Below are 72,089 nucleotides of genomic sequence, written 5' to 3' on the forward strand. Positions count from 1 at the left end.
AGCTCAATTTCCTAATATTTCGAAGTTGTTTTATATTCTTGCATGTTTGCCTATTACAACATGTACGAATGAAAGGATTTCCAACTTGAGTGAATCTCGGCTAAATGGGTTAGCTCTGTTAAATATACACAGAGATTTGGTTCCAACGACAAACGAAATAATTAAAAATCTTGTATTTGATAAAAAGTTAAAAAAACTTGTTAATTTAATTATTTTCTAGTCAATATTTTAAACACATTACTATTAGTATTTTCAATAAAAAAATTATATTCTACTTATATTGTATGAGAATTTAAGCTGAGGCTAGTTTTTAATGCAAATTTTATAAAAAAAATGACATTACACTTTATTTCAACTTTACATTTAAAAAAACTTTATTAAATATAATATACCTAACTTGAAATAATAAAAAAGAGGCTTGTAATATCCTATCCATAAGCACGAATTAGTAAATAATAGTTAAAAATAGAAATATAATTATTATTAAATTATCAATAATTTTATAGAATAGCTAAATAAAACCCGGCCTTCGGCCGGGGGAAAGCTGGCTGAAGGCCAGGTAAAAGGGGTTTGGGGGCGAAGCCCCCAAAAATTTTTTCCCCAGCTATAAGAAAATCTTGGATACGCCACTGCATTGGGTCTAGTAATAAATTTGCACTGCCATTATATTTTACTCCATGAGGAAAAATACAAAAAATTTTTTAAATTTGTTAAAGTCTAATTAAAAGTTTTTGATATTAAAAAGATGTACTAAAACATTTGGGTAGAATAATAAATTGGCATTGCCATTATATTTTATTTTATTCCACAAGGGATATAAAATTGAGATAAATTTTAATACTGTGTTTTAAGTCGAGATAAAGGTTATTGATAATTGAAAAGATGTTCTAAAACATTAGGGTTCATAAAGAAATTTCTAGTGCCATGATTTTTTAATCCACTTGTAAAATGTAGAGGATACTCTGCTTCCTATTTTCATGCTAAAGTTTTCATTGTCAATATCTTCCTTAACTACGAGTTAGAGCTATTTAATGCATCACTGATCAGCGAAGAGATCCTCGAGCGGGCTCTCATTTGGTCTTTTGGTTATATGTATAGTTAAGGCATTGATCTACACTAAATTTTCATCAGGTCCTATAGTACTAGAGTTATCAGGCGTAGGGAGAATGGATATAGTGCCCAGAAGTTCCACATTTTTGGCGGGGGACCTTGGCAGTTTTATTATTGTGGACTTGGAACGGAAAGTTCTGGGAATAGACTTTGAGTAAATTTATGGAACGGGAACGGAACGTGTGTTTCGGAACCTTCCTGTAACGTTCCTAAAAGTATATAAAAATTTCATAAACCACAAAGAACTAAATAATCATCTTTTTGAAATATATTGTTGTTTAGATATAATAATTTATATATTTAATGATTAAATAATGATTAATTAAAATGGGTAGGCTTTAAAAAAAAAATTTTTAAGAGCGTTTCGAAAACTGGAATGGAACAATTTTTTGACCGGAACCGAACAGGAATGCAAATATCCCTTTATCGGTCTCTGATTATGAAAAACTAAGATATAATTAAGTAGGAAAAGGTTTGACAATAATATATAAAAAGTAATACACAAATGAAAATTAATGAGAAATCTCTGAGTTTTCGCATTAGTTATTTTTAACAACTTTATTGTATATTTCAAACTTTTTCTAAATTTTCCTCAAATAATATCTTGAACCCTATATCTATATATATTTGGGTCAGCCGACATTTTTAATGCGATTTCTATTAAAAGCATACCTTATAGCTAATCAAGGAGTATCTGATTATCAACTCTTTCGAGAAGTCGTGTGAACAAATTACTTAGTATTTTTTATTATTCAAATCAGAGTTGAAAAATATCTTTAAAATACTTATGAAAATAATCTTCTTTTTTTTGACAGAGATTTCGATCATAATTTACCTAATAATGCCAAAATCTTTTATAAGTAAATCATTTGTTATTTTCATTCAGAAAAATATCTCTTCAAAGATCTTTAATAATTTAATTTCTTTCAAACTCAGATTCAAAATAACATTATAATAGAAAATGATATTTAAAAACAATTAAACAAAGGAGAGATTTGCTAGAAATATTATAATAGCATTAGATTTCATATGGACGTTTTTTATTGAATCAAACACTATTTAATATTTCGATAATTTGAAATAGCTAAGAATTAGTTATATATATATAAGATTGTACTATATTATCATGAATTCAGGGATATAACCCGAACCCGTTGATATTTATTGGGCCTAATCCAGTCAATGATATTTGCACCCAACACATCTGAACCTCTAAAAGAACTAATTTAAACTTTTTTATTGTTCAAAAATATTAAATATATCAATTTTGACAAGTCAGTTCGTTATCAATAATATTTTTAGATATTTATATATTTAGCTATTTAACAGTGCCAACTACAACTACCAGTATATTTAATTTATATGTTTGTAGCATAACCCTAAATATATTTTTTTAAATATTTTCCATGTAGCATATATTTTAATAAATAATCAAATATTTACATGCACAAACTACAAATATTACCTCATATTAGGTGAACCCTTCTTATTTATTTAATATTTACGAATATTATATATATACTTTTAGGTATATCCAAAAGTTTATTTACAGAATAAAGATAAATGGTGGCTCTTATTTTGTTATAAATATATTTATCAACAATTAACCTTTATTAGGAAGACGAATGTTTCTGATATTTCTTTATTTACGGTGACTAAGAGGAAATTATTTGTTTATTCACTAAACAAACCAGACTATTTTTAAAATGTAATTATAAAATTAAACAGATGCTGCGTTTAAATAATATTTAAAATTTTTAATATGAGATATTTAAATCAGGGAGTTTTGCAGTAAAGAGGTCTGTGTGTCTTGTGATTGTGAAATAAAATTGCGGGACCATCTTATGGGGGAGATCTGGCAACCCTGATAATGATTGCCACGGAAAATGTCCTAACTCTTATTGATTCCATATTTTATTTTGTTATCATTTTAAAATTATTGGTGATTAAGCATGGCTAGACTTGGTTTGAAAAATTTAACAAAAATCGAATCTTACTTATACAACTTTAAGAATCAATGACATCAGATTTTATTTAAAAAAAAAATTATATATAACATTTTGATAATATACGCGAAAATAGTAGTTATATAACATATAATATAATGCTTAAAATATTTTATATAGCGCATTTGCATTTGGTTTTTTATATATTTATTTGTAAAAATTTTAATCCCATTTGAAAAGTTATACAAATAATAAAATTCTTATATAAATATTTCCATAAGTGCATATTGCCATGAATGAATATATAATATAAGTTAATATTAAATATTGTTTTAATAAAAATTTATGGGAATGCAAACGAAAAATTACTGTGTATTGATAAGAATGTTTGATAAAAATGAAATATATAAAAAATATATATATTAATATAAAATTTAGTATAGCAAAATGGTGGATCAGTTACATATATTACAAACAAATAAAATGGTAAAGAATACGCACCAATGATTATTTCAACATCAACCATCAACTAAATTAATATACTTCTGACAGTAATTTAATCAGAAATGGACCAAAAAAAACATATGACGGATGCCAAAATAAAACGGGAAAAGTTATTTTAAAATATAATTTTAGCCGATATTTTTATATTTCGTAGGGAATAATTCAATTTTTGATATAAATGTTCGAAACTTTTTGATGGACATATCTTAATACAGTATTACTTACGAAGAGTATAAGGATGTGGCGGGATCCGATCTAACACGCTATAACAGCTGATAGATTTTTTAAATATATTTTATGAGATAAATTTTGTTTTATTAATATTAATTTTATTTTTTAAATTCTATTCATGATAATAATAATCTAAGAATTATTTATTTTAATAAAGAAAGATTAATCTCATTAAAATTTTTTAAATAATCGATCAGCTGTTAATCGTGTAGGATCAAATCCTACCATAAATCTAGCCTAAATCATTTTTTGGGGTATAGCCTTATTATAAATAAGAAAAAGGGGAAATTTTTTTTAAAAAAATTAAATAAGCATATAATATAATTTTACATATCTGAGATTTTTTTACAAAAAAAAAATTATTGCATGAATTAAAAAATAAATTTTTTTATATGGTGAAAATTTTAAAGACCCTCAAAAAATAATTAAATTTTAAAAAATTTAAATATATTTCTTTAGCATATTTATTGCTAAAGTAACCCGGGATATATAATTCAATTTTTATATAATATAATATGTGATCATTTTCACTTGTAAAAATAAAATAAAATAGATATTGTTTAACATTTTTATAATTACTAATATTTTATATAATTGGTCGCCCCAAAGGTTTATGGAATCGTAAATATCAATCATTAATTTCAAAAATATAATATATATATACTTGAGGCAAACACTTCAATTTTGGAATTCATAAATTTGAAAAGAAAGAAATAATAATTATAGATTTAATAAAATTTACAAAAGTTTGGACCTATTCCTGAGACAATAATCTTCGATTTCCTTCAAATACAGGGCCGTGTAAAAGTTCTCGTTATTTTTAGTCAGTTTAGTTACATCTTCTCCCGAGTCCTTAGGTTGGTTACTTGTGTGGTTTGATTTTTCTGTAATAGATTTGTTAGCATTATTATCATCGTATTTGTTAGTCGTCGGAGGGGGACTGGTAAAAAAATTGTAACGATTTTTAAAACTCCCTTTGAATTGTTTGAGGATGTTGGAAGCGAACGTGATATCGGGTTTGGCAGAATCTTGGCTCACGGGCTACAATGTAGGCGAGATATTTTATTTCAATTATAAAGACTAAAAATGGGGAAAAACCTCGAATAAGAATGGAGTTAGAACCTTATAATAATCTATTGCCTATATATAGATGATAAAGACAAGGCTTTTTTAGAACGGGAAAAGCTCAAGACAAAGCTATTCGAAATTTAGAATTTTTTTAAGACCGAATTTATTTGTAGACAGGAAAAAAATCAAAATAAATCAATTTTTACAAAAAAAACAGCTGATTACATTATAACTTTATTTTATTTCCTCCAAGTCACAAGATCAATCAAACTATTGTAAAGATGGTAGTAAAAAAAAATTGCTACCTTCACATTTTATTTTAATATTCATCATTAAATTATAAATAAATATTTTTAAAAAACCCTAAAATCTTTTTCGAGATAAGAATATTGGATACTCAAAATTTACCGTTTCCGTTTCATAAGGTTGAAAGGTATTATCTCCGTTCAACGGTGCCGCAGATAAAGGTGAGGATAAAATTTCAGTTATCGGCATCATATTTATATCATTATCATTCATCTTGTCGATGCAGATACCGGAAGTTGGGCTAGTTGAAGCCTCGTTGCCCATAGTATATCTCGCTTTGCTTTCCAAAGATAGCTTCTTCCGGAAGTGCATTTTTTTTTAAATTTAAATTAATTATTTAAAAAAACGGATTTCGAATAATTCGTTTGAATTTAATTTGAATTTTTTTTTAAATATTAACATTAAAAAAAATATATGCATAATTACTTAATAATTTTTTTTTAAAAAAGTTTTAATTATTTATATCGGAGACCTGCAGAGGTCAAAATTTTAAGCCCGACCTGATCCGGATTCGAAAACTCGGCCCAGAATTTTATTTTATTTCCTTTATTTTGAATAATTTTGACTGTTCTTTTTTTCTTTCCAAATTGTAATCAAAGAGAAATTGAAAATATGAGCAGTAAATGAATATTAAATCCATTTATATGATTTTCCAACAAACGATTAATGGATACTATTTAGATCAGAATTTGAAGAGAAAAAAAACCAATTTTTTTAAAAAAAATAATCTTTTATAAGGTAAGTTCTTTTGTAATTTTTATGCATTTAAATCTCTAAATTGACTAATTATGTTGCAATAATATAGACAAAATAAATACTCATAAAACTTTAAATTAAAATTCTGTCATGTAAAATTCTTTTGAATTTGATTTTAATAATTTATTTCAAAAGATTTTTACCTAGAGATACATACTAAACTATATTAGGATAACATTTAAGTCTTCTAATCTATTTAATTTTAAAATGAGATTAAGTGGTTTTCCAGTCTCACCTATATTGAGATGTGATGGTTTTTCATCTCAATATTAAAACTTAATTATATTATTTTTTATTATATATATTTAACTATTGAGAAAATGAGGTAAATTTGTGAATCACACCTCATAAGATATTAATTTAAAGTATTATGACCCGTTTTTCTTGATGGGCAAAATGAAAAGTATATAACTAAGGGTACCAGAGCTCCCATTAGTCGGCATTGATGAGCCCATCAAAAATGACGGAGAATGAGAATTTTCTTCTCACTCTTATGATAGTTGTTACCTGTTATTTGAAAATAATATCCAATTTTTATTCTTTATAACCCCCCCCCCTTCAGGCTAGTGTTGTTAAAAGGCTCGTTTTTCAATATTTTAGCCAGAAAAAATATATCATAAACCTAGATATTTCGATGATATATGTCTAGATCTTTGTTCCTTCTATGAGTAAAATCTTCTGGCTTGAGTAATATTTTTCTGGATGAAGAAAAAATCGGCTCAAAACGAGCCGTTTAACAACACTAGTTCAGGCCAGGTCCAATCCATTGAAACTGTGTAAATGCTATGATTTGAGTCAAAATATATTTAAACTTTTACTCGATACCCATATCAATATTTGTTAAAATATCACAGATCGCCTATGCCTAGAAATGTGCGCCGCCGGTCAAATGCGCCGCCGCCGATGATTTTGACCACGCCGACGCCGCGCGCCAAAAAATTGTCGGCGCTCAACATGCCGCCGCCTATGTAAAAATTCGGCGGCGTGGCGGCGTGATACATATTTTTTATTATTTATTTTATATATTATTTATGAATATAAGAAAAATATTAAATATTTTTTGAATTATTAAAAAATGCGATTTTATTTTTTAAAATTAATAAATATTATTTGCTATAAATTTGATTTGTAACAATCCTTATTCGCTCACTTTGGGCAGGTTTGTGACCAACGTGCTAGATAAAATAAGATTAGGACATTAAATTTGAAAAGGTAAATCTATATTTTATTCTTTTAATTTTTGATGCTTCAAATAATTTACAACTCGTTATATAAAATTTATTTTTTATCATAATAGGAAATTTTAATTAATGATTTTTATTTTGTTGCCATTATAATAACATATATAAAAATACCAGGACTAAAACAATTATAATTGATGCAGAATTGCAATATCCTGTAACAAAATATAGTATATCCTTCCTAGCAAAAGCCTTCTTTTGCATGGAAATATTTTGGATCCTTAATATTAAAAACTGACACAAATAATAAGAGAACCAGTGTTGCTACAGATAAAGTCTTTTGTAATATATGCTTGCAAATAGCACTTGATAAAGATGGTGAGGATGAAAATAATTCTTCATTTTCAGAGTAAATTTTTTGATTATTTTATAATTATTAGTAAATTTTTTAATTAGTTATCCAATCAAATCTTTTTCAAAAAATATCAGCACATCAAATATAATAAAACATTTACTTGACAAACATGATTTATCATGTAAAGAAGAAATATCTAAACAAAATTTAAAGTTATTTTTCAAACCCATTGTAAAAGATACAACTGACCCTATAAAAGATAAAAAATGGATTCTGGTAAGGAATTATGTTCTCATGTGTTGCAAGGATTTAATGCCATTCTCTTCTATAAATAATACTGAAATGCAAGATTTTCTAAAGGTTATTTGTAAAATCATTATAATTTTTTATAGGGCAATCTAAATTTTTATTTGTTAAGATATTTAATTATTTTATAACATCCCACATTTAGAATTTTTTATGGCATAATATTTTATTATTAACTTTTTATTATGTAGAAATATGGCATTATTTCAGATGCCAAAGAATTACCTGACAGAACTACACTTAGCCGGAGTGGATTAGATGATGTTTATTTATCAATGAAAGCATACATATGCCAACAAATTAATGTAGGTCCTAAATTTTGTGCTATAACTTTTGATATGTGGACAGACAAATATAGACGGCGAAATTATATAACCTTTACTTTTCACGAAATAGATAATAATTTTAATATTGTATTTTATACATTGGCGACACATCATGTCACCCAAAAACCTACCGCTGAAACTATTCTTTCCGAAATAGAAAAAGTTGAAAATAAATTTGATCTAGGGTCCAAGAAAATTCAAATGGTTACGGATGCAGGACCCAATGTAAAGAAAAGTGTTCGTCTAGGAGAATATGACCTTCATTTATGTTTGGGGCATGGATTATATAATCTAGTGACAGTCGATGGAATAAAAAAAGTTAATAAAATTGAAAATCTCATTTAAAAAAGTTAGAGAAATTATAGTTGCCTTAAGATTCAAAACAGCGGATTTTGAAAATATAAACGATATAGAAAATAGAAAATGTTTTGAATCGATATCATATACATCGGATATTTTAGATTTGAATAATAATGATCCTTTTTATGAAGATCGTTTGGGGTATGATGATGATAGTGAAAATCAAAAATCATATGAGAAAAAACATAAAACCTTAAAATTAAATGTGCCTACACGTTGGCATAGTATTTTAATAATGCTGGAAAGTGTGACTGGCAATAACAAAAATCCTATAAATATTCTATTAAATAGAATGGAGAAACCGGATCTCAAATTATTTAACTCCGATTGGGACTTGGTGTATGAACTTTTAAATTTTCTTAAAACCTTCAAACAAACTGTTGAATTTTTATCTGTCCAAAAAGGAGTTACTATAAATTTAGCCTTATTATTTCGTAGTGAAATTAAAAATCATTTAATTGTAAAAGAAAATGATAGTCCACCCATAGCATCCCTTAAACAAAATATGCTTACTAAATTTGATCATAGATTTCCAATAACCGATCTTCAGGTAGTATTTTAAAATACATAAATTATTTTTATACATTATTCTTTATTTATTTTTTTACTTAGGTGTTAGAGACTTTGGATCCTCGTTTTCAATCAATAAACATAGTAAATGAATATTTAAAGGAAAAAATATTACTCCGGTTGAATTTTTATGTCAACACGCTACCTCTCTACGGTCTTACACGGACGAATTAAACGAATGTAAAACGACTGGAAGTTGCTTCAAAACTCGATTATCTTAAGTCATTGGCTACGAAGCATTCATCTATTCAAAACAATAACCTGGAACAACAACACTATTTAACTAGTTTAGAAAAAGAGTGTTATTCATTATTTTCGCCTTATAATTTGGAGATAAAAGATATCTTAGATTTTTGGAAGATAAGAGCATTGGATCTTCCTAAACTTTCAATATTAGCTAGAAAGGTCCTGTGCGTTCCAGCTACAAGCACACCCAGCGAGCGTGTATTTTCTATAGCTGGGCTCACTCTGAACTCTAAAAGATCATTATTATGTCCTTTAAATCTTAATAAAATAATATTTATTCATGATAATTATAACTTAATAAAATCATTAAATTATAGTTATAAACATAATAAAGTATAAATTTTATTTTAAAAGTGTTTCCAATGAATTTATAAATTTACTTAAAAAAATTTAAGTTAGAAAAATATTTGACGCCGCCGCCGATTTTTGTGGCGGCGTCTAAATCGATTCGCCGCCGCCAGCCGATCATTTTAAAAAAAGAAACGCAGCCGCCGAAAATGCTGTCGGCGCACATGTCTACCTATGCCTAATATTTAATATTGAAAAAATTCCCAAGCAAGGTCCAAGGCCATAATTATTTGGAAAAAATTTCCCCAACCAAAGATTATAATAATTTTGGTAGTCGAGAACTGGAAAAATATGGGCCTTAGTTTTTTGATCAGGCCGAGCCCAGGCCTGCAATAAAAATTTATTTTAGGTCAATGTCTGATAAATAGTTAATAATAAAAAAAATTCCCAAGCGTCCAAGATGATAAAAATTTTAAAAATTTTCCCCAAGCCCAGCCCAATATAATTTATAAAAATATTTCCAAGCCTAGCCGACCCATTATAATTTTAAAAAAAATTTTCTCAAAACTGGCCAACCGACAATAATTTTGAATTTTTTTTCCCAAGCCTAGAGCTTCCAATAAAAAAATATAAATATGGATATAATTAAATTACTATATCAAAATATAGTTTTTTTTATATAAGAAGAAATGTATTACAAAATTTAAGATAGAAGGAGGCTGAGTTGGAAAGAATGTTTGCCTATGTAACGTAAAGTTTGGGGATCGAATCCCGTTGATGTAAAAAAAAAAATTTAACATTAAAGGTATATAGTCTCCTTCGATTTATTAACATTAAGATGATAGGAAAGTTGATAGAAAAAATAAAATTAACATTAAGATGGATGATAGGAAAATTGATAGAAAAAATAACATTAAGATTATACGAAAACGCTTTATTACTATATATATTATATATCGTTATATATATAAAAATTTAAAACAAACAACTGAATAAAAATTAAATTTAAAAAAAACAATTATGAGATCGGTATAATAACAATTATCGTTAAATTGTTTTTACTTATTATATTCAAGTAAGTTTTATATATTATTTGATATAAATCTACGATCTTTATACGATGTATGAAATAATTTAAATTTACCAACTTTTATTATAATTAGCGGCTATATTATTTTTATAAAAAAGGTTTGGTTTCACCATATACAATAATCATTACTTATAGTTGAATAAAATTAAATCTAAACCTCTCAATAGTATTTCTTATTCCAACGAAACTAATGATCTTAGATTCTCTGCAGAAAATATGATTTAATAATATTTACTCCGCAATGTGGCGCTTATTATTAATTAAAATTATTTCGATATAATATCTTTGTCACAATACATTTATAAACAATAAATCCTTTGGATCGATTTTGAAAATATTAAACATTTTAATTTATATTTTGATATTAAAAACCTCGAAATTTAGATATTATAACCAATCTATTTTACTGGTAAATTAATTTAAATAATGTAACCAGGGATTCAAACCTACAGAACCTGAACCGTTAAAAAATTTGTCACCCGAGCCTAAACCGAACTCTATCAATGCCTTTTACCGGTTTGAACTTTTTGACAATAGTAAATATTTTTAGACATTTTTGTATATTTCTACTTAGAATATAAAAGTGTTTTTCAGTCATAAAATTTATTCTTTTCCTTCCTTTAGATTTTTGACAGAAGAGAATCCTGAAAATATATTAACTGTATATGGCTCAATATTATTATTTATTTTTTTTCTTTACACGCGAAGGTTCAAACCGAACCAATATTATTATTTTTTTACAAATCGAACCAGAACCCTGAACCGATATTCGTTATGATTTGGATCTCAGAATATAAACTTATTTTAGTGGTAACGTAATTAAAAGTTATGCTATCGTTTAGCAAAGAATGACCCATTGCTTGAAGCGATATCGCGCTTACAATAAAAAGTTGTCTTATATTTGCTAAAATACTGATAATTTTGTTATTACACAAATTTTTTATTTTTTAAAAAAATGCCAGTCATTTCGAAATAACCTGGAACTCATTTGATTTTAGCTGATTCTCCCACTAATAAGTACTAGGGACCATGAAAAATTTTTTGAAAAAAGTTTTTTGGTATGGCCCGTAAAATATTTTTGTTTTATATATCCAGACCAGCTAACAATTATTTTTTTGGGAAAGAAAAGGATATAAATTAGCCTAATATCTAAATGTTCTTTAAAAATAATTGCGAAACTCAGGGCTGTTTCATAAGAATATTTTTGCAAAAGTTGCCTGACCCATATATCTTTTAGCCCCAGAGCTTTTAATAAGATAAGAATATCATAATAACAAGCAAAAATTTGGTATAGAAACAATAAATTCAATATTTACTGAGCTGTTTTCATTAGGACTCTTATTTTCATCGAAAGAACATTTCGCGTCACCGATCGTTAATATCTGCTTATCGTTAATCGAACTGGCGTCCCAATTTCCAGCTGTAGGATCATCAGTTGAATGGTTGTTATTTTGGATTTGTTGATTTTTGACAAACTCGTTCTTCGGATCACAAATGGGATTTTGATTGTTTTTTAGACCTAGTAATAATAATATATGGTTTATTTTTTAACCCACGAGTCACCAAAAATAACGATAATACCCTAGAGCAAGTAAGTTAGATAACAAGCCAATTTTATTCCAAATTCCTATTCATATCGCGAAAACATCAGGTCTTTATAATGTCCTCAAAATTTTTTAAAAGAAAATATGATAAAAAAAATTAAATATCAGTATTACAATCGTTATTGAAAAGAGCGAGATATAGTATGGATCTATTGTATTTCATGGCCTTGGCTAACGCCAAAACTCCGGCTAGGCTGATATCGGGATTAGATCTGAGGTCTAAATGACTTAATCCATTAACGGTCGTTTGTCTCGAGGAATTAAAGGGAATGTTATCATGGTGAACGCCTAATATTTCGGCTAGTGTTATAGCGGCTTAATATGTTGTATAATTAAATTTTAAAAAAATTAGAATAAATTATTGTTTTTAGTGGAGATAATTTAAAAATATATTCATTATAATAAATTTTTGATAAAATCAAGTATGTTCCATAGAATTTATTTTTAGCAAAATTTGATTATCATTTATTTGTTAATGTTTTTAAATTGCTAAAATTTAAAATGGAGGGGGGGGGGGTATATACTATATACCCGTCTGACCTAAAACTATTCATACATTATTTCCATTTCTCCCTATCTTAATAATTTTTATATTTCTTTAGAGTAAATATGTAAAAAGACAATACCGATATCATAACTACACCTTTATTCTAAAACATGTAAAGTTTCTCAAAATACTAAATAAACATCTATAATAAAATAAATAATAAATAAAACCTACAGATAAGCATGAAAAATTCAATTTAAATGCCTATGAAACATTTATAACAGAATTTCCCCTGGGAATTTAATAATAACTTAAACAACGTGTTGCCACTAGTGAAGGTCAACGGTGCGGTCCTATCGGTATTAAACCGGGACCGGACCGATCTTTTTGTTGAGGACCGTGGTCCGGACCAGTCTTTTATTAATATTTAAGTTTACTTTACTATTCAATTAATATAATTTTTTTGTATATTTTATTTTATGATATTTTTCTAGAGGAGTTATTTTAGATTTTGTTAACTCCTATTTAATGATGAATACAATTTATGAGGTGTTTACATTTTTATCCAATTATTTTTAAAAAATATTTAATTTTTAGAACATGGATGCTATAGAAGAAGTACTTTTTTTGAATTACAAACAATTTAAAGGGGTTTACTGAGTGTGAAAAAGAAGACCTTAAAGAGGCTGTAAATTTTCTAAGGCCCTTCTATAAAACCACACTTGATTTATCAGGATCCAAATATCCTACAGTTGGGATTTCCATGTAATATATGGAGAATATAAATAATGAAATTTTAAATAATATAAAAAAGGATAATAACAATACAAGAAAAGAAATTCTTAATAACATGCTGGTTAAAATGCAGAAATATCTCAAAGAATTATTTTGCTATGAATCATATGTCTCAACATTATTGGATCCGAGATTAAAACAAGTTTACATGCCTAATACTCTTAATAGAATTGAGTATATGACCAAAAAAAAATACAGGAATAATGGATTCTCAGGTATATTTTTAATATTTATTTATTAAATCCTAATTTTCAAACATTTGTGCCAGGAGGAAATCAATGAATTTAGTTTTTTAGAAAGAATTTTATTCCAAAAAAGAAATTCAGAAGGGGATTATATATCGGCAGAAATCATTGAAGAAAATATATCAGAACTTCACACCTATTTGAATAAACCTCTTGTTTCATTAAAGGATGACATATTAGTATGGTGGAAAGCCAATAGTGAAAGGTCTTTTATGTTTTTTAAATAGTCAATATAGTTTATTATATAGATTTCCAGTCTTCTCATTACAGCTAGAAATTTTTTAGCAATTCAGGCAACATCTGTCCCCTGTGAACAAATATTTTCGAAAGCAGGAGATCTTGTCACTAAAAAAAGGAAAAGGCTTTCAAACTAAACAATACAAGCTTTGATGTGTATGGGCTCTTGGTTAAAGAATGGAATAGATCTACCGCCTCCATTAAGTCCCTCTTCTAATTCCTTCCAAGGAAGTTCTACAAACAAAGACATTAGCATTTATTTAAATTAAATATTTGTATTAATTATTATATTATTCATAATTAATTTTATATTGTTTATATAATACTCTTATATTTAATAAAATGATAAAACAAATTAGACCGGTCTTTTTATTTAGGACCACGGTCTGGATCGATCTTTTTTAAGGACCGTGGTCCGGTCCGGTCCGGTCCGAGGGTATCGGTCCAGTCCGGGCCAAAGACCGGACCGTGACCTTCACTAGTTGCCACTGTCAAGATTGTTTTAATATCGAACTTGTATAACTGACAATTCGCAATATTCCTCCACATTTATAATTATGCTTCATGTTCTTTCGTATACGGATTAGGATTATGATAATTATATTTTATCCCTTTCAATATTTCGTAATTCTACTACTAGAGGGGGGGGGGTGTAGGGTCAGACCAAGGTCCATTTTAAAAATAAGAATTTCAGATCTTATCTCCGGCCCCAATGGTCGGGCAAAAAGAATGAAATGATAGCGATAACTAAAAGTTGGCTTTTTTTAAAAAAATAGGAAAATCTGGAGAAAAAAAAATTTGGGGTTTCGTTGTTATTATAATATTATTTATTAGGAAATGAATGATAAATCACATGCAGAATTATTTGGAGGTCGCGAAGAACGAGAACATCGTTGCACGTTTTTTAGAAGAAAAAAAATATATGGTTATCTTCAAAATTTACAGGAGACATTTAGTTTAGTATGGCTAATCGTTCAAAAGACCTGATAAATGGAGTGGAAGTTAAGGGGTAGAGGTTAAGATAGGGGAAGGTGTAAAATCGATTATCTAAACATAAGGCATATGAAACAGTTGAGGAAAAAAAAGGGAATATGAGAGCTTTGCCAGATGAAAAGACATTATTTTATAAATTATTAAGCAAAAATTTATAAATAATAATAATGATCTCTGTTAAAAAAAAGAATGCCCGCATTTCTGATTTGGTAGTGATTTTATATAGAAGCTATAAAGGCCAACGGCTCTACAGAAGTGCGTTACGTGGTACGAGTTCCCGTATATGCACGGAAGAGCAGTTCGGATAAATGACGGCAACTCCTACACTATTGGTAGTAGAAAAGCGAAAAAAATAAATAAACCGAACCCTTGTGCGAGAAGTCAAAAATAATGCCACCAGGATAGGATAAATAATTTTTTATTAACAATAATAAAAGATATGACTACGATTTTACCAGATGGGACTGATCTAGGTAAGATGGTCAGATTAAAGGAGGTGGTTATCTTTGAAGGTTTCGTCATGTAGAGCCCGTATCGGGCCCAATTGACCTACGACTTTGTGTCGGTTAGGTTTTCTAATTCCACTAAACTAAATCTAAAATTGAGCCTTCCAGGAAAAAAAAAAGGTTTAAATTAAAAATATTGTCTCTCAATTTGTGGATTATTTATATCATGGACATTTATTATTCTGTGTCAAAATTCAAGTAGAACAATATCATTTAAATAATTATTTACTATTTGTTTCACCAAATAATCTATGTCTCATTCATAGGTATATATATGCAGACCAATATGATTTATATAAATATTATTTGATATTTGTAGTAAAGAAATTCGGCATATTATCTAGTGAAGGTCACGGTCCGGTCTTTGGCCCGGACTGGACCGATACCCTCGGACCGGACCGGACCACGGTCCTTAAAAAAAGATCGATCCAGACCGTGGTCCTAAATAAAAATACCGGTCTTGTTTTATCATTATATTAAATATAAGAGTATTATATAAACAATATAAAATTAATTATGAATAATATAGTAATTAATACAAATATTTAATTTAAATAAATGCTTATGTCTTTGTTTGTAGAACTTCCATGGAAGGAATTAGAAGAGGGACTTAATGGAGGCGGTAGATCTATTCCATTCTTTAACCAAGAGCCTATACACATCAAAGCTTGTATTGTTTTGTTTGAAAGCCTATTCCTTTTTTAGTGACAAGATCTCCTGCTTTCGAAAATATTTGTTCACAGGGGACAGATGTTGCCTGAATTGCTAAAATATTTCTAGCTGTAATGAGAAGACTGGAAATCTATATAATAAACTATATTGACTATTTAAAAAATATAAAAGACATTTCACTATTGGCTTTCCACCATACTAATATGTCATCCTTTAATGAAACAAGAGGTTCATTCAAATAGGTGTGAAGTTCTGATATATTTTCTTCAATGATTTCTGCCGATATATAATCCCCTTCTGAATTTCTTTTTTGGGATAAAATTCTTTCTAAAATACTTAATTCATTGATTTCCTCCTGGCACAAATGTTTGAAAATTAGGATTTAATAAATAAATATTAAAAATATACCTGAGAATTAGTGTTGTTAAACGGCTCGTTTTGAGCCGATTTTAAAACGGCTAACTCAATATTTCATCGATGTATTACGCAAGTCTGAAGTTTTGTTTATAGAAGGAACAAAGGATCTATTAGCGAGATCTCAAGGCTTAGGCAATATTTTCTGGCTAAAATATTGAGTTAGCCGTTTTAAAATCGGCTCAAAACAAGCGTTTACACCTACTGGACCATTTTTCCTGTATTTTTATTTATTATTTTCCTTAGAAAATTTGGTCATATACTCAATTCTATTAAGAGTATTAGGCATGTAAACTTGTTTTAATCTCGGATCCAATAATGATGAGACATATGATTCATAGCAAAATAATTCTTTGAGATATTTCTGCATTTTAACCAGCATGTTATTAAGAATTTCTTTCTTGTATTGTTATTATCCTTTTTTATATTATTTAAAATTTCATTATTTATATTCTCCATATATAACATGGAAATCCCAACTGTAGGATATTCATGGAATCCTGACTGTAGGATATCAAGATGCTGGTTAATTAATAGAAGGGCCTTAGAAAATCTACAGCCTCTTTAAGGTCTTCTTTTTCACATTCAGTAAAGAAAACCCCTTTAAATTGTTTGTAATTCAAAAAAAGTACTTCTTCTATAGCATCCATGTTCTAAAAATTAAATATTTTTTAAAAATAATTGGATAAAAATGTAAACACCTCATAAATTGTATTCATCATTAAATAGGAGCTATTCCATCTAATAGGGATATCAGAAGGGATTTTAAATTTTGTAATACCCTTATTTTCACATATTTGTACATATGCTTGATTTATTTTGGGTGAATTATTTATAGAAAAGGCTATGTCTCTACACTTTTCTAGGATAGTTGTAATATATGATAAACCTTCCTGAGATATTAGGTTTAGAATATGGGCACAGCATCTAAAGCCTTTAAATTTTTGTTCCTTATAAATATTCTGCAAAATATATATGCTTTTTAGGATGTTATTGGCATTATCTGTAGTATAGGCCAGTATATTCTCCTCCAATCGATATACATCAATTACTTATTTTATAGCTAAGGATATTTCTTCAGAAGTATGAGGAAATGGGATATGATTTATATCAAGTAAAATATATTTTAATGTAAAAGAAGAATCAATATAGTGTGCAGGCAGTAATGGCTATAAATGAAATTTTATTTATATTGCTCCACATATCTGTGGTAAAGCTTATTAAAGAATTATTTTTATTTAAAATATCTTTTAGAGAATATCTTAGTTTCTCAAAATTAGCTGTATAAAAATTTTTAACTTTGTTTTTTGACCAAATTGTAGCAGTTGAGTTTAAATATTTGATTAAATTATGAAGACCTGAACTTTCAAAAGTCTTCATTGGCAGAGAGTCCATTATTACCCATTTTTTAATGAGTTGGTTCATATGATCTGTTTGGAATTTATCCAATGGTATTGAAGAAAGTGATTTTGTACTTGTGGAGGGCATATTTAAATTAAGAGTAGATTGTGTTTTTGAGATATTTTCATTTTGATTATTAGAAGTATAAATTTTATGTTTTATCAAATGTCTGCTTAAGGTACCTAATTATTTCATTAAGAATAAGGTTAAATTATTTTGACAATGAATTATTCAGACAGTTTCTTAAGAAAAAATAGATATATAAATAATAACCAAAATATTTTAATAATAATACTGCTTATTTTGAATAATTTATTGCTTAAAAAATTACAAACAATTATTTTGTTACTTGTTGCTGACGATATGTTAAATTTGGTACTACAGTGAACTCATATTCTATGTTTTTTATTAGGACTATAAGTAAAATGTTTCTAGGACAAACTTATGGTTTTCATATTGTAAAAAAAAAATTAACAAAATCTAAAATAACTCCTCTAGAAAAATATCATAAAATAAAATATACAAAAAAATTATATTAATTGAATAGTAAAGTAAACTTAAATATTAATAAAAGACCGGTCCGGACCGTAAAAATAAAAAGACGGTCCGGACCACGGTCCTCAACAAAAAGATCGGTCCGACAATCGGTCCGGTCCCGGTCTAAGACCAATAGAACCGGACCGTTGAATTATCTACGTATTAAAATTTAAACATACTATAATTAATCGATATTCGCTAGTATGGAGATCATATGATCTGCCAAAATAATTGTTTCTACTAAATTTTAGGATAAGTTTATACCTTTTTCTTATAGGACTCCATTTAGGTTTAATTTGGTGGAATTAGAAAACCGACAAAAAGTCGAAGGTAATCGGACCCGATAACTTCCAAGGGGATCACCTTTTTTATTTTGATTTTTTACTTAGGTCGATTTCACCTTGTAAACTTTAATTTTTAAAAAAAAAAAAAATGTTTATCAAAGTAAGTTTATTTTTACATTCGTCACTTAATTTGCATTGATTGAGCACTAATCGTTTTAGGGAAATATTTTTGAGCAAACAAGATTTCAGGAGCGAAATTCCTTTGTCGCCTATGGAATTGTCGCTAAGGTTCAAAGAACGCAATTGACATAGAGGGTGAGACTAAAAGATGATAGGAAAAAAAACAGATTTTATTTTATGATCAATGTTTTTTCTTTCTTTTTCTCGCTTCCCTCCTTTTCCTAAATATTCATTTTAAAAAAATAAATAAAACTTTTAACATTTCTGAAATATACCATATAATAGTCCAAATGGGCCATGGATTTGAAGCTTAGTTGACATTTCACCAAGACTAATCGAGAAACGCAACCGAATTTGACTCGGTTGATAAGATTGTCCGAATTTTCGATATTAAGCATCCTATTAGCATTAATTCCTTCTAATTTATCGGTACCTTCTTGAGGTACAGTCATTCCAGAATGGTTATCATTAGTCGAAGCAGGATGATCAATTAATCCCGAGTCCTCCGAGCTCCCCTGGACAAAAAGAAAATGTCCGTTAATCTTGTCAACTCGACCGCGGGTATTTGATTCGTTGAATGTTGGCGATTCAAGGTCATCCTCAACAAAGCCATCAAAATGTCGGTAGTTTTGGTCACCGTTGTCGTACCCTTCCGATTTATTGCCACACTCGCGTGTTTGACTCGTATCGCTATCGCCAATATCAGCAGGATCACCTTCAGTGTGACCCTTAATTATGGCAACCTTTTGGGGCCCAGTCCATCCCTTTAATTTGTCCGTATCCTCTCTGTCACCTTGGTCTATATCAAGACTCGGGTCAGATTCGGTATCGATAGAAAGGAGAGAGTTATCGGGATCAAAATCGCTAAGAAAACTATCATTAAAAGGTGGGGGCGATTTAAGGCACATATGAATGCTGTCCTTGAATGAAAAGGGCACTTCCTTCACTTTATTGGAGGAATGATCAGATAGCGATAACGTGTGCGGTTTGTGGTGTACGGATATATAGTCCGTATACTTCAAATTCATTTCGTTGACGTTACTCATATCGTTTTCACGATTAGTTCCCGCGATTTCCTCAGCATGAATATTTAGTGGATGCGATACAGTCGTGTCTATAAAAGATTCGTCATCTATAATTAAATTTGTTGTGATTGCGTTAGACTTTGACTCCGGATCTGCCTTGGAATGCCTCGTGTAAAGGAGATCAGTGAAAGAAATGTCATTGTCATAGCTAGCAGGTAAATGGGGTGAAGATGGATTAACCTCTAAAAAATCATCTTCTCTAGCAGATGAATTATTCGACGAATTGATAGGCTCCCATTCTCTATCGTACATTTGGAAATCGGGTAAAATCGATGTGTCTTTTTTGCATTCTTCTTTATTCGCTGCACTCGGTTCGAGATCAGCCTGATGAGCCGTGGCACTAATCGGTGAATCTTGATTCGGGTCAACGACACCACCTTCATCCATCGTAATACCTTCCGAGGAATAATTAAAGGTGTTGTTCGCTTGATGGGCACTGTCGCCAAGACTTGAAGAAGTCGCTTGGTTGAAATTGATCCTGCATATTTGAAATAGGAGTGCCGAACAAAGTTCCTTGAATCCCATATCCTGATTTCGAATATGTTATAGATATTATTTTTGCCTTAATTCGGTTTTTCTCTTTTTTTAAAAATATAAAACATGTCACACCCAACACCAGGTGCACCCTTCCCCTACAATATCTTTTGTAGCTACCTGTTTCTATTTTATGGAAAGTTTAGGAAAAAAAGTGCTAGTTGCGTCTTAGTTATAATTATATTAAATATTAAAAATGATGATATGCTGAGCTAATATTATGCGCCGCAAATTATGAGAGATCCTTTAAAATAAGTAATTGGTAATTCAAAAATCCCAATCGATTCCAAATCATCTAAATTAATCAAAAAAAATTCATAAGCGCATAAATTAAATATATTCTTAATATTGTAAATTTATAAAAATATATTTTTTTGAAGAGTATATTATATAATATATATTTGACTTTAAACCATATTGTTTTCGTCAATCAACTGTGAAAATTTAAATCAACAATTGCATAACTACACGTAAAATTTAAATTATCATGTCCTGAAAATAATCATACGTGAAATTATAATTTTAGAAAAGCAGCCCTTTATCTGCTAGCAGCCACTTTGTCAGCTTCTTTTTAAAACATATTTTTCGAGATTTTGAACAGTAAATTAGGTAAAAATCTATGTTGTTATGAATAAAATTTTGTAATCCACAAATCAAGTATTAAAATATCATCCATATTCCCATTTCTCATTAAACTAATAATTAATATCCTACTCTTTATTCTATAAGGATTTTAAGAAAATAAATGTTGCAACGCAAATTAACATCTTAGAACAAGCTGATTTTGGCTTAAACATTCATAAGGTAGTCTTGTAATATAAACATAGAACAGAAGTTCAGTTCCCGATTCTTTCAAAAAGTAAAAAATAATGACTTTTAAAATGAGAATGAAATAAATTTACGGATGGATCAAAGATAATATTTATTTTTTTAAAAAAAAATAAAAGTTATAACATAAATAAAACTTGAATAGGATTGAAGGATAGGTCAAAATGTGTGACATTGCTCCTATTACCCCCGACTTGTCTATCATCGTTAATGACAGTCTCATTCGGGTTATTCTTGTCGCGGCTCAAAAGCTCCCTGAGGATCAAAATATCTCTCAGGACCAGCCTATTGCTCTTGAGGTAAAGGTTGCGCAACACGTGATTCCCTTTGAGCCCGCTAACTATTCGATAAATTATGTTAAAGGTAAAGCAATAAATTACTATTAAATTTCACTAATCATTTCATTTATCATAAAGATAACATATTTTTTGCGAAAAATGTAAGAAATGACAAAGGATATTATTGGCTTCGAGTTCTGAGAAGGCAGTCCCTCAACTGTTATAATTTCCTTCTTGAATATCAGTGCTAATTGTTCCTTAGCCTACTTTTCTTCCCTCATCTTTTCATATTAGAAAGTTAACATCCGATGGAGGTATGAGATGCATTTATGTTATTGAAATCTAAGGGGTAACTTGAGGGTACTTTAGTCAACAATCATTAGCTTAAAGGGGTGGGGGAATCTAGAAGACTCTATGTATAGCCCAAAGAAATGAAAAATTTTACAATTTTAACTTGGATAATTCTCTCATTCTTACGAGACAAAAAAAATTCTTCAAACAATCAAATTTCAAGAATTTTTTAACAATAAAAAATAAATTCAGAAATATGAATGGTAGGAAACGAGAAGGGGTACCTAGAAGGAAGGTGATTACCTAGAACATTATTAAAAATGGGTCCTACTTTGGAAAATTCACAAGATATGGTTTTGGAGAAGGACGAATATTTTGAGAAGAGAGAAATTTACCAATCAGTGTAAGGCAATTTGACATTAATAATAACGAGGATTCATGAGTTAAAATAGATTTAAAAAGCGCGCATTCGTTAAAGTTCCGCCATTGAAAGGTCGTCAAATAAAATTTTGCATTGACTACCGCTAACTTCAATGTACACTTTTAATAAATAAAAGCCATTCTTGGTTACGCCTGATTTAAGGTGTGGTATTTCCCAAAATCACGATAAATAGGTATAACTTATAAATCTGAAGCAAAACGATGAAAACGCTATATAACATTTTAAAAAATGTTGCAATGTATATTTCAAAAATTATCATCGATGTGAAGAATCATCTGATTTCGATAGCGTTAAATACCACGCCGTTCAAACAAATCGCGTTTACTATAAATGAGGCGTTACCATTAGTATTAACGAGATTGGACTAAGGCTCTTAAACTTAACATTGTAGGTGATGCTATATAATCTGATTTTTTAAATAATCAATCAAAATGGTTGTTTTAACTTTTGTTGGCGTCAAATTTTATAGACGTAGATTAAAGTGGAGCAAGCACTTGATTCTTTTAAATGTATTTGGTTTATAATATAACTTGTAAGCCAAAATAGTGTGGCCGGTCACACTACAAGACCTCATAAGTTAACATTATTAATATTGTTCAGAAAAGATTATTTAAATTGATTATTAATTCATGAAATTGAAACCTTTTATAAGGTACTAAACAAAATGTTACCGCTCATTTCTAGGCATGAACACCTACGAATCATCTAGTTGGTATATACAATATATCTTTTCTTATAAATATTTAGTTTACCAAATAAAAAATTTTTTTGTATAATTATATTTGAAAAATACACAAATATTACAATACCGCGTTTCCTTCTTTTTTTTACAGAGTAACGATAAAAGTAACGAGTATTTTTTTAAAGAAACTTAAAGTACTTGAAATAAACAAATTCAATTGCAAATTTTTTTTTATTAATACAATGTTATCAAAAGGATGTGCCAATGTTTATTAAAAAATGTATTTAATAATTTTTTAAGATCCTATAGGCTCCGTTAAAAACATTAATTTTTTTTAAACCTCTATCGAAAAACAGGAAATAAATCTCATAGAAAATTAAAAACGTAATCAAAACATTTATTTTTTATTTTCTAAATTTTTATATTTAACTTTAAACAAGTTTAGGAGGCATCCTAAAGTATCCTAAAGTACACGCAAATATCAATGTAGCGATTCAATTTTTAAAATTGTTATTATTTAAAACGAAAGAATGACTGAAAGAAGAAGAAAAAAACCTAGAAATGTCAGAGATTTCCCGCTTAAATTGCAATTCGAAAGATCCAAGGTGGTGATGGAATGGTTGAGCTTAACGGATCGGGCGAAAGGCAGGAAAGCGAATTGCATGAGATTAGAATTGCTACAATCCAGCGTTTCCAAGAAAGAACTCTAATTGGCATGAAGCAAAAAATAAAATCTCAAATTGGGCATCATTATCATTGAAAATAAAAAAATTGATAAAATAATTTTCCTATAAGAGACACTTTTCAATTTTTTCCCCTTATCCTTGTGGAATGGTCTACTCATTTCACATTCCGATATATTATAAGATTTTTAAAGTTCGAATCCCCAGGTATTTTTAACCCAGACTTTCTTCTTCTTTTGTTTTTTAGATTCCTAATTCAAAGATATATAGGGAGTGTAATGGATAAATATTATGAATTGACCACTGATCCAAAATACTTAAAAATTACCCATATGCTCTCACCCCTCGTTTACGAAGGTTATCGGCCGATATAGGTAGTTCGATATAATCGGTAAAATAGGTTCGGTACACTAGTGATCTGCATCGGGCTTAATTTTTAATAACAGGTCCAACCCGAAATTATTTATTTAATTTGTCCGGCACGGCCCAATTCCGAACGAAGTTTTTTTTATTTCCCAAAAACAAGACCCGAAATACAGCTAGCCGACTAGCCTTTATTTAAATAATATTGGGGCCTTAATTTTAAAATATTTCGATTTATTTCACAAAATTGGATATCAAATTTAAAAATTTTGATCCGGCCCGAATTTTTTCAACAAATATTAGACTCAATCCAGTTCGAACCGAAATTGCTTTTACAAAATAGGCTCAGCCCGCTGGGATTTGCAGATCACTAGTATCCACGTCTATTGCACATCATCGTCAAATCCTATAATTCTATAAAATATTCTTACAATCCCTTTTATAATCCTAAATCGAAAGCTGATTTTTAAACTTTTGCAACAAAAAAGACTGTCACATATTAACAGTTTGTAGTGTGTTGCTAAACGGCTCGATTTGAGCCGCTTTTAAAAAAAAAAGGCAAACTGAATATTTTAACCAAAAAAATATTGGCTAAGTCTCGAGATTTGACTAATATATGTCCAAACATTTGTGCCATATATGAGCAAAATCTTAAGGGTTGCGTAATGTTTATCTGGATAAAATATTGAGTTAGCCTACTGCTTATCTAAAATTTAAAAAAAACGAATCTTTAACGGCGGGTTTCCTATTCTCTCCTTTTTTCCCCCCATTTATTTATTTCTATTCTCGATTTATTAATTAAAATATATTTTATTTTATTTTATTCTATTCTATTTTTTTTTAGCCGAGTTTACTTTTCTAATCATATGGCAAAGAGACTTCCAGGTATATAAGTAGGCGTCCCTATTTCGACGTAGAACCAGATGCAAACAGCTTTCGTAATATTCGATGCTTTCCAGCAAATTCGAACATGCCTAAATAGATAAAAAAAATTAAGTAAAATGGCTATAAAAATTAAGCAGATGAATGGTCCATTCCGGTCTTAGCCCATCCTCGATCAGGTCTTAGAAATCAGGATCGCAGTTTTCAGACCGGAATATAGTAGAGTAATTTCTCTATTTTTAGCTAGCTTAAAAAAGGGGGCTAAAACTAATAGACGAAAACTATCATTTCAGCCTTGAGGTTTTTATTTAAAAATAGAGCTCAACTTTGAAGAAACGTCGTGTCTCAGTGCTTAGTAATATTTTTCTTAATTCGCATCTATCCATGATTCATTAATTCCTCCCTATTTTTGGCAATTATTTTATTAACCATAAATATTTATACGTTCGCAATAAAAAATAAATAGCCAATATCAATGTAATTATACAAGGAATGAGTGCTAAGTTTTTTCGTGCGAAATACACTTATAAAAACTGGATTTAAACCCGCTCATTTAGAGTTTTCATTTAAGGTTAAAATCTAAAATTTAATAATAAAAAAAAATAATGCGTTTTAGAAGAATAGATTTTAAAATGCGATGCTATAATATCCACAGGAAAAAATTTTTTAATAATTATTTATAAAATATTTTGGAGTATATTATTGTCAAATAAATATTACAGTAATAAACGAATATTACAGTAATAAACGAATATTTCAACATAGAATCGCAGTTTGAAAAAAGGAACGCGTTACTGTTACTTGTTGCCTTGTGAAAAAAGAGCGCGTTACTCGCTATTCCAAAAAAAATAACACGTTACTCATTATATTAAATATAATATATAAAATGAAAACCTATGAAAGAGGGGGGGGGGGATATAATATTTTCGCAAATTAGTGGCAATTTATTCGTTGAACTGAAAAAAATAATAGTGATTAGGATGCCATATTGTGGTATCTATGGGTCTACTAATTAAATGTAGTATTATTATTTCAAATTATTTTTTATATTAAATAAAATTTAATATTCACGTCACGCCAAAAAAATAAAATAAAACTCTTAATCTGAGTGAAATGGTTTATAATAAAATTTATAATTATTTTTAAAAAACCTTTCTTCAAAAAGTTATATAAATAAAATTATCTTATATTATTACACAAAAATTAAACTCGGTATGGTTTTAGCTAAAATAGGGCTATAGCCAATTTTTCAGCTAATGATTTATAATAAAATATGCACACTAATTTATGCCAGGATGTATTTTAGCAGTCATATAGTGCTTACTTACCTATACTGTGAAAAAAATTCGATCTTAACTTATAAGTTGATTAAAATATTTATGACAAAATTGTCCGAAATTAGGTGTGCACTATAACGCATGCTGAAATCAGTGGCATAAATGATGCTAAATTGACGATTCGCACATTTATATGTCCATCAATGCAAATCAGCTGTTGCCACGAAATCGGAATTTTATTTATAAATAAAGATATTAAATGGAAAACCAAAATGGCATGTCGACCGCTGATTTGTATTCGACGATGCTTCTAAATACAAAAATGAATAAATGTACCAGTCTAAGTAAAGTTTAAAGTATTAAATGTGATTGGTTGAAATATATTTCAAGCAGAATTAAATCAGAAATGTTATTTTTAAAAAAAGGTGCTCCATAAATGATTATATTTTTTAAAAAATTGGCTCTAGCCCTGAATTCGTAAATGCCCTACTACATTCGATATTTGAACTTATTTGGATAAGGATAATTTTTATTTGATTTTTGTAGTTTTTAAAAATAAAAACTCATTTTAAACTTTCTTTCTTTTTTTTCTTTAGAAAGTTATATAAAAATCAATGAAATTTACAAATAAAACTGAATTTATATCGTCTTATATCCTAACTAACAACCGATGGTTATCAACAATGATGAATATGTTTAAAAAACTGCGGTAAAAAATAAAATAAAATCAAATCTATTGAGAATTATAAATTATTTTTATTTTAATAATTTTGCCGCTTATTTATTTTGAAGAAGGATAATGGGTTAGAAAAATCTCCTAAGAGTTATGGATATCATTGTCAACCATATCGACAAAACTATATTAAGGTAGATTTACCTTAAAGATTCACCTTTTATCCGATGGAAGTCAACTTTGATTTATTCGAAAAAAAATCATAATTATTCCAGACCATAGCCAGAAATCCGTTCCGTATTGCGGACCAGGACCCCAGAACAGGATTTTCTAGAATGTTTATAAATTTTAATGCGAAACGGGAATTTTTTTATTTATTTACTTTACTTTCTTTTTTTAGATTTTGGATGATTTAATCACATTTTTATAATTGGTCCCCTGTTTCGCGTATTTAATAAATATACCGCACAATTATTAATAATTTCCGGGTGAATTGTTTTTTTCGATTTCCTAACTTGAAGTCAACTCTAAGGAAGAAAAACTGTGGAAATGCGAGCTTATTTTCCGCTGAAAACTCAGGGCTGGGCAACCTTGGTTAAAAAATTGGAAACGGGCCAGGCCGGGTACAAATTTATCAGGGCCAATCCGAGCTAAAGCTGAATTCCAACCGGGCCGAACCGAAAATTTTGTCATTTACAGACATCTAATCTTCTTTATTTATTTTTTTCTAAATAAGTGAAGTGTTGAAATTCGAAATAACTATTTTTTTACGGTTCTAAAAGTTAGATAATTATTTGGAAATAATTATCGTATCCAAAAATTAGAGAACAAAATAAAACCTTGCAAATTTAGAGGAATAAAAATATACAAAGATATCTACACCGCAGAATTCCGAAACTGGTATTTATTAAAACAAATCTCCAGTTTATGAGGAAAGCAACCACTGCAAATGACAAATTGTCTGATTCGATGTTCAAGCTCTTATCTGGAATCGTTTCATTTTCAAACGGAAATAACGAGCAAAAAAATCAAAATTATATGATATTTTATTAAATAATATGTTAAATTAAGGTTATGACCAATCGGTCATATCGTTATCTTGATATAAATTTTAAAAAAAATGTTGGACAATAGGTTTTTGTTTTCTTAAATAATAAACAATATTTAAATATACTTCATCATTTTTAAGAGCATTTTCCAAATCGATAGTCACAAACCGCACCCTATTTAAAACTTCTTCTAATGCCTCGACATGCTTACAATTGAGTTTTAAATCTTTGGTGAATATTTTATTTTTTTTTTAAAAATGCATATAAAGTATAATAGGGAAATGAGGAAGAGATATTTTTTTTAAAAAAGTTACTTTTAACTATATTTCCCCATCAAGTAATATGTTACAATTAAATTTTTCACATTGACAGTTAACTTATATCATCTATATAACTCATTATTTTTAATATAATTCTTATATTAATCACAAAATAATAAATAATAATTTTTATTATTAAAGGTGCGTGCGTCTAAAGTAAAAAAAAATGAATAAATGATTCTCGCATTTATACATTATGCGTAACTAGATTTCGTAAATTCTAATAATAAATTTTTTTTTAAATAATAAAATTTTGACTTAGGATGCACCTTAATACAAAAATAATAAAATATAATAGAACATATTTTAAATAACTGCTATTTTCAAAATTAAATCAAATGAAAATATATGACAAAAAAATATATATATTAAAACCACAATACTATTCGTTTTTTAAGAAAAAAAAAATTAAAATAAATATAGATTTTTAATAAATGTGTATTTGATTTTAAAACAAAATATTATTTTCAATAATAAATTCTAAAATGATGGACTCTATTTTGTTATATTATAAGTTTCTCGTGGGCTAAATATAATCGTTCAACAGGAGCGCTTTGATGGAAGTGTGAAAAGGAACAATAATTTTTTAATTAGGGAAATCATCGCACAGAGCAAAAAGAAAGATGTTATTAATTAATTTTATACTGGCTTTATTGTATGGAGTTGAATGCTGGATGCGCGAAAAGCAGAGAAAAAGGTTATGAGACGTAACGAAAATGAGAATGGGGATGCTGGATAAATCTAAGAAGGTGCATAATGAAGAATGAATTTATTGGAGAACTGTTGATGACCACTCTCATTCAGGCTAAGATGAAGGAAAGTAGACCCCGCTGATTTGGTCCTAATAGAAAGGAGAGAGGGGACTGGAAAGGACTAGAAGTTGGAGGTAAACATAGAAGAGGAAGCCCAAATTAAAAAAAAAATAAAAGGATGTGATAGTTAAAGACTCAGGAAGCGTAACCTCCTGAGGACATGGTGAATAAGCGTGAAGTACTATAATTAAGGGTGTTGAAAGAAAAATAACAAATTCGTATGAATGATAATATACAGGATCATTATCATTAATACATCAATGTTTATATTTGCATTCAGCAATATAATTTTGTCTTTATCATTTCAAAATTGTTGATACTTCTGAAGTGGTTGGTTTGATAATAATATATGATGTTGGGTGTCATATAATAATTATTAATATTAGCTTCTCAATTATTTTTAGTTTACTAAAAGTTTGTTCACAGGATAGTGGGTAAAAAGAAATAATGTAAGAAAATGTTCATATACTCTATAATATATATATAAGTTAGTATAAGGAAGTCCTATTCAAAAACATAAGTTGAATAATGAATTATTTGTATTTTATAATACAGAATGCATGCATATTACATCGATATTAGCATATTATTAAAACAAAATATTTATTGCACTTTGCAAATAATAAATTAAAATTAACTTCATAAACAAGATTTAATTACAAATTTAAATATAATCAAAAGTTTTAAATATTGCAAATTATTTTATTTTACTAAATGTCACATTTTTTTTTAAATCTCAAGGCTCCATGGGACTTTTCCCACTATGCTCATGAGTCAGTTTTCCCCTATATGATACAATATAACTTATTAGTTGTTTGTTGTTTTTGTAATATTTATTCTTCAATATGGCAACTGGTCCTACTATTCAAAAAGTTTGACCAATTTACTCTTACATCCAATTATGGTATAGCATCCCAATATCATTAATCAATGATTAGAATCTATAAACTATGAACCATGTTTATGAACTATTAATAGTTATTTTGAGAGCCCTCTAGACCCTCACCCAGCTAATGATGCTAATCCACATTGATTACAATATAAAGTGATTCAGTTATAAAATTGTTACTATGTATGGTAAAAGAGTAACCCCACCCTTTAAATTTCAATAAAATAATTTCATTGCTCATCCACTTGTTATATGATCTTAAGGCTTTTGAAAATCAATAAAGTCAATCAAATTGGTAAGTCAAGAATAACAAAAAATGTAAAATACTTTTCAAGTGAAGGCATGATAATCTTCCAATATGCTGGATAGGGAGTGCCTAAAATTAAAATGATAAATAGTTTTTCTTAAGATTTTATTTACCTTGATTTGCAATATAATTTCTAGTAAGGGCTTGATATCTAATTTTTTGCAAGCATTTTCATAAGCAATTAGAATTTCTTCATTTGTGTATTGTTTGTCTATAAAATTTAAAAAAAATTGTGTATTATAATTATAAAAAATATATGAATTTTTTATTAATTAGAGGAATAAAATTATAAACCATTTTTCCAGGGATTAGGGGGATCAATATATGCACTAACTATAGAATCATTGTTAGGAAATCTAACAACTTTTTTATTTGATTTAGAGATAGTATCGTTTAATAATAAATTTTCCATATTATGATACAATTCCTAGTCAACTTGGTCGTCTTTATCGCCTTTTTCCATAATTTAAAAATTAAAATATTGTCCATCACATTTTTAATTTTTTAAAACATATGATGAATTAAATATAAAACCCCACAAAAAAGTTAGTAAATTTTTTAATATATTTTTACCATAATATATTTCTCATTTTTCTAATAATAAATAACCCATTCAAATTTTCATAATGATAGAATAATAACATATCTCAATTAAAATTGTTTCCTTGTGCAAACAATTATAATCATCATCGATGGTTTCATTATATTCATCATCCTCAAAAGCTACAATGCTCTTAACAATCTTATTAAAGGACCTTCCTGTTCATTTTTATTTATTTAACAAATTAGAAGTTTTATATGTCATGATATTTTTACCCTAGTGTTGATATTCGTCGTAAAATTTACGACCTAATTTTCTATTCAGGCCTGCTCTGAACACGAACCCTGAGTAAGAGACCGTGGTTCAGGCCCAGGGTTGAGACCAAACCCCATTTATTTTTAGTTGCTTTTTTGTTGAACTTAGAAAATATTTATAAGATTTATTTATTAGGAGAACAAGCGTTCCCTCTCGATAGGTTAATGTAGGGCTTGGGGAGTCAGGAATATTTTTATATAAAATAATAATATGGGTATTCAATAAAAGTTGTTTTAAATTTATCTTAGTCGAGTAATCATAATTATTATTCTAGATGGGTGGGTCTAAGTTTTGAGGGGTTATGAATATTTTTAACAACATAAAATATTGATATTTTTGGTTCAAATAAAAGGTGTTTTAATTATATTTTGATTGTAATCATAATTATTTATTCTAAGTGGGCGGGGTTAGGTCTTGAGGGGTCAGAAATTTTTTTAGCAACGCAAAATATTGATATGGGCGTCAAATAAAAGGGAATTTAATTAAATCTTGATTGTAATCATAATTATTATTCGGAATACGGAATAAAGCGCATACGCCCTCTCAACGTTGTAGGTACAACAGAGCTAAGCTAGGTTTTCCTCATTTCCATCTAATTGGAAGATTTAAGTTAGATATAAAGTAATATATGAGGAGCCCTTCACACGTTTGTGGGCAAGCCGCAAGTACTTGTACGCATAATAGTTCATAAACTATTATTTAAACGTCTGTAGGCTGGAAAAGATAGGGAGGACCAAGAGAACAGCCCACACCCAAAACCTACGGTCCTATTTATTTTAAAAAAAAGGGGCGGGGAAGGTACTCTAGAAATAAAATTTAAAACCTAAAATAAGAAATATATGATTAAATAATATACAAAGTACAAATACAAAGTACAAATACAATCACTATCAGTTTATATCCATCCTTGAAGATAATTTCCATATTCATACTCAATATATTTTGCATTTAGGCAACATGCAGATTTTGATCATATGTTTGAATCGTAACGTTCTATCACTTCAAATTTTCCACCGGAAAAAGTGGGCGAGTCGAGGTCTTAAGGGGTCAGGAACATTTTTAACAACACAAAATTGACAAAACTAGTTTCGATAATCTCTGTGTTAATGAAAATATTTTATATATTTTTTAGTAAATTTAAAATAGGCCAAGGGCCAATTTAGTATACGACGATAAATTGTAGAATTTTTTAGATTTCCTTATAAAGAAAACTGTTGCTGCAAATTTAGCTAGAAGAAATCAATAATTTTAACTGCAATTCTTAAAATGTGTGAATATTGTATCATATTAGTAATATTCGTAATTCTAAACGTAATAGCTACAAATATAATATTTAACACATTGGACATGTCTTTTAAAAACTTTATTTTTGAAATTTTTTCCATAAAAAGATATAACACATAAATTTGATAATTACGTATATTAGTTCATAGGAAAAATTATTGATTATAAGTGACAGGATAAAAATTTTTAACTTTTATTTGATATTTATAATCATTTAAGTAAATATTAAAAAAAATATGCTCCATGAGATTTCAACATTTATAATACTAAAATTCTGATAACTGAGGATGTTATCGTCAGAAGAAATTAATTAAGTAATAAATATATCGAAAACATGTTGGATATATCATTTTTTCGTTTATTTATACTAAATTTAGATGTCATGCTAGAATTAGATAACTAAATTGAGGGATATATTGAATAAAAATGAGGATCTTCTGGCTTTGCATAGAATTATCAGATCCCTACTAGAAACGCTCAAAACTTAATGTTTTCCACTTTTATGGAGAGAAAATTACTTTATGAATGTAACCTCGGGAATTACATATGGTCTATCTTTAACTAATCCATATCGGCCTTCATTTTAAATCTTTCCTCTCATGAATACAACAACCCCCTACCGCGCATCCCCAGAAGACGATCTTAACTTAGTCATAGATACCTGGGACAAAAATCCTCAAACATCTCATCAGGCCATATTCCCATATACATTAAAGACTGGGATTCTTCACTTGTTGCCAGTTCCATTGATTACTGATTGCCATCTCACGAACATTCACCTTGAGATAACCCCAATTTAATCATTCTTAGAGCTAAAACTAACTAAAATAGCTTGGGACAATAGAAAGCCCCCCTCAGGTAGCTTTTTTTATAGACTTCTTAGAATATCTCTAGCACTGCGCCTAGCTGTGATACATAAATCTTTAAATTGCGTTATGTGTTGTATTGCAAAAGAATCCACAATAAATGTCCTCTCCCTATCCGAAATAATAAAATCCACGTGGATACCAACCCTGATACAAAGCAGTCAATAATATAATAATACAAGCTTAGGCTAATATACCTTCCACTTCCACCATTAACCAGTATATCTCTCTAGTCATAATTTTAAAAGAACTGATGTTTTAACATAATGCCTTGGCCTAACGGACTCAGCATAGCAATAAACAAATACTACGGCTGTGATTTTCATTTTTATGGTTACCAACATTGTGTGAATCTTTGTAGACAATGTTTTCCAATTGATTAAACACCTTGTAAAAAAAAATGACTATGGACACTGAAGATCCCAAAGAGAGGTTATAACCATAACATAGAATATGTTTAGAAATCCGTATCTAACTTCCATAGCATTCACTCCTCTTACAGATTACACCCAATTTTTAAAATATAGTCCTAACATTAGTCACCTCTTTAAGCTACTCCTTTAGAAACTTTATATGCACTCATAATTCTTATAATTATATAATATATGTTCTTTCATATTAACGGTTAGTTATTTTTTATCCTATGTTTAATTATTTAATATAAAACCATATACAGTCAAATCTGGAAATTGACAAACGTTGGGTCAGAAAAAAATTATTTTTTGGCAATCCGATTTTTCGCATATATAAGATTAATTATAATTTTTTGTTAATATTAGCTAATTTTGTGTTGTATATATATTCTAAGCATTTAACTATCAAATTGGCATCTTTAATTATTGCGTTTATTAAAAAAAAGATTAAAAATATTTTTTCCCAATTTATGTCTAATTTGAATTACCATATGCTTTAAAAAAATTTTTTATCCCAAATGGCGAAGATTTTCCGGTTCATTTTTTGGAAGAATATGACTTAACAAATGAAATGGAATTTTGATGTCTATGGATTCAAATATTCTTAACTCACTCTTTATCATGAATATGGTTATTCAAAACTCTAAAACAGATATTATATTAATTACTATATTACTATTACAATATCGGAAAGAGTAAGTTCCACTCATTTAGTTAAACTACAACTGGGTACAAGGTTTGTTGGTATCCTTGAGAAAAAAAATCGCCATAATTTTATGAAGGGTAGGCCTTCATTAAATTCACGTTCGCTCATTTTGGGCAGGTCTATGACCAACGTGCTAGATAAAGATAAGATAAATATAAGTTTAAGATAATCCCAAACAAATCAATTCATATAAAGATTTTTCTCCAAATTTTACACAATCAATAATTTTAGAGAAACATTTAATAAATATATATAAAAGAAAGATATTGCTTGTATTATATCTTTACAATGTGTGCGTATTTATATCTTTACAACATTTAATAAAAAGTCTTAAATTCAATTTTTTAAATAATTATAACAAAATTTTATATAGAAAGCTGGGCAACTTAAAAGTTCTAATAAGAAATATAATACTTACATTTTACTTTAAAATATGCTAAGATACTGCCTTTAATTTATGTAAGCAGACTTTGTTAAATAAATCAGAATTAATCAATAAAAAAAAAATCAAATGAGTGTATAGTTATATTCAATTTTATTCACTGAGAAATGTTTTTAACTTCTTGAAAACTTTTATTTAATTTATGAATCGAAAAATTATTACACATATTTTATTTTTCTTTATTTTTGAATATATAAACAGATAAATAATTTTTATAAAATTAATTAATTTGAAATAATTTTTAATGAATGTTTAAATAGGATTTCTACAATGACTTCAAACTTTCTAAATGATTTCTGGTTCTTCAAGTAAGCATATGCATACTGGATAAAGATGCCATATCCATTCATAACTTTGCTTTTGTTAGATAAATAATCAGGTTCAGGTATATCTTTTATAACATCATTCAAGTAATCACTTTCTTCACCATCATGCCTTCCTAGAATTAAATAAATCTTATTATTTATAAAAAAAAACTTTTCATTATTGGCTCTCCCTCTTTTATTGCAGATTGTGTGAAATTAATATTTTGTCTTTTTATAAATATCTGTAGCCACCTAGAATTATAAAAATTGTTGATATTTATAAAATTTAGAACCACCTCATCAAATGTTTTGCTGTAAATTCTATTTCTAGCATGGCAAGGTCTTTCAAGATGCAATTTGTGCTCCGTATCTATGCAATGGAAATGCCGCCTCTGTTTTAGTAAAGCTAATTTTCTTAGCCATTCTATTCTATAAATAAAATTTTCTAATAACAATTTATGCATAAAATAATACTAACGTGAAACGTAATAATTTAAATAAAAACCCTTGGTTTCAAGAATTTAAGGGATTGATCTAAATTCCAAATTTTTAAAATTATTTAATTCTAATGTTCAATTCAAAACCACCGCTTTACAATTATCGGATAAAAATAGCGTTGTTAACATATAAATGGAAATTAAAATTTTTCGCATTTAACCGTATTCATCAATTAACTGTAATATTTTAACATTATGCCCTTGTAGATTTTAACAAAATGGCTAATTTTTTTCGCATTTAAGAATATTTGCACTTAAGCCATACACAAATAAACGGTTTTGATTGTATTCACATGTTTTTTTAAATACAATAAAATATATCATAGAATTAAATATTTATACATCATAATAGAAGAATAGTAAATTAATATACTTAAAAAAAATTAGGGCATTCGACTTAATTTGGATATTTAATTGCTTTTTAGTCTAGGCTAAAGAGTTTAGAACTAGAACACCTGGTTTGTTTAAGTATGAAAAAGCTCGTCTTAATAAAAAAAATATATACTAAAACCATAGAATTTTATCCCATTTATTTTTTTGCTAAAATTTTTTCTCAATAATATACTAGTTTATTTATAATATTCAGTCCGATTTTTGAAATTTTTCCTACTGTAAATTTAAAATTTAAACATAACATCAACACAATTGTCATATCATATCTTTCGAATTAGCATTTTATAACTTAAAATGGAAAAAATAACTTTTATGAATTACCACTATATATTTATGTTAAAGTAGCCTAAGTTAATTCATAAGAAATACCTCAAATAAATTAAATATATTTGAATCAACATAAAAAAAGTTAAAATTTAATAATGAGGATGAAATAAAACCGATATTTTAAAGGAACGCGGCAATGTGTTAAAAGAACATTTGTCAATATAAGCCAAAAATTCTGAACAACATTGAAGAAAGAAATTGTAAGTAATATCACCCATGAGATTTTAATGTAGGTGTAATCACCCTAGGAATATCCCCCAGGAAAAAAAACCTCCGGAATTTTTTTTCATATTTATAGAATTTACTTAAGACCTAATAATATATGTATATTTTTATTTGGATTATAATGGATATACTCATATTTATAAGGTATAGACAAATTAGTATTTTTGAAAAGTATTATAAAAAATATAATTTATTAATAAGCTAAATTTTTCAGGCCCTAATTCATTATTTAAAGATTACTTATAATAACCTCCAATAAAAATGTTTAAACAGGATAAAATGATGTTCAAATTGGTACTGGGAAAAAATACTCCAGTAAAATAACCCATGCATTTCTTATTTTTGAAAAAATTATTTGCTTTAATATAAATACAAAGCGATTTTGTTAATTCATAAAATGGTATCAATTATTATTTTTATACAAAATGATGATGAAGAAGAGCAGATTAAACAATCTATTAATAAAAAAAAAGGGGGGTGAATTTTAAATTCTCTTTACTAAACTCTTAAAAAATCAAGATAAATTTTAAAATTATATGAGAATGACAAATGAATACATATTTAAACATATATAATTAGTTAACACTAGGCCTATTCAAAAATAATTCGAATATAATCATATGGGATCAATATCAAATCCTTAAAGAAGGTGAAAAGGCTTCTTGCAATCATTGCAAGAGTATTATAAAATGTAAAGGCAAAACAACCTCTCCTCTTATTAATCATTATAATAGGTTTCATTCACACCTTAGTAAAAAAAATAATAAAATTGACATTTTTTTAAAGTCTACACCAAATTCTTCAAAAAAAAATTAATTTTAAGGGAAGAAAATAAAAGAAAAACTCTTTGCCATAAAAATTGGCTTAAATTATAAAATAAATTAATAATATATACATTTTAATTTTGTTTATAACTTGATTATATATTATTTATTATCAGATTATTGATTACATATTATTATAATTTTTTCTGTTTAAAATCAAATTTGTAATAAAAAAATTTGTCAATATATTTGAGTATGATTTATTTTATTAAAAAAATTAATTCGAATTATTCGAATCGAATACAAATAGTAGATTTTATTATTCGTACGAATTCAAATAGTAAATTATTTAAACGAATCGAATATGAATAATGCACTATTCGATTCGAATTCGTTTTTGAATAGACCTAGTTTACACAAAAGCCTAATTTTATTAAATATCCTATAACCATAAAAGAAAAACGCATGGGTTGTTTTAGGTTATAATAAAGTATCTTATTAATTAAATAAATTTCTTTTATAAGTATTTAGCTGACTGCAACTATCCTAACTTGGCTTATTCCTTCAAATGGGGATAGAACAATGTTATTATATGCAAAATTACTTACTGGATTATGAAGATTATTTATGCACATACAATTAATAGATAAATATTTTTGTTATGTAAATAAGATGAAAACGCGAGATGATAGTAGAGATTTATTCTAGTTTATCCCTGAAATATAACTAAATTATTCCCATTTTAAATCATTAATTTAAGTATTGTGGTGCCAAGAAGATGATCAATTTACCACATATCCATTCTATAAATTAATAATAACTAAGGAATTAATCAAATGAATCCTAAACTTAGCTGATGACTTTATCCAATCCTTCATTTAAAATTTATTAGTGTAAAAACAAATGTTATATAATTACATAAGTTCAGTCATCAAAGTAACAACTCATTCCATTGCAATACAACTCTTATAATAGAATCTCAAAAATACAAACAAATGGTTCATGTGGTCCTTGTTGTCCTAATATTTGTCAAGCAAAATTTTGATAGCTATTCCTACATATATTCCAAAATTAATGGATAATACATGCCTAAATAGCTATGTGAAGCTAGAATACAACAATTATAAGTTTGGCAACTATAACCCAAATGCATAATTTATACCCCTCTTGCCATAAATATACTAAAATTACCAAAGCCAGAAAGTTTCAAGTTCATGGCCCCCCATCCTCTAGATGCCTAGGTTCAGGGTTACTATGCATAACACCTACAGATCCTCCTCCATTCTGCCTATTAAATTTAGCAAGCCATCCCCCGCCTATTGTTGCTACCAACTTGCCCCCTAGTCAGCAAACTCCCAACTTACAATCATGGGCCAATGATTATTTATCAGTACCCAATGTTTCCACCATATCCCGTATTCCGCGTGGTGCTCGCAATTCTTTTGCAGAATCCTTTAACAAGTTAATCTTATTAACAGTAAACAATACTGCAAACCTATCAAATTGGAAAAACTTATTAAGTTTACCAATTCCACCCTTAAAATTCCCAATAATAAAAATATCTAATTATCTAAACACATTAAAACTTCAATATCTCTGTTCAAACCTGACTCTATTCGAATTCCTACACCTCAGACCCACCAATCCAATCCACTCCCTATTGCCCTTAAAGCTAAAATAGTTTCAAACAAAATAAACAGCCTTAATATCAATTCAGCCCTTCGGGTCATGACCTCTGAAGATTCCTTAGCTCCAAACAGCGAATCCACTCTAGAAGCCTTGCTTCTAAAACACCCTTCATGTGATTCAGAATTTGCCTTCTCAAGCCAAAACGATCATATAGCCCCTGAAATCAACTCTGATGAGACGATCAAAGCTGTCAGATCTTTCAAAAGAGACTCTTCTGGAGGCCTAGATGGCATTCGTGCTATTTTTATCCAAGACATTTTAAAACCTAACATATCATGCAAAGCCCTCTTGCAGAACCTTACCAGGTTATTAAATTTAATTCTCAATGGACCCTCCCCCCATCTATCATTCCTATTCTCTTTGGTGCCCGCCTTATAGCCCTCAAAAAAAAGGATGGAGGTATCCGCCCAATTGCTGTTGGGTCGTTCTTCAGAAGGACTATCTCTAAGATCATTGCCTCACGAATAAAGGAATCTCTTTCATCATTCCTGTCGCCACTTCAGCTAGGGTTTGGTGTACCTGGAGGCTTTGAAATTTCGGCCCATCTTGCTCGCATTACCCTCTCAAATAATATTCCACACAATGTCGTTTTAAAACTTGATTTCAAAAATGCTTTCAACACAATCAAACTTCAATATTTCGTTCCCTTGTTTTGCCACAAATATCCTCAATATTCTATACATTCTCAACAGTTACTCTAACCTTACTTTTTTAAAATACAATAACAACATAATAAAATCTCAGGAGGGAATCCAACAAGGAGACCCCTTAGGCCCAGCCTTTTTTTGCATCGGGATACACAAGATAATCCTGGATATTCAATCTATATCTAACCTCACTTTAAATTCCTGGTACCTCGATGACGGTATAGTCTCAGGCAACTTCTCCACAGTTATGTCCATTCCCCCCATCATCGAAAATCTCTCTTATATATTAGGACTATCTCTCAACCTCCCCAAATGTGAGATTTGCTTCTTAAACCCTACAACATCCATCCCTTCAGAAACCACATTCCTCGCCATCAACAGAGAAGAGATGACACATCTTGGATCACCGATAGGGGGCGAAAAAGCAATCGAAACTTTTTTAAACAAATCCCTCGACAATTTATCTAATTTAAACTCACTTTTTAATTACCTACCCGCTCATCAATCCTTTTTTTTAATCAAAAACTATTTTAATATACCCAAAATCCTCTATGCCCTGAGATCCTCACCGATCTTCAGATGCAGCCATTTGCTAGTTTCCCACGAAACCCAAATTAAGGATCTCCTAGAAACCATATTAAACCTTAAATTCTCCAATTCATCTTGGCTCCAGGCCACCCTTCCATGCAAGTCTGGTGGTATTGGTATCCGATCCCCCTTACAACTTTCCCTCTCAGCCTTTATCTCATCTCGTCTTGCTGCTCAATCTATTATCGACAATGGATCTACTCCTTCAGATACTGACCTCTCACAGGCCCTCACCTTTTGGGACAACAACTGCTCTCCCACCCTTAGCCGTCCCGCTTCCAGTACCCAAAAAGACTGGGATGCTCCTCTGATCGCCCGTTCCGTTAAATATCTTATTTCGAACAGGCCCTTTGAGGAAAATCCCAATAATTTGGTACTAAATGCAAACTCTGGCTACGAATGGTTGGAAGCCATCCCCAGCGCCAATCTTGGCCTCCTCATGACTGGCAAAGAGCTACGTATATCTATAGCCCTCCGCCTCGGCTGTAATGTCGTAGTTCCCTCAATCTGCATCGGTGGTCAGCCCATTGAATCGAAGGCTTACCATCCCTTGCACTGCAAGTTCTCGCGTGGACGACAACCTCGTCAATCTATCAATAACATTTTACTAGCCGCCCTCAAAAAAGTTAATATCCCCTCTATCCTTGAACCAGTGGGTCTTTCAAACGAATACGCCATACGCCCGGATGGTATTTCTCTCATACCTGGTCTAATGGTCTTCCGCTAACATGGGATTACACTTGCGTTGATTTTGCAGCCAAGTCTAACCTCTCATTTTCTGCTATCGAAAAGGCAGAAATCCTTAAAAAAAATAAATACGCTGGTCTCGCCAACACTTTGTTCATTCCTATCGTTACCAATACCCTAGGCATGTTTGGAAACGAGGCCCTCAATTTCATCAAAATCATAGGAAAAAAAATGAGACAGATCTCAGGGGACCCCAATGAAGGATTTTACCTTCGCCAGCAGATTTCCCTGGATATTTACCGGTCTAATTTTTTAAGTATTCACTCTTCTCTTGAATAATATATACCTAAGGATGTAAATTTCCCGGGAAACTATATTTCGGGGAAATTTCCCGGGAATTTTGGGGAAAATAGGGAAATAACGGGAAAAAACGGGAAACTATCTTTTTTATAATACTTTACAGGTCAATATTGATTTTTTTTATGTCTTATTGAAAATATATAGATTATAAACATTATAATTAAACAAATATAAATTATTTTCAACTAATTTGCAATTACTTTATATGTTTTATTTGAAATATTATATATAGACTAAATAATATTTAAACAATTAATTTTGAATAGTTGATTATCTTCGTTTGAAGATGAAAATGATTCCAGATCAGAGCTTGAAATTCTGGAATCCAGAAATTTGTCATTTTCAGAAATTTCCTTTCCCATAAAATGTAGATTGGCTCTTATATAAACTAATTTGCGAACTTTGTCATTTTTTATTTTATTTCTAGATTTAGAATGATATTTTCCAAAGGAGGACCATATTCTTTCGGATGCTGCACTTGTTGGTGGTACTGATAAAATTCGTATGGCTAGAGTCGATATGTATTGATTGCAACATTGACCTAATAAAATATTGAATAACACAATTTTAAGATTAGAAAAAGAGTTAAGTTATTGTTTACAGAAATATAAAAGTATTTAACCTTTCCACCAACTCACTGGATCTGTAAATGATGCGCCTTGCCAAAGACTTGCTATATTAAAAAAATCTTCCCTTGCACGATATTTGGATAGGTTTCCTATTACTCTTGCAATATCTAAATCTAGATATCCAGAAAATCTGTTAATAATATCCAACCCCTTTGCAACTTCATTGTCTCTTAAATTAAATCCGCAAAACCTTGGGTCAAATATATGAGCAGCATAATGAATGTCCCGACAACAAAAATTTTTTCGGCTTTTGACTGCTCTATTTTTAAAATCTCGCTCTGCGACAATATATTTGATATTGTTTTATAAGCGTTAAATGTCTCCCTGATATGAATAAACGCTTGAGGGACATCAGATAAATTGGCTTTATCTCCTTTCACTATCTCTATTTGCGTAAATATGACTTTAATAAAATTATATAGTTGCATTAGATCATTTAAAAACCCATCGTTATCAAGAAGAGTAAGTCTCTTATCTCGATCAGTAAATATATCAAGAATAGCCATTTCCCCTAAATATCTTTATTTTTTAACAAGCTATTTATCATCAAAACTATACCTGCCCAACGAGTTGGGCTACGCAACTTTAAGGAAACAATTTTATTATTATTTCTTAGGAGTTGTTTTTCTTTAAACGTTGATAAAAGAATATTGTTAGATTTTAAATATTTTATGATATTTTTAGCTTTTGTGACTAAAATTTGAATGGATAATATCTTATTTGCTATGTCCTTTACAAGTAGATTTAATCCATGAGCGGCACATCCAATGCATTCAATAGTTGGGTATTTCAGTTTTACAAGGGTCCATGCTTTTTCCATATTGCTTGCATTGTCAGTTATTATGGTGTTGATTTTTAAAATTCCTACTTCTATTTATTTATAATATAAATATACTTTTCAGACTAGCTATTTAATTTTAACAAGTATCTTCTAAAATTTTGCAAATGTAAATAGGGAAATTGACATAATTCAAAAACAAAACACAATTATAATTTATGATATGAACCACGAGGAAAAAATGATTTTATAAAATCTAATAAAAATCGTATTTATTTTATCATAAGATTATTTTCAAAATTGGGAAACAAAAATCATGTTGATTTAGATAAAAATACCTATTATAAAAATTGGGGAAACTATAGGGGAAATTTCAAAATTTCCTGGGAAATTTCCCCTGTCTTACATCCCTATATATACCCCCCTTTTTTAAAAATATATATTTTTTTTTTATAGTCCTTTTTAATGTCTTCATAGATTATATATATATTATATATTTTTTTTTTATATTTAATTTTATATATATCCATTTTAATATATATTTTTTGATCCTCTGTAATTTAATGATAATTTATAAAAAAAAAATATGCATCTTTAATTACTATATTAAGGAGACCCAATTTGACAAAATTTTGTAATAAGATTAATTTATTTTATTGATAAATCATGATTAAGTATACACAAATTTAATAATTTACAATAATAATTGTATAGGTTGACATCGAATATTGGCCGCTCTTATAAAATCTGGAAGGTTTCGCACCCTATCACGGTATTCCTCACAAAGTTTCTTTAACCGAATCTGGGTATTATAACTCTGCGATTTTGTTCTCGGTGTCCAACTACCTACACGCCGTTCAAGTTTGGTTTCATCGGTAGCCACCTAGCTTTCATTTCTTTAATCGATACCCAGATTAATGGGGGTTAATTCCCAGCCAAATTAGAAAAACGATGATTCCAACCTTCGCATTGATTATTTGAAAGGACTCCGATTCATGTTCCAAGTTTTTGGAGGAAATCGAGGCTCAATTCGACGTGTCTGGGATTAAGAATATTGATTCTTGTGACCTCCCTTTATTTTCCATTGATATAATTTTTATAGAAATAATCAAAAATTTTCTTACAATTGCTAGGAGTAACCGATCTCAGGAATATCATTCCATTGCCCATATTATATAAAAGTAAAAATCAAAACCACATTTACCTTGTTTACCCAACGCCCATATATTAATATGATAAAACATCCCTAATAATACCCCATTACTCTTCGATTTTTGATTTAAAGAAGATCTCATAGAAGAAATCCTATGTTATGTGAGAATTTCAAAAAGTAGCGTCAAATTTGATATAAAAAAACTATTTTAATTTGAAAATTTTAAAGTTTTATTTCCGGACTTATTTTTCCATCAGGTTTTTTTTCCCGGGGGTTTTCCCGGGGCTTTATTCCACGGAGCTTCTTTTCCGGGTATTTTTTTCAATATTTTTCATAAATAGTATTAATCATCAAATAAAAATTAAATTTTAATATAAATTATATTTGAGCTAACTATTTTAACTTCTAAATAAAATTTTTATTTTTTAAATAATTAAGGGAAACACACAATTTTAACATTAACTGAGGTTATAAAATTTGACTTCTATATTTTTTTGCTCAACTCCTAATTTAAAATAATTTATATTAAATTAAAAAATATTAAATTAAGTTAAAATTTATAATATAACATTGAATATAGTTATACGCTTTGTAATTAATAAAATTATACTGAATTAAAAAGTTGGAATTAAGAAAATATAAAAAAATTATACAGATAATATTTAGATGTGACATAAAATTATTCTTATAATTTTCATTTTTCAAGCCTGCCCATATGATTGGATGGTATTTTAAGAATTGTAGTGAATTTTATAGAATTTATAAGATGAGCTTGTATAAATAGTTTATTATAAATTATATTTAAATAATATTTACCTCGTTTCCTATATTGACATGTATAATCTTTATTTAGAAAGTTAAATGAGTAGTATGCTTATAATCTTAATAATCTCTTACATTTTAGGTTGAATAGATATTAAAAATCTGGCTAAACAGGCAACTGTTAATTAGCAATAAGTCGAACCAGGAATATTATTTAAAAAACAATAAATCAACTTTTACATTTTTTTGTAATAAATATGGCGATGTTTAAAAATCTAGATACCATTTTTTTTTGGTTGGACTTATTATTATAAAGAAAATTGGGAATAATCGTGATAGTTAAAAGATATAAATAATATAATATTTTAATCGGGTAGTAATTATTATAATTTGCCCTAAGAAATTATTTTATGTATGTCTTAATACTTACACGCCATATTAGTATAGTAGATCGCACAAATTGGGCGCTTGCATTTGCCATACTTTTTTAATTTAACAAAAGCTTAACGCGTCCTTTATTTAAATTGAAGCTGCATTTTAATTTAAGAATTAATATTGTCGATTCAAAATTTCAACTGATTTTTTTAAAAAAAAAGAATTAAACGTCTGCCTATTTATTAATTTTAAAAATATTCCATTTTAACGGATCAAACGTGCAAAATCAATGAATGAAAAGATATTGAAAAAACGATATTGAGTTTTTCAAAATAGTGTCTAACGCCAATAGGTAATTTGAATAATTTGCTCGATACCATTTGAAATACATTATGCGTTTAAAAACGTTGATTTGTGCGCACTATAAGACAAACGTAGTAATTTTAATATTTATTATATTCTGATAAAGTAAATAAGGCTCACAACAAAAAATTTGATTAAATAAAATTTAAAAAAACATACGCCCACTAGCGGATATGATATTATTTATTTTTTTAATATTAATTAAAAAGAAATAAAGTATGAATTTTGTTTATGCTAAATGATAAAACATTTTGTACAATGAAGGATTTAATTTAATCAGAGTTTTATTTTAATTATAAAACAATATATTTATTTTTATATATAAAATATGATAAAATCATCTAAAATATATTTTAGAAATATAAATTACCGGTACCCGGAACATAATGTTTTCAATATGTTTTTCTTTTAATTCAAATGACTTTTTCAAGAAAATATCATTTTTTCTTATATATTTTTGTCTTGGCTAAAAATATAACTAATAAATAAAATTTTACTTTTAATATTTCATATTTTTAACTTTCTAGGCGCCACTGTTATATTAATTCTTTTGTTTCTCTTAAAATAAAAGTTTTTCTAATATTGGGCGCCATCGATCTCTCTTTTCTTAACATTTAAATTTTTCTCTTTCTTGCTTTTTGAATGTCTTATACAACTTATTATTAATATTTGTATTTATTTATTTAGAGCTTAGTATAATTTATAATTTTGGTTATTGTAAAGTGATTAGGTTATTCCACCCTGAATTTTCCCCCCTTATTATTGTTTTACTTATATATTTTTATTAATCATTTCCTTTTCCATAGTCTTCTATTAAACAAAAATTTTGTAAAGTTTTACTTTAATTTTTTTATACGCTAAGCTGTATTTTATTTCCCTTCAAATTTTAAATCTTTTTCTATTATAATGTCTATGTCAACTCGTTTTCCAAATGTGCACAGAGATGTGGAGGTAAATTTTCTCTATACAGTTTTAAATTTTATTTTGTTTTTCTGTATTAAATAATCTTTATCTTTTTCGTTTTTTTCTCTTTTTAAGTTTCTTAGGTGACCTCATCTTTTCTTCCAATATTTTGGTCTCTTTTATATTAAATTAGTCCTAGGAAACTCTTTCATAATTTTATTTATTTATTTTTTATTTTTTCGATTGGCTCTCCCTTAGGTAACATATGTTTTCCTTTTATCGGAATTCCCAAAAATTTCCTTTACACTATTCCTTTCCTAACATATGTTTTCCTTTTATCGGAATTCCCAAGAAATTTCCTTTACACTATTCCTTTCCTTTTTAGGTAATTAAGACAATATCCTTGCTTTAAAACTGATAAACCCACAATCACTTTCTTCCCCCTTGTCTTGGCATTGCTTTTGAATTACCTTACTTTGTTTCTACTCTTTCTCTTCCAAGATGGGTTAAAGCCTATAGACATCCTTATCAATTTTTTCTTCCTTTTTCTTTTTAAACAGAACAGTAAGTAATAATATCTATATTATAACCACTTGCAATAAATCATGTTATATAATATTTATACATATATTTGTATACATATCTTTTATCTGATAGCGCCCGAGTGGTTTGAAAGGAAATTTTATCATGTCCTCGCTTAATATTAATGGTTTAATGAGTAAATTCACGATTTTTCTAAGACTCATGGTCGACGAAAAAATGGATGTGATCGCGATAGAGGAGACCCACTCAAAAGATAATAATATGGCTACCTTTAATAACTTTGAAATGTATAGTTCTGGCACCACTTCCAATAATTGTTCGGGGGTTGCTTTCTTTATCAGCAAAAGATTATGCAAATACGTGGATAAATTTGTGCCCATTTTGGAGAAATGCTGTTTACTAAACCTGAATACCTGCTTCAGACAAACAATCTTAGTTAATGTCTATGCCCCGCCTAGAAGAAACGAACGGCTCGCATTCCTTGATGATTTAGAAAACATTGTAAACTCTCTTCCTAGGAGTCGTAATTTGATAATCCTCGGGAACTTAAGTACTAGGATTGGAAAAGATGACTCCTTTATTAGAGATGGGATAATTGGGAATGCAGCTCTCTCTCAATTAAACAGTGATGACAGTAGGAAGTTATTGGAGATGTGCAGGAGTATAAACCTCAAGGTTGAAAATTCTTTCTTTTCACACAGCGATTTTAACACCCTAACCTTCAGAAGAAATAATACCAAATCTCAGATCGATTTTATCATCTCGAACATTCATAGCTGGTTCATCGATGTAAAAGCAATGCCTAATATTAATATTTCTGATCATAACTTAATCAGAGCCAGTATTACTGTGAGAAATTTATGGGGAAACTCTCGGCGTCCTTCTCTTCAACCCCAGCTCGATCTAATCTTAAATGATAGGGAAGCAACTTTCTTATCCTCATCGGAGTCTCAGTCTGTTGAAGAATGTTGGGCGTCTTTCAAAAACAACTTGTTTGATGCCTGCAATCATCTCCCTAACATCAACAATTCTCCACTAAGACAGGAATGCAGCGTCTACATGACAGGATTTTCACTGGGTGCAAACCCCCTTCAAAAACCTTTGCCTACCCCCCCCCCTAAAAAAATTCTAAAGGATTTATTTTTTAGATAGTAAATAAAATTAAATCCTCCATTATTTACAAAGAATTAATTATTAAAACTTTATGAGCTTGCTGAAATATCTACTTTTTAAATGTAATTTAAAAGGATAGCAGAAAGTTTTATTTGGAAAACAATATGTATAATTGTTTGCAATATATAGATTTAACCGATGAATTGTATTATAATAGTTCTATTATAAAAGTATTAATTTTTACAGCAATAAATTTTGTCCTATTTCATCTCAAAATTCACCCCCAAAAATTTATCCTACCCCCATTAAAGCCGCCTACCCCTACCCCCTCAAAAAAATAGGATGTAAACTGTTCCTACCCCTCTCGCTCATGTAGACGCTGCAGGAATGGCTATCCGATGACACCATTCGCATGATAGCTCAACTCAAGCTACAAGAAGAGCGCGATGGTCATTTATGGACCTCAATTCATAGACTCCTAAGGAGAGATGGAAGAATTTTTATTGCTAAAAAAGCTTTTGAGATAGACAGGGATATGAGGGAGAATTGAACTTCCGACGCCTACAAGAAACTAAATTACTTTTGTAAAGCCAAAGTGTTCTAGACACTTCAACTATAAGGATGGATAATAATAAGTTAATTACTGACCCCGATGAAAAGATGGCGTTATGGCTGGATCACTATATGGGAGTCTTTGATTCTAGGAGGCCTACCTTAATCCCATCCACTAGTCAAAGTGTTGGACAATTGGACGCAAACATTTCATTGGCTGAAATAGTGGCAGCTATTAAGAAGCTTAGGAATAATAAATCTCCGGGTACGGATAACATTATAGGAAAACATCTGAAAGCAGCTCCCTAGCGATCTCTCGGTACTTACTGCCTTTGTTTAACAAGATATGGTTTACTGGGATGATGCCAGCGGATTGGAATAGGACTATCTTTTGCAACTTCCCGAAAATTCCAAATCCATCTAAATTCAAGGATTACAGAGCCATCTCTCTCACGTCTATTGCATCAAAAGTTTTTATGGTTCTTTTAAAAAACCGCATTCTTTCCTCTACACCAAACCTTTTGTCTAAATACATTTGTGCTTAACTTCCAAGTAGAAATATAGACGAACTAATATTAGCTTTAAAGATTATAATGCAAAAATGTGAGAAGTATAAATTACCTTTTTACTTTATTTTTATCGACTTTAAACGTGCTTTTGATAATGTTAACCATGATGTGCTTTGGAAGATTTTAACCGAATGTGGCATTGACTCTAATATTATAAGGATCTTTAAAACACATTATAGTAGTCTTTTTGCCTCCTTAAAAATCAATAATAAGGTTTCTCCATCTTTTAGGACAAAGAAAGGGGTAAAACAAGGGTGTGTTCTTTCCCCGCTATTGGGGTTTCTCCATCTTTTAGGACAAAGAAAGGGGTAAAACAAGGGTGTGTTCTTTCCCCGCTATTGTTTAATATACTTATGAATAAAATCATAGTAGATACGCTAGCTACTGCGAATCTCGGTCCAGTCAGTCGTTCTTCTGTGAAAATAGGGTGATATGTTATGCTGATGTCATAGTATTGATAACAAAAAGTTTGGAAGAAACCCAAAATTTGATCTCTATATTGAACTCCTTTAGTTTTAAGGTTGGCTTGGATATAAACTTTGATAAAACAGTGATAATGCCTCGTCTCAGGCGCCTCTTCTGAATAATTTGGTGGTTGGGGGAAAGTTGGTTACGGTGGTGAAATCCTTTATATATCTAGGTGTAACCATTGACAATAAAGGTAGTTGCGAAGAGGAACTAAAAATTCGTATACAAAATGCTAGGACGGTTTTTTTAAATTTTTTAAACTGTGGAAAGCTAGAAAGATATCCATTTTCACAATACTCCGTATTTTCAACTCAACCATCATCCCGATTCTCTTTTATGGCGGTGATACATGGGAGATTACCAAGACCGAATCTAGGAAATTACAAACGTTTGTAAATAAATGCCTAAGAATAATAAATGGAATTTCCTAATCTAATATTATCTCAAATAAAAACCTTTGGAAGATGTCTAACCATACCCAAGTTCACGTGTCTTTAAAAAAGAAGCGTCTTACTTTCTTTGCCTATATTTTGAGAAAAAACAATAGCCTCGTTATCAGTGTTGTTAAAATAGCGCGCTACTATAGCGCGCTACTTTTTTCAGTAGCGGTAGCTATAGCGCGCTACTTTTTTAAAAAAATAGCGATAGCGGTAGCTCGCTATTAATTTAGAAAGTAGCGAAGTAGCGCGCTACTTCGCTACTTTTAATTTTACATAATAAATACATCTAAAAATTATTAAAATATATTTTTTATAAAATCTAAAATTATAATCCTTTTATTTAATTTAATTTTGAAATTTATATTTATATTTAAAAATATACATTATTGTTATATATTAGATATAAACAGTTGTTAAATAGCAATCTGTATTTAATTTATATTTCGCGCATTCATTAAATTATATATTTTTGAAATTCCGTTATTGATATGTCCTTGCTTTTATCTTATTTTATATTTCATTTTACATTTTATATTAAGCATTATAAATCTTATTATGTGTGAGATTGTTGAAGATATTGAAATTTCTTTGGAAAATGAGCAATATAGATGATCCTTTCCCAAAATTCAAGAAATACTTTAACCTTGAAGAAAAAATTAATACTGGATATCGGTTTCGGTGCAAGATGTGCCGCAAAATTATCTCTTCAAATCATACGAGCAGCTTTAATTTGAAAAAACATTTAAAGGTAATATATTAAACAAATTTAATATCAATGTGTTGGCTAATCTTTAATTTTTAAAATAAATTAAAATAAAAAACCAATCATTTTTTGTATACATTCATAAATTTTATCTAAATTATTTAAAACATTTTAAAATAGTTATTTCAATCATTTTTATGTACTTATCTCCTACATAATTTTTATTCTAAGTATTTTATAATTTTAGACTGTGCACACTTCAAATTATAAAGAGATTGAAAAATATCTCAAAAGTTTTGGGGTAATGGAAGAAGATAAACCCACTTCCAAATCAAATTTAATACAAACAAAATTAACCAATTTGGATTCATCAACACCTGGTGTATCCCAAAAATTGGCTGACAAAGTCATTATGAACTTTATAATAGATACAGTTCAACCATTATCCTTGGTGGAAAATGATTATTTTATAAGGATGATAAACACTTTTTCTCCACGGACCAAGATATTTTGCCGGCAGACATTGATGGCAAGAATTTTGGAGAGCTTTAAGGAAATGAAAGAATCTTTGATATTAAATCTATCAGATGTCTCCTACGTCTGTACAACGGCAGATTGCTGGACTCACAATAGAAGGTAAAAATATTTATTTTCTGATTTATAATATGTCATATTTTTAGAGCTTATTTAGGAGTAACTGCACATTGGATTGATCCTAAAAATCTTAAACGAAAATCTGTAGCGTTAGCTCTAAAGAGAATAATTGGCTGTCAGACTTATGACATTCTAGCCAATATTATTGCAGAAATCCATAGGTCTTACAAAATTCAAAACAAGGTTTGTAAGATGATTACGGATAATGGGTCTAATTTCCTGAAGGCCTTCAGGTTTTAAATTTATTATAATTTTTTTATAATATGATATAAATAATATAGAATATTTGGGGAAGATAATAATAATAACAATACTAGTAATATTCCTGACAAAAATATTGAAGATGGAAAACAAGAAGAGGATGATGAAATGGAGTTTGAGATAATTGATGCTCATGACATCCTTGGTTTTAAATTATTTTATATTTAATTTTTCACCAATATAAAATAAAATTTATAATATTTAGGATCTTCAATAAAGTCTTCTATGTTACCTAGCCATCATCGTTGTTCCTGCCACAACCTAAATTTAGTTGCGACGGTGGATGCTGAAGAAGCATTATTAAATGAGGATTTTAAAAGAGTATCAAGATCTACATTTTCTAAATGCCAAGCTCTTTGGAATAAACAAAATAAGTCATCAAAGACGTCTGATATTTTCAAAAAAAAATTAGGACGTTATTTATTGACACCAAACAAATAGTGTTTACAATGCTATGAAACTTTTAGCATTGTTTCAAGATGAGAAAAAAATGGAAATGAATTATATATTGGATCAAATGGGAATACAGTATTTTAATGTGGAGGAGCATACTTTTATTAAAGAATATACTGAAGTATTTTTAATTAACCTCTAGATGCTTTTTTTAAATCTAAAAATACTAATTTAAATATTTTTGATGATTTTTTTCATATAAAAAGTTTGTTTATTAAATTTAATACTGCGTTGCCCTCAAGTGCTAGTGCTGAACGATTATTTAGTATGGCAAAGCTTATGCTTTCTAATCGTCGCTCTAGACATGGGGATGACAGTACCGAAATGTTATTATTATTAAAGTGCAATAATAAATAAATTATATATATATGTAACAAATTATAGTCATGTTTTTATATCAATATTTTATTTGTGGAAATAAAGTTACGTAAAAAAAAATATTTTAAAAAAAAATCAAAATAGCGTAAAGTAGCTAATAGCGCGCTACTCATTTGAAAACGATAGCGGTAGCGATAGCGCGCTACTTCTAAAGGTAGCGTTTAACAACACTGCTCGTTATTGATGTCATTAATTGGTTATACTCCTTTATTGGGAAAACATATTGCAAATATAAGACATTATGGTTCTATAGAGCCTTGAAGGACATAATGGATCTAAACTTAAATTTGAAGCAGTTCCTATGGCTAAATAAAAACAAAAAATCTATAAAGAAATTACTAAAAATTAAATCGAACTACCTAAACCTCTAATAATTTTTTTTTTAAAATTTTTTTTCCTGTATTTCAGGTTATTTAATTTCTTCATTTCTCAATTTACCTCCTGACTTTGTCTTTCACCTTTTCTGTGAATTACTTACTTCACTGACATTAGATTTTATTTATCTTATTGGCTTAATGTACTAGTTTAAATCAGTCCGTCCCATATTTTTAATTATATATACAATGTCTTGGGCGTTGTTGTACTTCTATACATTTCCCATTATATGAGTTAAGATATATTAATGGCATTTGAGGAATAGTTTGTAATTTGCGTTTCTTATGTGGGCTAGAATTATTCTTTGGCTCTTTTTAACTTAGTTTTTGGTTATGTTTTGTATTTTCCATAATTTTTGAGTTCGTAATGTTTCTGGGGTAGAGGGTATCCTCTTTTGTTTTTGAGACATTTATTTGTTTATAGTCATCTATTTATTTTATTTTTTATTTATTTTTTTCTTCCCCAGTTTCTTTGGTTTCTCTAACAAGACTAATATAGGAATAGTGGATGTGCCCTCAGTCTAGAAAATACCGATTTCTCTCTTATCTTCCATACTTTTTGTATACGTTTAAAAGTTTCCACTCGCCTTTGTATTCTAATTTTTCTTCTTCTTTGCAACTACTGTGACTACATTTACTTTGTTCTAACTATAAGTTTAAGGAGGAAAACTGTTTTTTTTTTATTCATTTCAATATTTTTCTTTATTATTGCTAGTTAACTAGATTTAACGTCTTTAAATTTTTTCTTTTTCAAAACATTAAATCTTAATTGGAGTCTACATATAATATATTGGTCGTTGCCAGTGTTTCTTTTTGTTTTTGTTTTTATTTTTGTTTTTATTTTTATGTTTTTATTTATTTATTTAGGAGTGGCAATAGTTTAGCCTTGTTTTACTCCTTTTTACCTTGGAGGTAGGGGATTTTCTTCGTCATTGATTTCGAAGCATCCAAACATGTATTAGTGGTTTTCTGGATCTGGAAGATGTTGGGGTCTTCCCTTTTCTGACAACGAAGCTGCATGGTTAACATTATCAATAACTCTGCTATAATTTACAAATGTAAAGTAGAAGGGGGTTTGTACTTACTTTTTATGCATGATTATTTTTCTGAATTAATTTTGGGCTCCAGTATTTTCTTTTCTTGGCCTGTATATACTTATGTATTTTTTGGGGGAAGATTCGGTGTAGGTGATATGCTTGTAGTTTTTTGAGTGAACCAAAAATTTATTATCCCATGCTACAGGATGTGATGGCTATAGCTCAATAACCCTTTAATTTCTGTGGTCTTAGTTTTTTGGGTAGTTACTTAGGTAGGATATGTTCCATCTAAGTGCAGTAGTTCTGCTCTCCCATATTTTATTGAAAGAGGGCAAATAGGTAGCGATATTGTTATAGGTGCTATTTTTGGTTTTACTGCTGTGATAGTATCTAGCCTCGGAGCGTTGTTTTTTCTTAGTCTTTGACCACTTGTTATTTCATTTATGGAGAAACCAGTCGACAGGGGGGTGGCGAGGTTTGTAATTATGTTTGTTGGTAGAGTCTTTCCATGAGTGATAGACTTTTATATAATAATCAAGCCATAATGTCTTTTGTTAATCCTGGCCAACAATTACTTTTCCATTTCCTAAAACTTACGGAGCTGGTTCCTATTTCTGCGTCATAGTTCCTTTCTCTCATATCTTTATCATTATCAAAGACCTTTTTCGCTATATAATCTATCTATCACTCCTTAGAGTATTTTGTTTCTCTGGAAAAAGAAAAAAAAACCTTTGTTGTGTGGTGCTGGATAGTCATAAACCTATTACTGACTAGTTTTTGCCTATTCACTGGAATTTTCACCTATTTAAACAATTTGCGGTAAACCAACCCATTAGCTTTTTCTTATTTTCATGAATAAATTCTAATCTCAATTGATATGAACACATTCTCAATTATTGATAGTAATTATCAAGGCTTACATTAGATGTTAAACTTAAAATTAGCCACCACCCACCCTTAAAGTAATTAAATTATTTTTGCAATTCTTGGGTATAGGCTTTTGTTTTGCCCATTTCTTTTTGTTTATTAACCTATAGACGTTTAAGCAACAGTTCTCGGACTGTTGTGCGTACAAGTACGTGCGGCTTGCCCACAAACGTGTGAAGGGCTCCTCATTTTTCTCCCCTTAATTAACTATCCAGTTTGATGGATTTTTGAGGAAAACCTATAACTCTGTTGTATCCACAACCAGAGAGCAAAAACGCTTTTATCACGTATCACGTAAAAATATTGTTAAATATGTAAAAATATTGGCTATTGTTACTTGCCACTTTGGTAGAATTTAAAAAAGTTTTAAAAAAGTAACATTTTCATTTTTTAAAGAACGCAAAAATAAATAAATATTGTAATGGTGAAATAAAAAACAACATGCGTTCTTTAAAAAATGAAAAATTTACTTTTTTAAATGCAACCATAGTGGCAAGTAACAATAGCCAAAAATATTTCTTAAAATAAATTATCTAACCTTTAAAATTTTTATAACCTTAAAAAATTTTTACTTTCTTACTTTTCTTTTTCTACAGTGAAACGAGTGTTAAAAATCAACTAACAATAAAAAGGGGGTATAAACATAATAAAGTTTTATTTTAATTTAATACATATTGAAATTAAATATGGACAAGCAATTAATTAACAAGATTAATCGTTTTTAAATTAATAAAAAGAAATTATGTTGTAAATATAAATTTGTAATAAAAAATGGAAATTTTTTTTTGATCTTCTTTGAAAATGTTCAAGTAAGATTTTTGTTATTTTATCTAAAATTTTAAATCATTTTTTGTATTGAAAATATTTTAGAATTTCTTAAATGTAATCTATTTTGAAATTTTGCACCAATTTATTTCGATAAAAATATGATAATAATATAAATTTTAATAATAACTTCGATAAAATAATTAATACATAAAAAATATAATTATAATTTATCAAAATATTCTTTTGTTCCACGAATTTGATGATGGTACCTATTTAGAAATTAAAAGAGTTAATATTATAATTATTAATACAAATCAATTAAAAGGATTACCTAATTAATCAGTTGCCCGCGATAACCCAACTCCAAATAGTTTTGCATGTGATTGTAAAAGTTAGTAAAGTCATAAGGAATAAATCCGTGTAAGAGCTGAATAATATTCCCAATAATTTCATCTCTTGAATTAGGGCGGGGGTTTATTGCTCGATATTTATTTTTCAAGACTCCAAAAAAATTTTCGATGGAATTTAGCTGAGGTGAATATGGTGGTAGATATTCAATCCTATCTTTATATTCATCGATAAGATGGCTTCTATGGATAGATGCATTATCCATTACAATAATTGCATCTGGTGGTAAGACACTGATAAGCTCTGTCATAAAATCACGGAATAACAACCCATTATAAGCTCCTTCGATTATTTTATAATGGATTACCCCTCCAATTCCAATTGTACAAATTATGCTTACATTTTTACCCTTAGAGGATGGAATTTTTATTACTGGACGGACATTATATGGTTCCCAGGCGTAGATTGGTACAACGTGCAAGTTTATTCCAGTTTCATCTAAGAAATATAATTTTTCTCTTGGGGTATTTAAGATCTTTACACAATAGATTTGACGAATATTGATTGCCCCAGGAGTATTTCTTCTATCAGGCTCCTTGCCAGCTCTTTTTTTCGACCAACCTATATTTTTTATATATTTGCTAATTGTTGTTTTCGTTCTTGGACTACCAGGAGGTAAATTTTCTATTATCTGCTGGATAGTAAGAGTATTATTATCCATCAATAAATTTATGAGTCTTTCAATTATGGAAGTATATTTTTTTTTACTTCCTCTTTTTTGAATATTATATTCTTTTAAAGGTTCTCCATTTATATCTGGGAATGTGTCCCGTCTAAATTTATGAACTGATGCTGTAGACATTTCGACGTATTTTGCAATGTTTTTAATTTTCTGTTCTCTTTCTGGCATTGATAACATTTAAGTAACTATATCTATTTTTTCTTTATTCCAATATTTGTGTATTCTTTTTGGTCTTTGAATTCTCGACGAAGATTGGGAGTTTTCATTTAAATTGGAAAAATTAATATTACTATTGGATAATAAAGATTCTATATTAAACATTTTTTTTTAATATTTAAGAAAAATTTAAAAAATTAATAAATATTTTTTTACTTATTTAAGAAAAATTTTAAAAATTAATAAAAGTCTAACACATTTTTTTATTTTTAATTAAATTTCCAACACAACGATTAATCTTGTTAATTAATTACTTCTCCATATTTAATTTCAATATGTATTAAATTAAAATAAAACTTTATTATGTTTATCCCCTTTTATTGTTAGTTGATTTTTAACACTCGTTTCACTGTACATGTAAAAACTTTGAATTAAATTCTTTTTCTTTAACCTTAAAATAAATTTTAAATTTTATAAAACTCTTTTAGAAAAAAAATATATATATATATAATTGCAAAATGGATATAGAAAAATTTTATAATAAAAAATTGGGGTTGACTAAACTGCGAATGCTAAGGTAAGCTGCGAATGCTTATGTAAAATATTTTATATATTATCTTTTATTTATAGTGAGATCCATTTTCCTATGATATAAATAACTTTAAAAAATTATATTTTTAGATATATCCAATAATAAAGAAATATACATTAATAGTTGAATTATCTTTTATCTCATAATAAATCGTTTAAATCTTTTAATATAATTATATTAAAAATATTAATAATTAATTAAATTTCAATAATATTAAATCCGCAAGATGGCGTATTATTATTTTATAAAAAAAATTTAAAATTATTTTTTGTTTTATTATATTCTAATATTGTATTATTACTTAAAAAGTAAGCTAAATTCCATATATTATCTATCATTCGAAAAATTGCAAGAACAAATATAGGTTTTTATAAATTACATATGATCACATTTTAATGGTTAAAATAAGATTAAATAATTTTTTGCATACTTTCTATTGATATTTTTCCTAAATGGCCAATTTGTTTTTATTGCCACTATTACAATAAATGAATAAGATATCACAGAAAAATTTTATCGAACATATAATGTTTGTAGATTATTTACACCTAGCATAAAAATGTAAAAAGATTTACCATTTTTAGGGGAAAAACAAAATTTAGATAAGGGATTCCGGATATTTTAAATGTATTTTATTTGTAAATTGATATATTGATTTTTAGTAAAGAATGTAGAGGGGGGAGGGTTAGGTGTATTTGTTCGAATTTTCAGTTGATTTCTAAAGACTTTGATTTGCTATTCTGAGATATAATAACTCGGGGTTTTAACGTAGGCTAATGTCTAATGAGAATTGTTGGTGGGTTAAGCGTCCATGTATTTCTTTTTCTATAAATTTTGTTTTGTGAAGTTAATCATTATAGTAATATAATTTGATTGTTTAAATGACCATGAAAAGGGTCTTTAAGTGTTGCTGAGTTTAATAATACAAATAACATTGAAGTGGAGGTTATAAATTATATTATGAGAAAGTTGAAATACATTATAAATGCTTAATTATTATCTTTCCATTAAGGAATTTTTTTTATAAATATAATACTGTAATATCTTTATCAGCTTCAATTGAAAGGTTATTTAGTCTTGGTAAAATGCTATGTATGCCAAAATGGCAAAGGTACTAAATTATTTGAGTATTTTGATTATCTTATAAAATAATAAATCTATTTTAAATACTCTTTTACAAATTAATATTTCAACTCCCATTAAAAATACTAGTCTCCCTTCCCTATCTATAAGAATGGGCTATTAGATATTGAAATGCCTGATATATTAACTCATCATTAAATATTTTATTAATTATTGTAAATATTCATTCTTACTAAATGAATATATTATTTTCTTCACAAATAAATAGTAAAAACTATATTTTATAAACTATTCTAATTTTATTTTGATATTTTGAAAAAAATACTAGTATCTGTATCTAAGATTAATTTTTTCACATCTGCATCTAGATTCTTAAGGACCTACCCATGTAATATAAATATTTTCTTACGTGATTATCCATTTCTGATTGAATATATTAAGATATATGACGACTAGAAAAAAATCTATTGTTATTGGGGTAAAAAAAAGGTAAATGAATGAATGGCATCATGTGAAATATTTATATAAATATGATTCTAATTATATGAATATAAATTAATCACTTACTATAATATTTAGATAAATCAAGATAAATAATATTTAAATTATTTTATTTAAATAGTAACTTGGTATTATTGAATATCATTTGACACAAAAATAATATTTTATATAGTAATATTACAATATACTTTACCGCCATGATTTTGTTTTAAATATTATACATAGCCCTCCACCATGCGTATTATGATAATTCAGCTTATTAAAATGAATCTTTAATGTTTAAGGAGTAAATTCTGATATATAACATTTTTAAATGATTATATTTTTTTATAATAGTATTTCATAGTAATACACGCCAACTTGCGGATTTAATATTATTGGCATTTAAAATTTAATTATTAATATTTTTAATATAATTATATTAAAGAAAAAATTTTTTAAATCTTAAAACCTGCCTTCCTTCTTTTATCATGTTCTTAAAATATAGATATATTTATAAAAAAATTATATAGAAAAACCACCTCTTATAATAAAATAAACTTAAAATATAGATATATTTATAAAAATAATATAAAAAAACCATAGATGATTTCACCTAAAAGATTTTTATTTATGATAAAATTAACAAAAGTATTTCTTAAAAAAGATTTAAAAATTTATAAAAAAAATCAACAAAAAATGTTTCAAAAATATTTTTGTATTTCAAAAATTATATTTTGCTTAAAATTTTTAGCTCGAAAATATGAAATTTTTTTTATTTAAAAAAAATCAAATAAATAAATCCATTTTTATTATAAGATCAAAACATATTTGAAATAAAATTAAAAAAAATTTTTTGTTTGATAATAATAAAATAACATTAAATATAAATAAAATAAATTATTTCACTAAAAATTAATAAATAAAATTCTACATTATTATTTAAAATATCTCAATAACATAAAAATAAATTTTGGCTCTAAATTTAAATTAAACTCAAGCTAACCTTTGAGTCGACTAAGTGAGCCGACTAAGCGAGCCGACTAAATGAGCCGTTTTATCGACTAGAAACTAGGCTCGAGTCGTAGCTAAGTCGACTCGGCTTAGCCGTTTAACAACACTAATCATGGTGGTTTCTTATTTCTTATTTCTATAAATTAAATATAACAATTTTCTTTACCGATTTCCTAATAATATTTATCTCAGATATTAATATATTAATATATCAATTTCTATATATTGAATATAACAATTTACTTTATTTCCTAATAATATATATAAAAATTTTCTTTAAACAGAATAATAAAAAAAAAGTGTTATAAATTTTTCTTTTTCAGGGTTTTTATAACCCACATAAATAATAATAAAAAAAATATTGATAAAAAATAAATAATATCGATTAAAAGAAATAATGTTGACAAAATTATAATATTGATAAAAAAAACAAATAATATCGATTAAAAGAAATAATATTGACAAAATTATAATATTGATAAAAAAAACAAATAATATCGATTAAAAGAATATGGGTAATAATAAAGAAAAACAATACATATAAATTTAAAATAAGCGTGCCTATCACAGGTGGCAGCAAAGCTACTTCAGAGATTTGTTTAGATATTTTTCAGAAACAAATTTTAGATATGATTTTAGAAACTGGAACATCGTCAAACTAGATGAAAGAGGATTATGGAATGTTATGTTTATTTAAATCTAACACGTAAGAGATGATTAAAATAAAAAAGTGAAAAATAATTAAAATTTTTAATAATAAAATAACTAAAATATGAATAAACCAATATGGGACCATAATAGTAAACAAAATACATAGATAAATTAGTAGATTATCAGATATATTATGATAGTAAAAATACTTTAAGCTCATAATTTACCAGATGATTTATTTTTGGCTATGGAAGCTATGGTACCGAGATATGAAAGTTCAACTTATAAGAAAGCAATGTTTATATTAAAATGTTTATGTGATTATAAATCGGTAACGGAGATAAAAGAAAATTATCCTAATAATAATTTTAAATGTCAAAATTATAAAAATAATTATAATAATAATTATTAACGTGAAACAGACACTTTTTATAACAGAGATCAATAAAATAAAAATTATTATGGAAGTAGAAAATTAGATAACAAATATTATAGAGACACGTAACAATCAAAGAAATGATCATTATAATTATAAATCTCATAATAATAAAAATTTGAATAAAATTAAATTATGTAAATTAGTAACAAAGGTTAAAAACGAAATAGATTTTTATAAATTAATAGAGATTATGATAAAATTTAAAGAAATAATTGTGATTAAAGAAAATAATGATATAAACATTAAAGAAAATAATAAAATAAAAACTTTTATAATTTATACTAAAAATGATAAAAAAATTTTAAAAAAAATCACACTTAAAAGATAGAAATTGATAAAGGGAGGTTATGTAAAAACTAAACGTCTTAAATTTAGAAAATATTTACGATAAGAAGATTATTTTCTAAAAAAATAAGACTAAAGAAAAATTTCTTTATAAAATATAAGTTGAAGAATTATAATATGAAGAAATTGTTTAAATTGAAAAATAAGGGAGTAAAATTCAAATTTTAAAAATAAAAATAAATGATCTTTAATGAAAATAAAAAAACAAAATTATCGACAATTCAATTCTGATTCAATATTCCAAAATATGATTATTCTTATTCTATGAAGTATTCCGATAAATTATTTATTCCATTATCATTTCAATTATACTAAAATTATTCGAGATAATGATAACTAAATACAAATGATAATAAATAACGAGATGAACAAGCTAATGGAATGATGATGATCAAGCGAATGATTAGACGATCAGGATAACAAGCTAGTTATTCGAACAAACCAATGAAAAAGATATGACTGAGGCTAAACAACAAACATATTAACAAATGAAAATACTACACAGGTTAGGGGGAAGAAGTGAAGAAAGTGAAGATCAAGTTCAAAATTCACAAGTTCAAAGTCAAGTTCAAAATCGGAATTATGACTTACGACCTAAAAAAAAATGATTGTTATAAATAAATAAAATTTTTGAAGCGAAATGGAAATGAGGAATCAAATACAAACAGCAAATCAACAAACGATGATTCAACAGACAAACAAACTCAAGCCTTACCAAATGACTATTTCCGGATAAATCTCTTAAAATATAAAATCGACCTGAGTAACTTAAAGTTGTGAGATTCCGTCCTTTACGAGCAGCGTTTACAGAACAGGGTATTCACTAGAAGCAAACCCTACTCAAAAACCTAACCTACCTTTTCCCCCTCCTATATAACATGAATTAATAAATCTACAATGAATAAGGGAATATTTACCGGTATTTAAAATACTGAATATAAATACTTTTTTGTATTTAGTATATATCTGAATATTTTAGAAGATATTTAATATTTTAAATGCTAAAAAATAAAAACTTATGCAAGTTATTATTTCTAGATTTTTAGATGGATACAAATTTGAATACCTTTTTATTAAAAAAAATGTAAATCCACATTTAATTATTAAATTTGTAACACGAGTTATCGAAAAATTAACATATTTTATTAGAAATTCTGTTTTATTTTTAAAATGAGTAATATACCTATAGCGAAATATTAATATATTTTGACAATTTTATATATATATTTTTTTCAAAGTATCATTAAAAATTCATATGATGAAAGCTAAATGTAATATCTGCTCAACTTAAAATATAAAAAAATCATAAATATCATCCATCAGCATATGCTCTGTATTAAAATTAATTATATTTGCAATTTAGATAATTTACGTGTTAATTGTTGCAAATATTCGATAATTTTGAAAAATGGTTAAGAATAAAAGTATTATTGAAGTTAAAAAAATTAATAGTGTGGTACTAAAAAAATCAAAATCGACTTGAAAAAAGTATTTTTCAAAGTATCTATTTGTGCAAAAGGTTTTCGTCAATATGTGCAAAAGATTTTCTTCAAGGTACTTACATTTAAAGAATTCTTTTGAAAATATTTTGTAGGTATTTAGTATTTATATTTAAAATACATTTTTTAAAAAGATATTTGTATTAATATTCAAATACCATTTTTTTAGAAACTTTGCATAACCCCAAGTATCCTCTAAAAAAATTTAGAATATTTAAAATAGAACCCGGAAACAGAACCTTTTTAGTTCAATTTCTAAACTCTGTACAAAATTTTTTAAATCATAGGGGAAAAATACATCTTTGCTTTAGGCATATGGGTAAAAAAATGGTTTTTTGAAAGAAATATCGTTACCTGAGAATTTGATTATCCCATCTCCACTTTTTTTATAATTTTACAGGAGAGCATTTTAAAAAAAATTAAGTTCCTATTGTTTTCAATAGGAAGTAACATTATAATGGTTGTAATTTAATTTATTTTATAAATATTTAGGTTTTTATATGCAAATAAGAATAGTATAATTATAAAAAAAATGGGTTATGTAAAAAAAGGGAGAAAATGTGCATATGGAATAACCTAATTATCAGGCGGTAATATATAAAACCAATAATATTTACCAAAAGATGAACATTAGTATAAAAAAATTATCAAATTTTTAAGCCCGTCAACCATTCCATCCTGGTTCCCCCTATAAATAAAATAGTATTTTTCGAGACACGGAGTATTTATTTCTTAAGAGAGATTACATATAGCAAAATAATAAATATAATCGATTTATTTTCTTAGTTAATAATTTGTTTGTGTCGTGGTTATATCTGTATGGTATAATCATTTTTAAAGGTTCCCTACATTTTAGTTAGCGGGAAATCGCGGCGAAGTATACAAAACAGATGAGAAAATACAAACAGTAATTCTACTCGAGAAGTGTTTAACTGCTACTTCGCTGCGAATTTACGTTAACTATGTCTGATCTAAAAAAAATTAATTGATTTTATGGTGCATTAAACTTGAAGTCTGATGATATAATATATATCGATTTAAAATCACAAGTTTTCAAAAATAACTCATAATTTTATGGTGATTCCAAATATATATATATATTTAATAAAACATGCTCATTCTTTTACTCATCATAATATTAGCTCCAAATATTACAAGTTTTTATAAAAAAAAAAAATTTTTTAAATAATTTTAAAACATTATTAAAATATCTAAAAATATATTATGTATAAAAAATTATTTATTATATTTAAAATGAATGTTAAATATTTTTAATATAAAACGTGTTTCTTATTATTTTATTTTTATCACATTTAAATCTTCTTTAAATGTAAATATTATTTAAGGCGTGTTATTTCTGAAAAAAAATCGTTCTGTGGAACAAGCACTTACGGGCCAGGCAGTGTTATATGGCTCTATTTGAGCTGATTTTTAAAAACGGCTAACTCAATATTTTAGCCAGAAAAATATTGCATAAGCCTCGAGATTTCGCTAATAGATAGATAAAATCTTAGTTCCATTTATTAGCAAAATCTTCAGACAATGTTTTTCTGGATAAAATATAAGTTAGCCGTTTTAAAAACTGGCTCAAATCGAGCCGTCTAACAATACTACATATAATAAATTTTACATACCCTGAAAAAATGGAAAATTTCTTTAGATATTTTAATATGGCTGCGACGTCCACTGGAAAGCTTAATATATATTTTTCCCAACCTTTACTAGTCCAGAAACCTAACTCTATGAAGATTTAGATGACCTATTTCAAAATCATCTCCACACTACATGATTCAAGTTTTTATTCGCAAATTATGTCATTAATTATGTTACTGGGTTGTTAAAACGATTTTTTTGTACTTTTGTATGATCTATAAACTTGGTACTAAATTTGTTTATAAAATTCATTAACTGACTTTAAATGATGGTAAGATAAATTAGAGGCCTTCTAAATCTTAAAAACGCTTTTTTTCTGTCTCTTTAAGATGGACTCCTCTAAATTTAATTCCTTTGCCTTTAAATTAACTACTCTCCAAAACTTATCGAATTTCTATTTTATCTTTAACATTTTGAGAATGTATTGAAGAACTTTGGATTTTAACATTTCCAATTTCTCAAATATTGTTATCATTTTATTAAGAAACAAAAAGGCTATATTTGGTGTAACAAATATTTTGTCTTGTAAGAAACCTTACTGCGAAGGTATTTATAATTTTTAATAAAAGTTTATTTGATAATTTCTTTCTATTGATTTTGGGATCTTATTTGCTTACACCAGCCTGCGGGGTAAAATAACCTTAAAGAAGATGAACTATCATTTTCATCTTGGATGTAACGAAATGACTCTATGCGATTTGGTGAATCCCTTATAAAAGATAATACTTTTTTGAATAAAAGAGGAATTCAATAGTATTGAATCAGTCATGTATCGATTTAATGTATGACCTGCAAATGTACAAAGATTGATCTAGATTCTTCATTAAGACGCATTTCTAAACAAGATATTCCACTAACGTCAGAAGCTCCATTGTAACGTCCTCTGCATTTTTTGATTACTAAAAATATCTTTGATTAATTTATATTCTCTATAGGGTAACAGCCCTCATAAAAATTTGTCAATAGGTAAGAGCCCAGCTGACCCACCCACTCCCTTACCGTGAAATCGCTGACCATGGTCATGGTATCATCTTGGATTATTAAAGGCGAAACTGATTGTTGATCATAATAACAAGGTATGGTTTTGAGCTTTTAAATACCTATACAAAATAAAATATCACTATGATAAATTGAAAAACTTTCTTCATTTGCAAAGATAAAAATAATCGAATTTGATAACATAGACATAGTTAAGAGAAAAAACAGGGAAACTCTTCTAGCATATTTACGAGTTTTTTGCAAATATGATTTGGAAACTAAAAAAAATACCCTCTTCCATGTCTCCATCTCTGAATAGAATAAATACTATAAAAATTGTGGCTAATGCACTGAAATGTATGGAAGGGATTAGGGATGTAAATTTCCCGGGAAACTATATTTCGGGGAAATTTGGGGAAAAAACGGGAAAAACGGAAAACTATCTTTTTTATAATACTTTACAGGTCAATATTGATTTTTTTTTGTTTTATTGAAAATATATACATTATAATTAAACAAATGTAAATTATTTTCAATTACTTTACATGTTTTATTTGAAATATTATATATAGACTAAATAATATTTAAACAATTAATTTTGAATAGTTAATTATCTTCGTTTGAAGATGAAAATGATTCAGATCAGAGCTTGAAATTCTGGAATCCAGCAATTTGTCATTTTCAGAAATTTCCTTTCCCATAAAATGTAGATTGGCTCTTATATAAACTAATTTTTTTATTCTATTTCTAGATTTAGAATGAATATTTCCAAAGGAGGACCATATTTATTCGGATACTGCACTTGTTAGTGGTACTGATAAAATTCGTATGGCTAGGGTCGATATGTATTGATTGCAACATAGACCTAATAAAATATTGAATAACACAATTTTAAGATTAGAAAAAGAGTTAAGTTATTGTTTACAGAAATATAAAAGTATTTAACCTTTCCACCAACTCACTGGATCTGTAAATGATGCGCCTTGCCAAAGACTTGCTATATTAAAAAAATCTTCCCTTGCACGATATTTGGATAGGTTTCCTATTACTCTTGCAATATCTAAATCTAGATATCCAGAAAATCGGTTAATAATATCCAACCCCTTTGCAACTTCATTGTCTCTTAAATTAAATCCGCAAAACCTTGGGTCAAATATATGAGCAGCATAATGAATGTCCCGACAATAAAAAATTTTTCGGCTTTTGATAAACTGCTCTATTTCTAAAATCTAGCTCTGCGACAATATATTTGATATTGTTTTATAAGCATTAAATGTCTCCTTGATATGAATAAACGCTTGAGGGACATCAGATAATTAACATAACTTAAAATTTCATATATTATTTATAAATTTCATTGGTATTTATTTATAATATAAATATACTTTTCAGATTAGCTATTTAATTTTAACAAGTATCTTCTAAAATTTTGCAAATGTAATTAGAGAAATTGACATAATTCAAAAATAAAACACAATTATAATTTATGATATGAACCACGAGGAAAAAATGATTTTATAAAATCTAATAAAAATCGTATTTATTTTATCATAAGATCATTTTCAAAATTGGGAAACTGTTAATATTATAAAAATCATGTTGATTTAGGCAAAAAAACCTATTATAAAAATTGGGGAAACTATAGGGGAAATTTCCCCTGTCTTACATCCCTAGAAGGGATCATAAAGGAATGGACGCTTTGAGTCCTTCTAAATCCTTTATCTCATTAAAATGCAGCAAAGATTCCAAATAATCGGATAGAAACATGATAGAACCACGAAAAACTCTTAAAAGTTTCTTGGAATGTTATGTTCCGCTCTAATATATATTCAAACTAAATTTCTTAAATCTTAAAAGTTATAAAAATGACTACATAAATGATAAGATTTTTGATGTAAAGCTATGTACAATACAAAATGAAAAAAATGGAATAAATTCAACAAGATGTTCAGCCACAAATGGAAAGATGAACGTATGCAAGACTCGATTGACATCTATCAGGTTGAAGTATTTCATATTATAATTAATAAAATAAGTTTGACTGAACGGTTTTTGATGAATAACTTATAACGAATGTGCAATTTTCCCATATTTAATAATGTGGTTAAATTAAAGTATGACACTATTTTGCATTAGCGAGTTTAATAGTGAAAATAAGATAATAACTGAGTGCAATATATGATTGATAATTGTTTGTGAGTTCTTTCCGTATATATAATATACATACATTTGCCTATGGATAAATTAATTTTAACATTTCCACATATATGAAAAAACGTTTAGAAAATTAAAACTAGGTTGGGGAGTAGGGGTCAAGATAAGTTGATTGATGTCTATTTAAAAAGAATTACAATACAAATTTAACTAAAAGAAATTCTCAGTTTATATAAATATCTTGAACTATCAAAAATTGTGATATTTCTTTTTTTTAAATCTTTTTAAACCATGTTTGACCTGATCCAAAATTTTTTTTACAACCAATCGACAAGTTTTTGCAACAAAAAAAATTATTTTAGAAGAAAAGTTCAATTTCAATGAAAAATATGAAAGTAATGAAAGAAAATTTATGTTATTCATGATATTTTGCCTATGTCCAATATAAATTAGCCCAGTACATCATCTGACTTACCCAAATTTGGTAGGATTAAACTAGGGCTGTGCTGGTATTAAATATCGGATCGGCACCGATATTTAGCATTTTCCAAAATATCGGATCGGGCCGAAACCTGCAAAAACTCGATCCGATTTTTTTTGCTATTTTATGTTATAAATATTTTTTTAAAACAATGCAAATGCACAACACCCCCAACATTTTATTTATTATTAATCTTTTATGATAACGCCAATTTTATTATTTATACTAAATAAAAGAATTTTTTAAAATATATTATCTGAATTATGGAAGGATTCTATAAAAACAAAGATAATTTTGCAAAATGCGTTATCTGTGGAATACAAATTCCATGTGGAGAAATAATGAAATATTCATATAGTATCAATATCCATAAACATTTAAAGCAATTCCATCAAATGGCATTTGAAGATCTAAAAAATAAAAGTAGAAAACAAATCAATTTTTTTAAAAAGAGCTCAGATTCTTAATTAGACTTGGTTCAAGGGGGGAGGGGGTGATAAAAAAACAGTATAAATATTGGATCGGCACAGCCCTTGATTAAACTAATGGTAGGCATCAAGAACTAAAATATTCAGTAATTTACCTTTAAAAATTATGTTAGTATACTAAGTAAATATATCAAATTATAACATTCTTTATTGTAATATCATTATTTACTATAATATCATTATTCATTAATAAATACATTTGTATCATAAATGTATCTTATTTTACTAATAAATTATGATTTCCCAGCATTTCCTTAAAATCCAACCATCAATTTGGGCAGTTTTATTTAAATATCGATTTACATATTTACATTCAAATTTAGAGATATATAATCTTACTTAATTATTATAATAAAATATAAAATTATTTTAATCAATTTTTTTTAGTAAATTATAAATATATAATTTGGCTTGACACAAAATAAAAATCATAGAACAAAGCATTATAATATTATAATAACAAGGAAGAAATTACACAAACAATTAAAAATTTCGTTTTTCAAAAAAAAAAGTTTAAAAATTGCTAAATTTAGCTTATATCGATAAAACACAAGGCAAATGTAGTAATTTCTAAACCATTTTATTTTCACGAAATAATTTAAGTAATGTTACATATTTTACAAACCCCCCTCCTCTCTTGGGGAAAACTATAAAAAAATTTGGTTGATTAAAATAAAATATAAATGAATACGGATTGTTACAATGGGAATAAGATGAAATGGAGCAATGATTGATAACAATATCTTTGGGAATATTTCTTAAAAAATCATGTAGTAATCATATTAAGGATTGAGAACACTATTGATTTTTTAAGGTGTTAAGATAATTGATGTGTGTGGATGGATGGAGATGCAAGGCAGGATATTTTAAGATATGCAACATTGTTTATTGGAGGCCTTGACTTTGAGCCTGGATTTGGGTCGATAATGTTCAAGATATTCCAATTGTTTAGAATTTATAGCTCCCCGTCTTTTTCTATCATATAAAAAACATAATTTTATGTGATTATTTAATCTATTTTATTGAAAAGAATTTAAATCATCAGATATCGTGCCCATTAAAAATACAATATATATATATATATAGGTTAATGGACACTTAACTGTCTAATCAATTCCACTGCATCATAGTATTTCATACCACTCTCAATGAGGGCAATGGCAACTAGTACAGGAGCCCTGAGTATTATGTTAAATATATTAAGTGTAAATTAATAATTGATATAAAATCATAATATATAACAAAGTTGGTTAACTAGTTCTATATTATTGAAAATTGTAAAAAATGTTATTATTATAAAACCAGTTTGAAAAACAAATCTTCCAAAATCAAAGTTTTTAGGCAAAATTTTGTGATTTAATCATGAGATTTCTTTATGCATAAAAATTACAAAATTTTAACTTATATATTATTTTTTATGAAAAAAAGATGAGCAATTTTAGGTTAAATTTGATCCAAAATCCTGCTTAAGAATTCTTTAGATTACAATTCTTTGAAGCATATTTTAGAATCTTATTAAAACATTAACTATAAAAAAGAGTTTAGCAAATTTTAAAATAAAAGGAAAACATTTGGTTGAATATATTTCATAATAACATAAATATTGGCATTATATTTACAATGAAAAAATCTAGTATATTAATAAAATACATATAAACCTGCCTAGTCCAGCGACACAGTGGACAGCAACACAGGATTCAGGATCTTTATTAAACCTTTCTCTCAAGAGTTCAAACCAGTCATCAACAACAGTGGTTGGAGGAGCCTTTCCATCATCAAATGGCCAGTCCTTTGTAAAATAAAAATAAATTATAGTAATCTATGATAAATTTATCATATGATAAAAATAATTCAACAAAATTATATAATTGGCATAATATTTTAATTTGTTTTTACCAAAACTCGAATCCCCTCAGCTGATAATACTTTTGTTTGATAAGTTGGATCACAAACCCTGACAACATCTTTGACATTTTTTGATTTTAGTTCCTTTATATAGAGAATAAATTAAATTTCTAATTCTCAATGATTGATGGCATTAATATAACAATGTAAAATTGTGACCTTGAAAATTTATTCAAAAAAATAAACTGATAAAAACAGGTTTAAGCTAAATATATCTACTAAATCTGAATTTTCATTATACATATTTTTTAAACAAAATAATAGAGTAGATTTGTTTACCTCTAAAAAATAGTGAATATTTTCATCTGTTGGGCGATCCATGATAAGAAAATGCAAATTTTTATATATAATTTCGGAAGGAGGAGGGGGTTTTAGGTATCCAATTTCAGACATACGTTTATTAGTCATCATGTATATAGATAATGTCAATAGTCGAATAAATTATTTTACATAATTAGGTTAAAAATAACGTAACATAGGCTGAAATAAAAATTTTCGCCTATTTTTGAAATTATTTTGTGCAAGGAATAGACAAACAAAGAAGAGAAAATATATTAACCCATTTAATAATTTTGGATGTCGGAAATATTTAAAAATGTATTTAAAATCCGACAATAATTTGGTGTGTTCCTTTTTGATTCAGCTGTGCTGTGCAGGGCAGAAATCGTCGCTTGATTTGATGAATTCCAAGAATAATATTCCAAATGTGCCACAAATCTGCATATATTTTATAATAATAATTAAAAATATGATTGCTATAAAATTATTATATATTTACAATAATGTCTTTCTTCATCGATTTCCAAAGTGATTTATATGGATTGAATAATCAAATGACTTGTTAACGGAAAAAGAATAAATAATGATATCCAATTAACCGTCACTAATCACATTTTACCAAATCAACAATTTTTAAATTAAAATTTAATATTTATATAATAATTTTATTAATAACATAAATCATTAAATATATATAATAAAATTATAACTTTATACTTATGTCAAGAATATAACATACTAAATAAAATATATTCCAGTAAATTCTTTTTTTATTTTAAAATTTTTATTTGATATATGATAAAGAATATATTTTTCATCGTTTTAAGTTAGATATGAATTATACTTATAATACATTAACTTGCTTAAATAGAAGAGATAATTAGTCAATTATCTTAAAGGAAAAATATATTTAAATAAAATAATTGAAATATTATACAAACCTTTTTATAAAATATCATTAAACCCATTTTACTTTCTAATCAAGATATAAAACGAATATGAGAAAGTTCTACAGCACAAAGCTACAAGATTATTTTTACTAAACTACAAGCACATATAAGACTTGTCTCGGCTAAAACATCTGCCCTTGCCTAAATATTTTTTTTCTTATCTATTAATTAATTCCTCCTTATACATATTTTGATATTAGCTTTAAA

At 27.7% G+C, this 72,089-nt stretch overlaps 3 protein-coding genes across 3 annotated transcripts; 1 reads left to right on the forward strand and 2 right to left on the reverse strand.

Moving 5' to 3' along the window:
- Positions 1-3,122: 3,122 nt before the first annotated feature.
- LOC135930847 (uncharacterized) lies at positions 3,123-30,900 on the reverse strand. The gene is made up of 13 exons (XM_065467641.1): positions 30,688-30,900; positions 30,507-30,604; positions 30,414-30,462; positions 28,191-28,291; positions 25,039-25,158; positions 23,694-23,844; positions 21,583-21,785; positions 19,274-20,611; positions 18,995-19,139; positions 12,362-12,562; positions 11,960-12,162; positions 5,268-5,462; positions 3,123-4,832 (listed from the first exon to the last, which is right to left on the reverse strand). The coding sequence occupies exons 1-13, from the start codon at positions 30,803-30,805 to the stop codon at positions 4,530-4,532; spliced, it is 3,225 nt and encodes a 1,074-aa protein (XP_065323713.1). The 5' UTR covers positions 30,806-30,900; the 3' UTR covers positions 3,123-4,529.
- Positions 30,901-46,408: 15,508 nt separating this feature from the next.
- LOC135930848 (uncharacterized) lies at positions 46,409-48,611 on the forward strand. The gene is made up of 3 exons (XM_065467642.1): positions 46,409-46,453; positions 47,063-48,001; positions 48,438-48,611. Exons 1-3 carry the CDS (start codon positions 46,409-46,411, stop codon positions 48,609-48,611), a joined length of 1,158 nt encoding a protein of 385 aa, XP_065323714.1.
- Positions 48,612-69,309: 20,698 nt separating this feature from the next.
- LOC135922777 (protein tyrosine phosphatase type IVA 2-like) lies at positions 69,310-71,570 on the reverse strand. The gene is made up of 6 exons (XM_065457245.1): positions 71,432-71,570; positions 70,933-71,370; positions 70,645-70,737; positions 70,407-70,537; positions 69,852-69,926; positions 69,310-69,723 (listed from the first exon to the last, which is right to left on the reverse strand). Exons 2-6 carry the CDS (start codon positions 71,062-71,064, stop codon positions 69,615-69,617), a joined length of 540 nt encoding a protein of 179 aa, XP_065313317.1. The 5' UTR covers positions 71,065-71,370; positions 71,432-71,570; the 3' UTR covers positions 69,310-69,614.
- Between the last annotated feature and the right edge of the window lie 519 nt (positions 71,571-72,089).

Source organism: Gordionus sp. m RMFG-2023, chromosome 1, assembly GCF_954871325.1.
Source record: "Gordionus sp. m RMFG-2023 chromosome 1, tfGorSpeb1-WG-v2, whole genome shotgun sequence".
NCBI lineage: Eukaryota > Metazoa > Nematomorpha > Gordioida > Chordodea > Parachordodidae > Gordionus > Gordionus sp. m RMFG-2023.

Excerpts from the sequence above, each read along its gene's own strand:
- LOC135922777 (XM_065457245.1), bottom strand. The coding sequence starts at position 71,064 with ATGATGACTAATAAACGTATGTCTGAAATTGGATACCTAAAACCCCCT. Across the intron at positions 70,538-70,644 it reads CTGAGGGGATTCGAGTTTTG|GACTGGCCATTTGATGATGG; the intron begins GTAAAAACAAAT and ends TATTTTACAAAG. Across the intron at positions 69,927-70,406 it reads TGTGTCGCTGGACTAGGCAG|GGCTCCTGTACTAGTTGCCA; the intron begins GTTTATATGTAT and ends CATAATACTCAG.
- LOC135930848 (XM_065467642.1), top strand. The coding sequence starts at position 46,409 with ATGTCTATGTCAACTCGTTTTCCAAATGTGCACAGAGATGTGGAG. Across the intron at positions 46,454-47,062 it reads ATGTGCACAGAGATGTGGAG|CGCCCGAGTGGTTTGAAAGG; the intron begins GTAAATTTTCTC and ends TTTATCTGATAG. Across the intron at positions 48,002-48,437 it reads CACTAAGACAGGAATGCAGC|ACGCTGCAGGAATGGCTATC; the intron begins GTCTACATGACA and ends TCGCTCATGTAG.
- LOC135930847 (XM_065467641.1), bottom strand. The coding sequence starts at position 30,805 with ATGGAAAATTTATTATTAAACGATACTATCTCTAAATCAAATAAAAAA. Across the intron at positions 21,786-23,693 it reads GAAATCTCTGACATTTCTAG|TTAGCGGGCTCAAAGGGAAT; the intron begins GTTTTTTTCTTC and ends TTTATCGAATAG. Across the intron at positions 5,463-11,959 it reads GTCCTAATGAAAACAGCTCA|AAGCTATCTTTGGAAAGCAA; the intron begins GTAAATATTGAA and ends CACTTCCGGAAG.